General features: G+C 36.1%; 1 long non-coding RNA gene across 1 annotated transcript; it reads right to left on the reverse strand.

Moving 5' to 3' along the window:
• Window positions 1–28,207: 28,207 nt before the first annotated feature.
• Window positions 28,208–30,998, reverse strand: LOC128781791 (uncharacterized). Its single transcript, XR_008428515.1, has 3 exons — window positions 30,934–30,998; window positions 30,077–30,188; window positions 28,208–28,445 (listed from the first exon to the last, which is right to left on the reverse strand). It is a non-coding gene; the product is annotated as an uncharacterized LOC128781791 (long non-coding RNA).
• Between the last annotated feature and the right edge of the window lie 41,091 nt (window positions 30,999–72,089).

The following is a 72,089-nucleotide window of genomic DNA, read 5'->3' on the forward strand; positions in this document are numbered from 1 at the left end:
TTTACCCTGGCATAGTTTGTTCAGTTACAAAATGAGGAAGACTTCACTAGATATAAAAACATACTCTTCTACTCTTCAAAAATCCAAATCAGACTTTCATAATTGATGAAAATTGTATAGACTGACAAGAGCAGAACAATGAAATCCTTATACTATTAATTATCTATATACATTTCATTTTATTTTGAAATATCTGTGCATTTATATGCAATTTTCTCAAACCCTTGTTTGTATGTGGGTAGTAAAGTGCAACTTTATTGTAACTTGCAAGGATAAAAAGCAAAATCTTCTAAAGAATCAGGTTTTATTAGATATCTCAGGAAATAAAAAACTTTTTTTGTAACTAAAACACAGAAGAAGGTCTGAGGGTACTTCCTTTGCACTTTTGCTGATATAACAAGGCCTCTGAGGATGCAGCTCTCTGCAATCACTATTTTATTAAATGTCAGAAAGTGTAATGTTGAAGGCTCACATCGAAGGCTCATGTAATGTAGCTTACCTTACACATATAACCTTCACAAAAACATCTTCCAAATCCACTTGCTAAAAGATTTATGGCATCATGCAAGTTTTACACCAGTGAGTGCACTAACTGCTTTCTCTGATGCTTCCCACAGGATTCATGCTGTATGGAAAAAAGCCAAAGTATGGAGCAGCACATAGTCATTGTAACTGTAGGCTGGTTGGTAGAAAAAAGTTCTGTGGCACAGAAGATAAAATATTAAAATATATGGAATTCTTAAGTCTAAAATTTAAAAACCTTTTACATTTTGTGGTGTTTAACAAGCATTAAATTTTGCATCTCAGGGTTCTTATGAGTGATATATATCTTACTTGTCATTTAGTTCTGTACATTTCCACACCTATAAGTTATATATTCTTCTCAGCAAAGTAAATCATAAGTGTGAAAGAATGCAATTATATAAAGCATCTTAAAATGAAATTATTTTTGAAGCACCTACATGAATTAGGGTCTCATATCTTCGCTGATGATCATTAGCAGTAGGATGTCTTCTTCCAGAGGCCTATGAGACTTGAAGATGAAATTATGAGGCTCATTGTTAGGAGAACTAAAAAATAACTGTTTCAATTTAATTTAATTGATAAAATAAAAGTAATTTCATAATAAAGGCACAAATTAAAACACAATAATGACAAGAATTGCTGGCGATGCAGGAGTTCTTATTATTAATAAAATTAAATGCTTCTGTGACACTGAAATCAGGAAATGACATAGCTATGGAATGTCAAACAAAGAATGAAAAAAATTCTACAAACATGATATTGCTATGAAGATAAATATTATTCAAAATACTATCAGTAAAAAAAAAAAACATGAAAAGTGCAATTATTCAGAAGTTCTTTGACTTAAAATTAAGAAAATTATTAGTTTAAACTCAATATTGCAAATTGGACACACGCCTTAATATCTTATTTTACTTTAAAACATGCTTGTATGATGGTGTCTCTGATAATTTCTTTTTAATAGTTAACTCTTAAAAGACTCCTCTGATTTTTTTTAATTTGAAAAAAAAAATAAAATCCCATACATATGCATAGTTTGTGTCACTAATTGTCATGACACAACACCAACTTTCGTGTCAGAAGAATTAAAATGAGATGTGAGTTATAAAGAGCACTGCTAGGGACCTAACTGTCCAGTTGGTTGAAAAATGCAAGTAACCTCTGCTCCTGGGAGTACAACAAAAATATAACCCTGGAATTTATTTGTATGTGCTTAAACTAACCTTAGACTTCTGCACATGCACATTTACCTAATTTGGTTACTGTCAGAAGGCTGCTGTCTGCCCACTCACTGTAGGAGAGTAGGACGACGAGAATATTCTGCTGCTTATCCAGTGCTCCAGGTGAGTGGCCAAATTAGTTGGGAGACCTTTTTCATCTGTTGTATCATGCTTATTATTAATATTTCCTGCATATTGAGCAGCTCTTAAGAATGCTCCAAAATAGCATGCTCAAAAACATATTTGAAAACAAAGCAAGATTGAGAAGTAAGGAACAGCATAATTCTACAAGACAGGTTCGTAATACAGACAGCTGCTTTGTGCTTCATCAGTGTTAGACCAAAGTTAATTTTCCTTAAATAAAAAAAAAAAAAAAAAAAAATAACATTTTGGTTAGTGTTTCATCAGTGTTAGACCAAAGTTAAATTTCCTTAAGTAAAACATAGTTTTACACTTTTAAAGAGACATGTCTTTCTTGGATTGACCTTAAGTTTGGAGTTCTTAAGGCACAAAAATACAAAGGCAAAAATATTAACTCTCTGGAAAAAATACTTTGAATTTTGAAGTAAGTGCAGTGTTTTTCAACCTGACAGTACATTAAATGGCTAGTTTCTATGCTGATAGACTGAAACTGTGACTTAGTTTTCTCTACAATGCTGTGTTATATTAATAAAGTTACTACGATAGCACAAATCAGTCTTGAACAACTCCACCAGCCCAGTTCAGGTTTAGTGGAAGGCTTCATGAGTTTTATACTTGAATATTAAAATACCATGTAAGAGTGTCTTCTAGTACTACATTTGGGTGAATCTGAAATAGGAGTGCCATTATTCTGAATCTGTTGCATACAATTTATGCGTAAGAATGCCAATCACTTGTTTCTACCAATTGCTCACAACATACCTCCCCTCTGCTCCTCATTTCACTTTTCTCTCCTGTGTCAAGGACCAAAATATTTCTTATGTGCTATTATATTTTTTCTCAGTTTTACATATTTCTCTGTTAGAAATAGAATTAAAAAAAAAATGCTAAGGCAGTGTCATAGTGGAAAGGTTTCCCAGCTGGCCAAAGTTAAAAACAAATATATGCTTTATCAGGTCTGTTGCCTTGAGATTTCAGCACTATTTCCAAGCTTAAGAGCTTACGGTAATAATCAGTTAAGGATACAAACTTATCTGAGATCAGAAAGAGCTTTGATGTTCACCCTGGAATAATCTCAAGGTGAGTACATTACAGTGCTCTGGCAATTAGGCACATGAGGCTCATCTGAGCAATGCTAGCTTAAAGTATTTTAGCTCTGTGCTACTTGGAAAATGAACTAGAATTCTTACCTTACTATACATAGCTGTGAATATTGAGGATAGTTTAAAAGCATATGTAATAAAAAATTTAATTATTTCCAATCTCTGAGCCAAACTCCATGCTGTCAATCTGATAATGTGATTCCAGAGAAAATGAAAAACCTCTTCTTCTGCCATAATGGAAGCACACTAAACATATCTCTTTAATGTTAAGGATTAAAATTTAAATGTTTTAAATTTTTTTGTAGGAATATTTTAAACCATGAATACAATTTAACTATGTTGTTGTTCTGTTTTTTTTTAATGAAATATTTTAAACATACAAAAAGATGCACATATATGTGTGTATATATCTACAACAAGTATACAAACTGTGATCAGGAATAGTAATCAAAAATGGATTGACAGTACATACAGTATCACAAAATCATTAAGATTGGAAAAGACCTCCAAGGTCATTGAGTCCAACCTTTGACCAATCACCACCTTGTTGACTAAACCATAGCACTAAGTGCCATGTTCCTTGAACATCTGCATGGATAGTGATTCCATGCAGATAGTGACTACCACGTACCTGGGTAGTCCATTCCAACACTTGACAACCCTTTCCACGATGAATTTCTTCTTGATGTCCAACCTGAACTTCTTTTGGAGGTTATGTCTTCTCATCCTGTCACTGGTTGCCTGGAAAAAGAAGCCAACATCCACCTGGCTACCACCTCCTTCCATGTAGTCTTCGAGAATGATAAGGTCTCTCTTGAGCCTCCTTTTCTCCAGGCTAAACAGCCCCAGCTCCCTCATCCACCTCTCATATGATTTACACTTCTAGATCCTTAGATCAAAGGTAAAAAATAAAGGACACAAAAATTCAAAAGTATATAAACTAAGAAATAGACATAAACTTGTTTTGCTACTTTTTGTTTTATTTTGCCACCAAATCTCATTTTAAAAATGCAGTATACAGGTATGATACTTTTTTAAATTCATAGACTTCCTGCAGTTTCTTCTGGATCTATATAGATTTCAATGCCCAGACCCATCACTCAATCAGACCATACCACATGTTATTCATACAGATCATATACAACGATTAAGCTTTTACAGCATTCTTTAAGACTATCTACCAAAATAAAATTAAACTCGGAATTTTATTGAGTTAGTTGAATAGGGCCTAACTTTTGCTGCAGCTTTCCTGTGTAGCAACTGAGGTTGGAAAAACTGAATTGAGGGGGAAGTGAGCTGGTAAAGGAATGGTCATATTGGAACACCTGGGCTATGATCTAGTTCTGTGGATACACCCGTGATTATCAGTTCCTCTTCCTCCCTGTTGCTGTGAATTTAAAGGTAGTGCTACGGACAGCATGAATGCTTTTGCGTTCCGGGTTCAGGTTCTCTGGGTGTTGGCAGTGGGAGGCTGCAGGGGTGACCTCTCTGTGAGGAGAGAATGAGGCTGCCCCATAACAAATGACTTCAGACAGTTCCATCAAACCCATACAGCACAGAGCTGAGCCCAGCAACCAAGCTGGTAGAGAATCTGGATAAAAGTTAATGGGAAAGGACAAAACATGGCATAGGAGGAGAAACAAAATGACTGAGAAGTGTAGACACCTGAGTTAGAAGAGGAGGGAGAGAAGGAGATCCTCCATGGCAGACGTTTTATTGGTGCTTGACAAAGCAGAAGGATATATTCTGAAGGAACTGCACCCCATGGAGACATCCTATTGGAGCCAGAGAAAAGTGTGAGAAGGAAGGAAAGGCAGAGAAAGAACTGCCATGTATTAACCATAACCCCTCAACTCCAACCCTCCTGTGTACTTGAGGAGGACTGGAAGTGTGAAGAAGAATCAGGAATAAAAAAAAGGAAGTTGAACCTGGGAAAGAGGTTCAAGACATTGTTTTAATATTTTTGTCCTGGGCTACATCCTAAGCAGTGTGACCAGCAGGTTGAGGGAGGTGGTTCTGGCTCTCTACTCCACACTTGTGAAATTCTATCTGGAGTGCTGCATCCAGCTCCAGGGCTCCCAATACATGAAGGATATGGACCTGTTAGAGCAACTCCAGACAAAGGCTATAAAGATGATCAGAGGGCTGGAGCACCTCTCCACAAAGGCAGGCTGAGAAAGTTGGGATTATTCAGCCTGGAGAAGAGAAGTCTCCGGAAAGACTTCATTGCAGCCTTCCAGTATCTAAAGGGAGCCTACAAGAATGATGGAGAGAGTTTTTACGTGAGTGGATAATGATAAGAGGAAATGGCTTAACGTTAATAGAGTATAGATTTTAATTAGCTATTGGGAAGAAATTCTTTACTGTGAGGGTGGTGAGGCACTAGAATGGGTTGCTGAGACAAGTTGTGGAAGCCCCATCCCTGGAAGTTCAAGGCCAGGCTGGATGAGGATTTGAGCAAGCTGGTCTAGAGGAAGGTGTCCTCGCCCATGGCAGGGGGAGTTAGGTCTTTAGAGTTCACTTCCAACCCGAATATTTCTATGATTCTATGATAGTTGTCTCATTTCTTGCTATCCATATCTATTGGATTTCCAGAGTTACATTGATTTTCCCCAAAGTCAAGTGTGTTTTGCTTGCAACAGTGATTGATTAGTGACTTCTCTGTCTGTATCTTGACCCAGAAGCTTTTTAACCCTATTTACTCCATTTGTCTTGCTGATGAGTGATCACCAAAGGGGGTGTTTAAGTATTAGCCAAGGCTAACTTGAAACACTGAAAAAACAGCGAATTTCTGTTAAATGGTCAGAAAAAGAAAGGTGGAAGAGCATTGACTGAGCAGACCAGTTAGTCTGGAAAATTGACTGGAATGCAACAAAAGTAGAAAACTGGCTAATGAGGCATACTATGTTTATCAAGTATCTTCCTGAGTTTGAATGAACTGGGCTATTATGCTTATCTGATCTTCTTTAGCTGTTAAGCTACATCAGCAGACAAGATTTTATAGGCAATAGGACTGCCTAAGAGCAAGTCAAAAAAGAAATTAATTTAATGACTGATATATTTATGCAGGCTCACCATTTATTTCCAATAATAGGTGTGAGAGAAAATTTGTCTTAGGCATGATCAGGTGCAATGTAAGGAACTGGAGAAGGATCTGTTCATGCCAGCATAAGGGTGTATACCTCACCTACTTGCAGTCTACCCATTAAATGAAAGAAATTAGTAGCACAGTTTTTTGAGAACAAATCTGTCAGGGAAGATTCAGACTGAATATTAGGAAGTATTTCTTTACCAGCAGGGTGGTCAAACACTGGAACAGACTTCCTAGAGAGGTGGGCAATGCCCCAAGCCTGTGAGTGTTTACAAGGCATTTGGATAATGTCTTTAACATGCTTTAGTTGTTAGTCAGCCCTGAAGTGGATAGACAGTTAAACTAGATGATTGCTGTAGGTCCCTTCCAAAAGAAAAGGTTCTATTCTATTCTAATATATTCTATTCTAGAGTCATCTTAGTTCTCTGCTGCTTAGCTCCAGTGAAAACAGATCATAATATCATGTCCCAGATTATTATATGAATGGAATATTAAAAATTATCAGGGTGTATATATCTATATATCTGTACATTTATATATCAATGTGCAACTAGATAGATAGACAGATAAATAGATGACCAGCATTTAACTCATGTATTCAATAAGTATGGGATGTCCTTTAGTTTAAAATTAAATGGTACAAAAATAGAAGTTCTCATGTTTGTCCTAGTGATGACGATCTGCTTCACATTATTGAACACGGCTGTGGTTATTTACCTTATCATCCTCCACAAATGCCATATGAAAGGCAATTACTGTTCTAAGGTAATTGCATAATGGTCACTGGAAAGAAGACTTCAGCTGAATCAATCCTTTATATTTGTGCTACTATTATAGCATAAGTTGATAGCCTCCTTGGCCACTTTCTGATAATCAATTTTCTCTGTCCCTTATCCTTGCTCTCTATTTTTCTGTCTCTTTGGTATGAATTTAACTTCTCTCATTAAAATAAAATTAAAAAGAGAATGTTTTCTTTTTGCTTGCTCTTAATCTTCAGAATCAGCAAAACACTACCAGGCTTTCTTAAGTCTTTAAAATAAGAAATCAAAGTACATGAACTTGATTTTCTTAGTTTAGGTAGTTCTAATCTTTTCTGAAGAATTCAGAACACATATTTATGACATTTTTGGTCCTCATGCTATTATGAATATGCTTAGTTTGGATTGTAGCTTTTTTTCCACAAAGGCAGTTGAAGAGAGTTTGGATTTTAGCTTCTGATGTCTGTTGGAAGGTAATTTGCAAGTTTTTTGAAAATGTCATGAAACTCCTGATGCTACCCATCTGGTACTGTGATGATACCATGTCAGCATTGTAATTTTCCACATCACATTTTCTGAAACACAGGTGTATTTTTCTTTTTATTTTGTTTAAAAGAGAGGAACAAAGTTCATTTTATCATGACATTGCCCTTTTCTGCTCTTATATCCAAGTTCAATGTGCTCATTTCAATTATATATGGAAAAATGCCTAGTGGTGTTTGCAGAGGTTCTGGAAGACCCTCATAAGGAGACAAACACAAATACACATATATATATATATGTGTGTGTGTGTTGCCTATAAGTAGCCCATGACTGCCTAAGAAAGAAGATGAAGCCTGAAAGATTTTCCTTAAGAAACACCCAGTGCCACTCAGCTTCTCTGTGCACACAAAGAATTTGGATACACTATCTATTTGGGGTAGTATTAACCTCTCACAATTTGGCTGTACATATAGTGAATGCATAAATCACTGTGGGATGCCTCTAGGCAATAGTATCCTACACTACTGGTTTTAGCTAGTTCATTAATATGAATAATAGTTCAATAATATTTCTCATTATTGTGCCTAAAGAAATATATATTAATGTTTTGCAGATGTGATGTCTGACTGTTTATTCCCATTCTGAAAAACAATTCATAGGAACTGAACAGTCCTTGACTGGATTTATTAAGGGGAAGATAAGGGTAAGATTCCTAAATATTTCTCCTCTTATCTGAACACTTTGGTAGTCTGAAGTCCATTTTTAGGAAATTATATAGCGGAAGAATTTGTTCAAACTCATACTGTTTTTCTATTTATTCATGTTATGTTTAGATTTAAGTTTTCCTGTCCCTCTACTGACACACCCATGATATTATATTCACAATAGGTGCAGATTTCAGCATGAAAACTCACATGATGGGGATACACAGAAAATTATACATTATTCTTAAAAAATACCAAATTGATAGTAGTTAGATTTGGGGAAGTTCTGATTACATCTAAAATATCTAATTTACACTGAGAGACTTCAAATTATTAGTTTCAAGCATTATTAGTGTTGAAAATTAACTTTCAAAAATTAAAATTTATGTATTACAGGAATACCTAGTGAACATGTGTATTCAAAGCAATGGTAGATTAATCAAACTCTAAAAGGCAGTTTCTCTCTTCATATGTACTTTGAGGGACAGCAATATTCTCTAAATTCTGCTAAAACTACTGACATCAATGAAGCAATAGAAGACCTCTGGAAAAGTGATGAAAATTAAGCCCCAGGAGTCAGTATAACCATATGGAAAGGAAGTGTTATTGATATGCAGCATGATACAGTTTTTTGCTTGGACCATGTCCAGACTTCTACTGGTACAGCTGACAGAACTTTAGGGCTGAAGTACAAAGTCATATTGGGGATGGTTGCTCAATTGTTCACAGTTTGGCAAGTTGCAATTAAGCATATATTTTTCCTGATTTTTCTTGTTGTTCCTATTTTTTGATTCACAAAAAAAAAAAACCAAAAACAACATTTATTTGAATAAGGTATAAATACCACAGAAGGAATCCAGATGTTTATCTTTCAATAACATCATTCAATATGGATGAGAATGTAAGAAGATAAAACTTTCACCAAAAGTAAAATTTAAAAAAATGACTGCTGAGAAGATCTGTAGCCTCTTGGGGAGGCAAACTGCCTGTTCAATCTGAATTGGCATCATTAAAACACAAAAGGCTGATACATATTCCATTGTGTGGAATCATTATAAGTATCTCAGAAGTTTCATAACTAGTTTTAAAAAGTGAAACATTTTTAAGTGAGATTATAGAAATTAAAAAAAAAATAGAAAAACCCAAGTCTTGGAAATGCTATTGGATTTATGGATTTGACAGATCTAGTATTAAAACAATAGTATATACCAAAGAAAAAGAGTTCTGGTTATACTGTACTTGAGACATAAATTCAGTTTTTACCTTTGGGCTTCAATACCATCAAAATGAAGCCCGTGTCTCTCACTCACAAATCTTCAAACTCACGGTCCTTTGATTAATATAGCAATAGAACTATGAGTGCTGAAAACACAGCACTGCAGCTGTCAGGAGATTCTGATATGAGCATTAAGCAATTCAGCTAGAGCAATTTTACTGACATTCAATAATTTGAGTCCATTGATTAAATCTGGTTAAAAATCTATTCATTTTTAGGGTTACTCAGGGGGCTACCTCTTCTAGGTCTTTCTAGTACTTAGATGTACACTTGGTGTGCTTCTGTATATGAACAGGACAGGGAACCAAAACTTAAGTGTTATAAAGGCACATTTAATATATATTGTGGTATGCACCCTTATAAAGGAAAATGCTAACTCAGGAGGAGCTTAGAAAATGTATTATTCCTGTTTCACCTACTTAGAAGCAGTGAGGGAGGTGTTTAATACTGAATTTGGTTGTTGCTTTTGTGTTGTTAAAAACAGGGAAGTCACATAAACTTTTTGTTGACTTCCCATTTCTTCATATTCAGATTAAAAAAAAAAAAAAAAAAAAAAACCCAAAACAAAACAAAAAAAACCCAAAACACAACAGTAATTTAGGTGCATATGTTTGTTATATAGCCATAGAAGACAGGTAATAGTGTTGAGACTTTCAAGGGGAGATCCTATCTGCCTAATTGAGTAAGAATCTCAGAATCACTTACTGATCCCCACTGACCATACAATGAATTCTACCCTAGGCACTTAATAAAAAGCCTAGGCACAAGTTCGTGAACAGGAGTTTCAGTAAGTACTTCCATCAGTGCAGGATACCAAAATATCAAATTCCTGTCTAAAGCAAGTCACTTGTGTTGTCAACAGCACACACTTTGTATCGAGTAGCCTACTGTTTAGAGGACTTGCACAGAAAGTGGGAGATCCAGATTTCAGGCCCTTTTCAGCATATGAGTGACAGAGAGATGCTCCCACACCCCAAGAAAATTAGTCTTTTGAGGTTTGACTACTTAATGTCTTTAATTGCTCTTCAGATCATGAGAACACAATGGCATATTAAACTAACAATTAAGTATAAACTTTGTGTCACAATTTATTGCATCTAATGTCCTTTCATTTCCTCACTCCCATACATGTTCAGCCAAGTGACTCTTCTGATTCACGTGCATAAGCTGCTCCCAACTCTTCTAACCCTCACAAAAATTATGTACCACTTACTTGCTAGAAACTGTGAAAGTGTAACAAGGAAAGGAGACTTTCATTCAATCCATTGCCGTTATGTTCTTTTCCTAAGTGAATGTTAATTGTCACGCTTGGACTTAAGAAGCAAAGATATGAGGAATTGGGTGGCTTGGTAACCAGTGTGGCTATTCCTATGTTTTCAAGTAAAGGATAGTTCTTCAAGTCCTGAGAGGCAAGAACATGTACTATATACAAGACTGCAAACCAAAAGAAACAAAGCAATTATATCGTAATTCCCTTCTAGTAATCTGTAAGTATGACAAAGACTCTGGCTATCCTTTTCTGGTTATTTCCACTGAGGTATTATTGCTGTTGCTTTCATCTTTTTCATGCACAAACAATTCATGTTCAATTTAAATCTGTAGTTGATGTGATCATACTCTGTATTCTACCCAAACCTGTTTTCTTAAACCCTCTATCAGATGTACAATTCTCTTGAGAATTTTCCTCTCCTTTTTCATAAAAGATCAGAAGAGAATCCATCTGTATATTACTGACTTCAGGGGATCATATATAAATTCACTATCACAAGAAATTTGTACTAAATCTACCTTTTAAAATTTATTTTCTCATGAACACATAGGCAGTGTTAATAATTTAAAAAGAAAGTGATCTGAAAAAAAAATATAACATGTTTTTCTTTCCAGGTTCGGTAAAGAATTTCTAGAAAATACTGTTACTCTAATGTAGGCATTTGAATGGAAACAAGGTAAATCTGCACATGCAAATTCTAATTACTATGATAAAATAATTCCATAGTATTTGCTTTATTATACTGTCTTATTTCAAAAACTATGGGAAGTAACTTTCTTCTCTGATAGGGATCCCCCTATGATTTGGTAGAGATGACTTTATTCTGACAATACTGATTTTTTTCTCCTATTATTTTTGCTTTACTAGGAGGAGGAGCTAAAGACAACATATTTAGTCCCTGAAATTTGTTCTAAAGAAATCTGAAAGTTAATTACTGCAAAACAGCCTCTCTATCTTATATTGTAGACATAATTGTGTGTTTATATTTTACCCCTGTATAAAGCATAGTACTGAAGAATTTTCAGCAGGAGGGAAAAATATTGTTAAGAAGGTACTTCAGATAACTGAAAACTGAAAATTTCACTTCCACTTTTACTAGAATGGGCAGCTTTGAAGTTACATGACCAAACTTAAAGAGGACAAAACAAATAAATACTCCAAGAAAAATCCCTGAAAGAAAACCTATCAACCATCAGACACCATGAGCCCCTGCCACCAGTATTCACATGTATATTATGAGGATACTTGTATGTAACTGGTTATTTTTGGCATCTAAATTTCACCAGCTATTTAGTTTTTTCAAAATATTTCTCAGCTGAATATGTAGAAGACTGAAAGGATGGCACTGTTGACAGAATTAATCTACATGCAATTTTCTATTTTTCTGCCCTCTAATGACATGCTCAACAAAATGAAAGTTTGATAACTAGAATGGATTCATACTAAAATAAAAGATTAGTGAAGTTCTATAAATTGAGCTTGTTTTGTCTCTCCAGCCCCTCTTTCTCTTCCCAGAAGAACTAAAATGTTTCAACAAGGTATTAGTTCACAAAACTTTTGTAAATGTCAAATGGCCTACTGATTATTAAATTTCAACTTTATGAAGCTTTAAAGTAAGGAAAAAGAGAATCTGGAAGTCCAGCAGATCTTGTGAGCCACTTCAAACTTCACTAAACTATCATTCCCAATAACATTAAACTGCATCTTTTCTTTATTTTCTGAGCCAGAATAGCGACCAGTGGAGTTTTAAACTGTTGAAAAAATAAAAAATTAAACCAAGAAGTTTATAATTTTTTCAAAACTTTATGATATATGATATTATAAGAAAAAAATTTATGCTTTGTGTATCCAATATATTTGCCTTCATTGCAGGGTAGACAGTGTTTCCTCCAGATATTAAAACTCATCCTGCTATTAAATATTTTAATGAAATATTTTATGTTCTTCTTTGTTGCTCTTATTCTAAGGAAGTATATATGATAGAGAGAAGCAGCTAATTCTAACACTTCTCAATCTTAGAGTAAAACCTCTTTTGCTCTCCAGGATTACTGATATGCAGATAGATTTGACTATTCTGAATTGCACATGTACAAGTTTACCCACAGCTCAGAGTAAGAACAATGTGAAAGGCAGGGAAAAGAAGGGCAGTAAAGAGAAGGGAGAGGCAAATGGAGTGGGATGGGGGCAGAGACAGGGGACTTATTTGAAATAACTACCATATTCAATCTTCATGAACCATATAATGGTAATAAATTATTATATCATAAGACAAACTTAGGTTGAATTGCAAATATGTTTATCTCAATGTAGAATATATGCAAAATATTTTTTAAATAATGAAGAATTTTATGTCATCTTTATTAGTAGTTGTACTACAATATTGTTTTGTGGTAATGGTTCTCTTTTTTTTTTTTTCCTATTTTGTCATCTAGTAGTGGAAACATTTGAGAAAGTGATGGAGTTAAAACCCTTAACTGAATACTGATGACTGAATCAAGGAATACTCTTTTTCTCAGCTTTTATTATTTCATAAAACCTGGCAGAAATAAAAAATTTATGCCGGGAAAATTATCTTTTCCTTTGCTTGTGAGAGGACTCTTAAAAAGGATAGAAATTCTAATAATTGTGTACAATGAATATAATATTTCACAATCAGTTAACTGAAAATCAGAAGGAAATAAATATTGTTCTTTTCCAATGCAAATACTCATATTAACTAAATATTAATTAATTAAAATATACTCCTTAAAATACAGTAAGTAGCCATATGTTCTGAGGGAAAGAAAATTTTTCTTACTTATAAAAGTCCTTCAGCATAATGACAGAAGTACACAAGTCAGATACCATCAATGTCTAAGGTCCATTGTATCAGTGAGTTTTGTCCTCTGGAGATGCACATTCAAATATAGCTTCAGGTCACATAGATAATGAATTTGGTGATTTCATTCTGACTCACAGTAAATACTGTACTTTAACTAAAGACAATCCACACAGTTTGCCAGAAGTAAAGAAAGATTATCAAATGAGATTGAGGTAGATTGTTTAAACTGTAAAATAAACTTTAGAGGATTACTTCCAGGCACCTCATACCAGAACTTGACTTTTTATCAGGAGTTACTACATCAGAAGTAAAACAAAAAGAAAGTTTTAAATGTGTGTATATAAATATTTATTAGAGTTTTGGAACTCCAAGGACCATTATTATTAACCACTGCAATAACTTTGAATACCAAGGCCTTCTGATTAACTACTGCTTAGTTCTTACAAAATTTTGTTAACTCTGTTTGTACAATCTAGTTATATCTCAAAAAATCCCTGAAGTAAATAATTTAAAATTGGAATTTCACAGGTAATAAATGAGAAACAATATGTAATTTTTTATATCTATTACTTTACAATTACTGATAGCTGAAATATACAAAAAAGTTAACAGTATGAATAAATTACTGATTACAATTGCATCAGTATATAATAATAGCTTATTTCATCACATGCCTACTATCTGTATTATTCAATTCAGAGATTGTAAAAGTTCTGCAAATGACAAGCTTTTCTAAATATTTTATTGCTAAATATTTTCTCTCTTCAGTTTTTCTTAACTGGTTCGCCTGATCTGTAAATCAAGATAGTTTTCTTAAATTTTATTTTTAGGAAGAAAAATGGCAACCGTTGATCAAAGAATGTTAAGATTCGTAAATTATGTTTTAGTTATTATTGCTTTAATCCAGTAATCAAGAAACAATTCTTGGGAGTTTGCTCACAGGGGTCCTTTTGGTCTGGAATATCCCTTCGGTCAGTTAGGAGCAGCTGTGCCAGCTGTGTCCCCTCCCAGCTCCTTGTGCATGCCAAGCCTCCTTTGTGGGGTGGGGTGAGAAGCAGAAAAAGCCTTGAGGCTGTGTAAGTGCTGCTCAGCAACAGCTGGAACACCCCTGTGCCACCAACACTTTTAAGAGCACAAATCCAAAACATATCCCCACACCAGGTTAACACTGCCCCAGCCCCAACCAGCACAAATTGCTCTGTGTGTCTTTTCTGTACAAAAGGTTAGTTGTTTTTTGTGAGTTGCTTTCTTTTCCTTTTTCATTACTTTCCTTGATGATGACAGTGCACCTAGCTAGTGTAATTTTTTGGACTTCCACGAGGAGTATTTCACTAGTGTGGAAAATATCAGTCATGGTAACTTAGAGGCTTTAACATCAGATGTTTCTATGTTCACTGCCATCATATAATATATTTCAACAGCTAAGACAGAAATGACTATAAGAATACAGGTAAGAAAGAATTCTCAAAGGAAGTCTGTCTCCGCAACAATCTCTACAATCTAGTATACCATCTTAAAAATCACCCCATCTGCTCAGCACAATCTATCTTAATTTGTCACTTGACTAATAGCATCACGGCACTGCTATGGTAAAATACCATGCAGTCTGAGAGGCAGACAACAACTGCAGGATTTTAATAATTATATTTTAAATTTAACATTTTCTTTACAGAGAGTAAAGGTGGAGATTGTATTTTATAAATTGTATTAATAAGAATGATTGACTGGATTATAAATATATTTTAAATTTTATTAATATAGGTATGCAAAATGACATACAGATGAATAATGCACTGTCAATGCTGAATTTTTTAAAACAGTTTATTTATGTACTGTCATGGTTTGACACTGACGCAATGCCAGCATCTCCATGAAAATACACCTTCCCTAAATAAATGCTGTGAGATGTTATTAGGGACAGAGCAGAGCAGGCCCAAGCTTAATAACAAAGGAAAAAAACTTTATTAAACTACTACTAATACAGAAAACACATAAACTAAATCCAGGATGAAGACCTTTTAAAACTACCCCTCTTCCTCCCAATTCTAAACACACCTAGCCATGAAACATCACCCGGGATTCTTGATCAAATTACCACCCTTCAGGTAATCTATGCTTAAACTATCAAGGGAGAGAGAAGTCTCTCTTGCACTACAGGCCCCCCAGGAAACACAGCTGCCCCCCTGTGTTTCCCTGTCACACATGGCAACCGCCCGGAAGAAAAATCTGCCAGTGTGACACTCTCCTTTCCATGTCACAGTGCTCTCACCACCGTGCATGGACAGACTGCTCATAGGGCTCCTTTAAGGATGCTTTGTCACGGACCCAAAGATATAACAGTTCAGTTTCTCATCCTGGGACTACAGTCCCCCCCATTTTCCCCTGGGGCCGAGGGGTCCAAAACCAGGACTCATCTTCTTCCCGAAGACAGAGGGTATCACCATTTCCTCTTCAGCTCTCTTCGTTTCTCGCTATTCTTGTGCTGTCGAAGCTGAAGCAGGTCTCTTTGGGTCACCACTGCATCCCCCTAAAATGCAGTCTCTATTGCAGGAGATTTTGGTTCAGTCCATGGCTAACAAGAAAAGTCCAGCTAAAAAGCTACTTCATCATCTCCTCCCACCTAAATATTTCTTCTTCTAACATTTCAGGTCCCGGACTATCTCTCTTCCACTACAAATCAAGGAGGAGTAATACCTTTAAAAAGCCCTCATTCTCTCAAAAGGGTTAAAAGTTCAGACTCCCTGGACGGCCGATATCTCAGTCCGGCATTCCGCCTCCCACGCTGGGCATTCCCCCCCCTTCTCCTTCTCCTCTGCTGGCAGATTTCCAGGTGCCGCCAGGCTCTCCGTCTCTTTTTCTCACATGGGGGGGGCAAAGGCATCTCCGCTTTTCTCCACCCTTCCGTCCACAGGAGCTGGCTGGGTTCCAGACCCTCAGCCCCCTCGGCCTACCTGGACAAGGCCGCGTGGCTTCCCCTCCCCCACCCAGCCTAAGGCTGGGCAGGGGGGGAGTCTGCACTCTCTGACGACTGGAACCAAAAGAGACAGTTCTCCTGGGAGTTCTTGCTTTTAACCCCCTGTGTTCTCAGAGGCGTGTCCATACTTTCAGTGGTCACTCCAGGTGCCAATATCCAAACCTGACCACTGATTGGTTTGACCCAACTTCCTGGAAAAAATTCACTTCCATGTCAAACCACGACAGTACCCACTTTGTTCCCTCTTAGACTAAAATGGCATTAAAAAGCTGCTTAACAAGGTCTGTGTGCAACCAACATACCACAATAGATATTTCTTGTAGTGGAATAAAATTAAAACACACTGTCAAATTTGGTTTTACTGAAATCTGCTCATTCTTTAAATCCAGACAAAGAATAACCTTTTTTTAAAATGCAATCATTGTCTGAAGGTAAATGTTTTGCACTTTCTTTGCTGGAGAAGAATAATTCTATTATATGTAGTTAATTGATTGACCTTTGAAGAACTTCTAAAAAATCAATTTCAATAAATCATTTCCATTAAAATTTATGCTTACTTTACCTTTGCTCAGTATATATGTTGCTGTTCTGGTTCACCTTTGCTATGTAAGAACAGAGTTGAAACTTGTTCGGGGTACATCCTGACATCTATCAAAGTTTTAATTTTTACTCTTTTACTAAGCTCTTTCCCCCCTCTTCTTGTGTTGTTTTTCTTTTCTTAGAAATAAAATGGTTTCTCAACTTCCTCTGCACAAAATATTCCTAGGATTTGAAGTTATTTGAATGAATAGAGATTTGGGAGCACAGAGGTGGGAAAATGACTCTAAAAGCCACCAATTAAGTTTGAAACTAAAAATGAAATATTTCTTAGTGCCACGATTAGGAAATAAGAAAAAGAAGTCATGAAAGGAAGTATAATACTGAGTTAATAAATATATACAAATATATGTGCATGTGCAAATATTTTGCACCTAATAAAAGCCACAAACAAACCCAAAAAGATTTCTAAGATTCCAAACTATGGGAGTCAAAAGTGAGCAGATGTCTGTGCAGGTGATTTTACAGTGCATGAGCTTCATGAACAACTAGTTCCTATGACTGCAGGAGCTAATTTTCCACTCCAGGATTTTTGCTTCCAAAACTAATCTAATGGGCATATAACCCAAGAAAACACAAGATAAAAAAAGACAATATTTGTCTTTATTTTTATGGATTCAAGATGTTATACTACACATGAAAATAAATACCTGATGTAAATAAGCAAATAATCCAATGAAGTCGGTCAAACAACATGACCAGTAACATGATTTTCCCTATTTAATACTTATCCAATGGGTTACTTACACTTGTACAAAAACATTCTGATATAGTAAGTATTTTGTTGTCAAAAAAACTTTGAAAACTGAAATGTGCAATGTCTGGGATTATCAACAAAGGAAGTATTGTATTATAACAAATCAAATCTAATTGTTCTATCCATTGAAATGAGTCACTTAGGGAAGGAGGATTATGTTTAGTTCTGTGTGGGTTTTCTTGGGATTGTTTGTTTGTTTGCTTTAAACATATTTAAAGCACTCATTTCTTCTTTCTAAACCAGTCTGTTAAAATTAGAAGTTCCCAAAACCTTGCTAGTTCTCAAATGCTTGATCATTCTAGAACATAATTCAGGAAAACCTAGGGATTAAAACAACAACAACCAACCAACCAACCAACCAACCAACCAACCAAAAAACCTAAAAAACCAAACAAACAAAAAAAAAAACAAAAAAAAACAACCAAAAAACAAAATCAATACAAACCAGAATTAAATAAGGTATTTTATTTCTCTCTCTTGGTCTTGCACTGCCATCTTAGCCATTGCAATACTTCTCATAGAAGCTCTCCTTCTGACTTGTACAGTTTGTTTTAGGTAATACATTGTAGCTACTTCTGATGGGTTTGAAAAAGCTATGGAGAATTTGGATATTTGTGAGTGATAAAAATAGAAACGGGAATTTCCCATTATTGAACAATCAAGTTGCAAATCTAAAAATGAGACAAGAGAGTGTTTCTTTACTATTTTTTCTTCCATAAATAGATGGCTATTTTATGATGATATGATTTAAATGACTTACCTACATACACTGATAAAGGATCAACTTTATCTACTACAGTAATACCTAGAAATATCTGGACATATAATTCTGTATCTATGTTTTCAAAATGTAACAATGAATTCTAACACTAATGAATTAATATTAAAATGAAAACACCATGAAAATAACAGATACAATTATTCCATTTCATCAAGAAATTATATCTGGGTATAAATTTTCTATCATAGTTTAGTTTATTTTCATGCACCTCTCCTATAAGTTTCAAAAAGTTTGTCTGTGCTTAATGTGAAGCACTAGCAGAGAATGTCAGAGGGAAAAAAAATCTGAAGATACCAAAAGGAACATCTGAGGAAACAAATCCTTCTATCTTCAAGTTATTTCATGTTTAAAAAAAGTAGATGAGAAATGCTGTTCAAAAGTGTTATTTACCACACTGAATCTGGGTGGAAAGATGTGTGAAAATCAGCATTACTCTTTGAAATGCAATACCTTTAACTGTTTGGAAATTTTGCCTGAAAATTATTGAGCCTTGCCCTAGCTCACCTACAGATTAGTTGTACCTCAAGGATGTTATACAAGGCAAATGAATTGGCTGCTTCTAACTCACTTTGCAGTCCCTGTCATCTCCTTTCTTCCTGAAAAAAAAAAAGTTCCTTCTTGAAATATTTTTATTTTTTTCTCAGCCTTTGTTGAAGTTTCTATTTTTTTTCCACAGAATATTTCTTCTTTTTTTGTTTTATCTTATTTTTAAGGTTATTCTATTCTATTTTTTATTGTATTCCTTTTTTTCTCATTATTGTAAAGTCATTGTAACTCTTCCTTTTCCTTTATATTTAATGCATTGAAATTATTTCTTTCATTCTCTTAATTATCACAGAATCACAGAATCATAGAATAATGAAGTTGGAAGAGACCTCTAAGATCATCAAGTCCAACCTATGCCCTAACACCTCAACTAGACTATAGCACCAAGTGACATGTCCAGTCTTTTTTTAAACACATCCAGAGATGGTGATTCTACCACCACCCTGGGAAGACAATTCCAGTACTTTATTATTCTTTCAGGGAAATTTCTTTTCCTAATATCCAACCTATATCTTTCCTGACGTAGCTTGAGACTCTGTCCTCTTGTTCTGTCAGTTACTGCCTGGTGAAAGAGACCGACCCCCACCTGTCTACAATCTCCCTTCAGGAAGTTGTAAAGAGCAATAAGGTCACCTCTAAGCCTCCTCTTCTCCAGGCTAAACAACCCCAGTTCCTTCAAATGTTGCTCATAGGGCTTGTATTCCAAGCCCCTCACCAGCCTTGTTGCCCTCCTCTGGATGCACTCAAGCATCTCAATGTCCTTCCTAAACTGAGGGGCCCAGAACTGGACACAGTACTCAAGATGTGGTCTCATCAGCACCAAGTACAGGGGAAGAATGACCTCCCTGCTCCTGCAACTCCTAATGCAGGCCAGGATGCCATTGGCCTTCTTGGCCATCAAGGCACATTGCTGGCTCATATTCAATCAGCTGTCGACCAGCACCCCCAGGCCCCTTTCCGCCTGAACGCCATCCAGCCACATTGTCCCCAGCTTGTAACGCTGTAGGGGATTTTTGTGGCCAAAATGTAGAACTCGGCACTTAGACTTATTAAACTTCATGCTGTTGGACTCTGCCCATCCATCCAACCGATCTGTCTCTCTCCGGAGCCCTCCTTCCGTCCGACAGATCAACACAAGCTCCCAGCTTACTGTCGTCTGCAAATTTACTAATGAAGGACTCAATGCCCTCATCCATGTCATCTATAAAAATATTAAATAAAACTGGTCCCAGTACAGACCCCTGAGGGACACCACTGGTGACTGGCCGCCAGCTGGATGCTGCACCGTTCACCACCACTCTCTGGGCCCGGCCATCCAGTCAGTTCCTAACTCAGCGAAGAGTGCTCCTGTCCAAGCCATGGGCTGCCAGCTTCTCCAGGAGTATGCTGTGGGAGACAGTATCAAAGGCCTTGCTGAAGTCTAAATAGACAACATCCACAGCCTTTCCTGCATCCACCAGATGGGTCACCTGGTCATAGAAGGAGACCAGGTTAGTCAGACATGACCTACCCTTTGTAAACCCATGCTGACTGGGTCTGATACCCTGGCCATCCTGTAAGTGCTGTGTGATAGCACTCAGTATGAACTGTTCTATTATCTTACCTCGTACTGAGGTCAGGCTAACTGGCCTGTAATTACCAGGATCCTCCTTCCTACCTTTTTTTGTAAATGGGTGTCACATTGGCCAGTTTCCAATCATCTGGAACCTCGCCAGTGAGCCACGACTCTTGATAAATGATGGAGAGTGGCTTCACAAGCTCGTCTGCCAGCTCCCTCATCACCCTAGGGTGGATCCCATCTGGTCCCATGTTGTAGGTTGGGTTGGTTTAGTCAGGGATTTTATTAGTGTTTGTTATTTCTCCCTCACAGTTGTTTGCTCCAAGTTGTTTATGACAGGAGCTCTTGTCACGCAGACATGTCAATCTTCTCACCTTACACAGCTTTGTCCTTACAAGGTTCTGTCAGTCAGGGGTTGTCACTCCTTGTTGGCGTGTCAGTCTTGTAACCACTCCCTTCTTCTTCATGAAAGTTCTGCATCAATCACCCCACCTTGGCAATTCTATTTGTCCCAGAACACTGTACCCACCTCTGTTATGTTACCATAGGTTATTATAATCCATGTCACTCCCCTGTTGTTTGTCCCTATAGGGCGAAGCAGGTTTCCACCCCTGTCCGCCCACCCTCTACTTAATCTAATGCATTCTTTTGTCCTGTCACCATTTTGCCTTGCATTGTGCTGAGGGCGGTTCACTCCGACCATGCATGGGGGAATAAAAGTTCTCAGGCTCGCAAGCAAAGTGTCCGTCTCTTGTCCCTTCACTTCCTCTCAGCATGAAGCTACCAAAGTTGCATTACCCACGCCAGGGCACTCCGCAACCCTGAAGTGCCCACTCACATGGCAGCTACGGCCTCTCAAGGCAGCGCTAGCCGGGATTTTTTGACTGCTTGAGGTTGTAGCAGGTAACCGCCACAGTCCCATTGATTTATAAATATCCAGGTCCCCCAGCAGTTCTCTGACTGCCTCTTCTCGGATAACAAGAGGACCATTCTGCTCCCTGGCACCATCTACCAACCCCTGAGGACAGCTGTCTTGAGGACAAGCTGTCTTACCACTAAAGACTGAGGCGAAGAAGGCATTAAGCATTTCTGCCTTTTCCTCATCTTTAGTTACTAGGTTGCCTGCCTCATCCAATAAGGAACATAGGTTGGTTATACCCTTCCTTTTACTATTAATATATTTGTAAAAACTTTTTTTATTATTATTTTTAACAGAAGTTGCCAAGTTCAAACTGAGCTTCCCTATTTTTTTTTCTACGTGCCCTAGCAGCTCCCTTAAATACTTCCTGAGAAATCAGTCCCTGCTTAAAAAGATGATACATCTTTTTTTTTATTTCTAAGTTCTTTCAAAATCCCATCGCTCATCCAGACTGGCCGTTTGCCTCGTCGACTCATCTTTCGGCACACAGGGGCAGTCTGTTCTTGCACCCTCAAGATCTCTGCTTTGAAGCTTGCCCATCTCTCCTGGACTCCTTTGTTTTCAAGGGCTGTTTCCCAAGGAACTCTCTGAATAAGTCTCTTAAATAGGCCAAAGTCTGCCCTCTAGAAGTCCAATGTAGAGATCTTATTGATATTCCTGTTTATTTCACCAATTATTGAGAATTTTATAATTTCATGATCACTGTGCCCCAAGCAGCCTCCAACCTCCACATCACACACCAGTCCATCTCTATTTGTGAACAACAGGTCCAACATAGTCCCTCCCCTGGTGGGCTTGCCCACCAGTTGTGACAAAAAGTTATCCTCCACACACTCTAAAAACTTTCTAGACTGCTGTTTTTCTGCTGTATTAAGTTCCCAGCAGATGTCTAGTAGGTTGAAGTCGCCTACAAGAACCAGGGCTGATGATCCTGAAACATTGTTCAGTTGCTTATAGAATAAGCTGTTCTCCTCTTCTTCCTGGTTGGGTGGACGATAGCAGACTCCCAGTAGGATGTCAGCCTTGTTGGCCTCCCCCTTAATTCTTACCCATAGGGACTCAACTTTGTTGTCATTAGTTTCAATACCTATGACATCCAAAGCTTCCCTAATATAAAGGGCCACCTCTCCACCTCTTCTCCCTTTTCTGTCTTTTCTAAAGAGCTTGTAGCCATCTAGTGCAGTGCTCCAACTATGTGAGTCATCCCACCATGTTTCTGTGATGGCAACTATATCATAGTTCTGCTGTTGCACCATGGCGTCCAGCTCTTCCTGTTTGTTGCCCATGCTACGTGCATTGGTGTACATGCACCTCAGCTGGACCACTGATTTCTCCCCTAACACTGTCTTGCCATCCTTGAGCCTGCTTCCAGACAGCCCAGATGCCTCCCCTTCCCCCTTCAGACCTAGTTTAAAGCCCTCTCAACAAGGTCTGCCAGGTCATGAGCTAAAAACCTTCTGCCCTTAACAGAGAAATGTATCCTGTCTGATTCCAGTAGAGCAGGTGCTGTAAAGGTTGCCTCAAAGAATCCAAAATTTTGCTGATGACACCAACCCTTGAGCCACTTGTTAATGATGTGCATTCTCCTATTTCTTTCATTGTTTTTTTTCTGCCACCAAAGGGACTGAGCAGACCACTACCTGTGCTCCTGCCCTATCAACCACTTGACCCAGTGTCCTAAACTCCCTTTTAAGTGCCTTGACACTCCTCCTTTCAATTTCATCACTGCCATCCTGAAGTATTAGCAGTGGGTAATAATCAGAGGACTGAATCAGCTTGGGAAGTCTCTCAGTGATATTTCATACCCGAGCCCCAGGGAGGCAGCAGACTTCCCTGTGGAATGGGTCCAGTCGACATAGGGGACCCTCTGTTCCCCTCAGAAGGGAATCACCCACTATGATTACCCTTCTTTTCTTCTTGATGTTAGAGGTGGTAATCCGTTTTTTAGATAAGTCATAATTGGGAGGCTCACTGGACAGATAATTTTTTTCTAAATCATCTGTCTGGCTCTTTAGGTCCAGGGCCTCATACCTATTCTGAAGTGGCACCTGGCTAGGGGATGGGGGGCAGGAGGGATTTTTGTTATTACCACCCCGAGCAGGGACCCATTTCTACTCCCCTTCATCTACCAGGTGCCCCTCTATTGCCTGAGAGTGAGAGGCATATGAGTCCTGTCATGGTTGGACACTGGCGCAATGCCAGCGTCCCTATGAAAATGCACTTTCTCTAAATAAATGCTGTGAGATGTTATTGGGAACAGAGCAGAGCAGGCTTAAGCTTAATAACAAAGGAAAAAAAAACTTTATTAAACTACTACTAATACAGAAAACACATAAACTAAATCTAGGATGAAGACCTTTTAAAACACCCCTCCTCCTCTCAATTTCTAAAAACACTTAGCTATGAAACATCACCCAGGATTCTTGATCAAATTACTACTCTTTAGGTAATCTATACTCAAACTATCAAGGGAGAGAGAAGTCTCTCTTGCACCACAGACCCCCCAGGAAACACAGCTGCCACCCTGTGTTTCCCTGTCACACATGGCAACCGCCCGGAAAAAAAAAAATTGCCAGTGTGACACTCTTCATTCTATGTCACAATGCTCTCACTACTGTGCATAGACAGACTGCTCATAGGGCTCTTTTAAAGATACTTTGCCACAGACCCAAAGATACAACAGTTCAGCTTCTCATCCTGGGACTACAGTCCCCCCCATTTTCCCCTGGAGCCGAGGAGTCCAAAAACAAGACTCATCTTCTTCCCGAATACAGATGGTATCACCATTCCCTCTTCAGTTTTCTTCGTTTCTCGCCATTCTTGTGCTGTTCGAAACTGAAACCAGTCTCCCTAAGTCACCACTGCATCCCCCTAAAATGCAGTCTCTATTGCAAGAAATTTTAGTTCAGTCCATGGCTAACAAAAAAAGTCCAGCCAAAAGCTACTTCATCATCTCCTCCTACCTAAATATTTCTTCTTCTAACATCTCAGATCCCAGACTATCTCTTTTCCACTACAAATCAAAGAAGAGTAATACTTTGAAAAAAGCCTTCATTTCCTAGAAAAAGTTAAACGTTCAGACTCCCTGGACAGCTAATATCTCAGTCCGGTGTTCCGTCTCCCACGCTAAACATTCCCCCCTTCTCCTTCTCCTCTACCAGCAAATTTCCAGGTACCGCCAAGCTCTCTGTCTCTTTCCCTCTTGAAGGGAAGGAGGCAAAAGCATCTCCACTTCTCTCCACCCTTCCATCCACAAAAGCTGGCTCGGTTCCAGACCCTCAGCCCCTCAGCCTACCTAGACAAGGCCGCGTGGCTTCCCCTCCCCCACGCAGCCTAAGGCTGGGCAGGGGAGAGTCTGCACTCTCTGACGACCGAAACTAAAAAAGACAGTTCTCCTAAGAGTTCTTGCTTTTAACGCCCTGTGTTCGCAGAAGCGTGTCCATACTTTTAGTAGTCACTCCAAGTGCCAATATCCAAACCTGACCACTGATTAGTTTGACCCAACTTCCTAGGAAAAATTCACTTCCATGTCAAACCACGACAGTCCTCTGACTCTTGGTGGGCCTCCCTTAAAGATGTGAGGGCAGAACTCCACCAGTCTATTTCCCTTTCACTATCCCTGATACTCCTTAATCTTTCAACTTCCTCCTCCTTCCACCTCCACTAGTGAAAGGAGGTTGTTCATGTGTTCACACTGTAGGCAGGCCTCCTCCACAACACCCCCTGAAGCCAAACACTCCACACAGGATTGGGTCTGTACAGATGCATCCTTTTTGAAGGGCTCCACTGGGTCACATTATTAGGAGAAAGCCTGAAATCAAGCAATCAATGAAAACACCTCACCTGACTAACAGGGACCTGCAACCTTGCCTGATTGCCCTGCCTGAGCGAACTGCTGCACAAACTGCTGTGACCCTATTTGCCTGCTCCTGGTCGCTGTGCTCCACGTCACCGCGTTCCCCAGAGGTCTCTTATAATGAGTCACTCGGGAACAAAGGAAGCTCCACCTCCTGCTCCTGAATGGCTCACAATGGCTTACTTCTGGCATTTTCTTCCTTATTCACACAACACATTGTTTGTTAGTTTTCTCATTTATTTCTTGCTCAAAATATATTTATAGAAAGAGGACACATATAACTGTCAGCATAATATTAATTTTGTTTTTAACACCTCATATTTCCCCTATGTCCTCTCTCTCTCTCTCTTTCATTTGGTTCAATCAATACTGTTCTCTGCTTGTTTTTTCTCCAAACTGTTTTCTGATATCTTGCTAATCTTTTCTGATAGAATTTTCATAATCAGACTGTAAAATATACCTGGGGAGGGATGTGAATGAATACAGAAAACTGTGCATGTTTAACAAAATAAATGGTTAATGTATAGGTATTAAAATAATCGCCAGTCTGTGCATACGAGTACCTAAGAAGTTTGAAAGCTACACTTTATAGCTCATTGTTATTTTTTCTGTTTCTTCTACACATATTTTTTTGTGTCCTGGAAATCTGCAACACTGTACAGCTGTTTTCTGTCTTTCTGTCTGTGAAAAAACCTTAGGTACTTAGGTTACATGTTAGATCTACAACAAACCAGATGAATTCTTTCTTAAGGTTTTAATAAAAATTCTTCAGGGACCAAAAGATATAAGGTAGTATTTGCTGTAGGAAATAACAAGGGACCTGACATTACATAATTTCTAGAGAGGAAACCTCTCTGTATTGTATTTGAATATTCAAATATGTTGGCATATTATTTATTAATGGCAAATAAACCATAAATAATGGTTTAAGTTACAATTCAGGAGAAGTTTGCAGACATTAAAAAAAATAGCAAAACCACACAGAAATGGCACAGCTTTTAGTAATAAAGAGCTTTGGAAAGTTGAAATAGATTGCCTGGACAACCTGTGCAATTTCTGTCACTCAAAGTCTTCGAGAACCAGTTTGGCTCATATCTGTCAGGCATTACATTAGTGTAAATAGTCCTGCCGTAGGGGAGAGGGATGGACTAGATGACCTCCTGAGTTCCCCTATGTTCTCCTCAATATGTAATTAAATTCCCAGAGGTCTGCTCACACTATCCTAACGTGCTCAGATTTTACTGAGTCCAGTTAAAATCATCAGTGTAGGAGGAATTTGCTGCATTGTCACAGACTATTACTAAGAATGCTAATTACATAAAATTGATGGGGCACAGGTTCTAAGTTAATCTATATTACATGTCTTGCTGAAGGCTAGGTATCTTATAATCAAATGTTTATATCCATTTGATCAGAAGGAAAACAAATATAAACATTTTTTTCATGTAATGAATATTACATTCCCTTGTGAGAGAAAAATACTGAATCTGTGTTCCCTGATTCCTTTCTGAGCCCCCTGTCTTATTCCTTAGTGACAAATGGTAATACAGAGGGGTTACATCCACCAGAGTGAACCAGTCTGTATAAAGGAGCATTCCAAATATCTGCTTGTTTATACAGTCAAATTGTAGAGAGTGGCCCTAGGGCAGTATATGCATAAGCAAGATAGAACTCTCCCAAACAACTTCTGAGTAAGGTCATAGCTTGGGACCAGTCCCAAAACTGAACTTGAACATTATCCAGGCTGTAAAATCCAAATTTTAAACCACTCTCAGCTTCAGCTCTGAAAGCTTCCTTCCTCCATCAATTATATAGTGTTAATGAAATGAAATAAAAGTGAGATTAAAGCTCAGGACTCGGACAAAAGTAAGAAAAAAATTGCAGCACAAAAGAACTCACACAGTGAATATATCCTTCAGATGTGCCTAATGGTAGAAGATGCCTCCATTATCCAAATATAAATTGCTTCATATCTACGCTTATGGTTTGCTTTTGTTGAAACTGATATATATGAATGATGTGGGGGCCAAGTCTTATTAACCCACAATGGGATCCAGAAACTGAAAATAAATCTATATGCACATGAGGGAGCTGGTGTAAACATGTTCTGGAGTTGAACTCCAAGCCTTTTTATAGGCAAAAGGGAACTTATTAGAAACATGAAAACAAGACCCCCATCCCTCCTTGGTCATGCAGCTAATATTTGAACAGCGTAATAGTCAATATTATCTGATTAATGTGGGAAAGCTCCACTAACAGTATGGTTACAGCTGCTATATGAGACATCCTAGTGTGTCTCCCTTCCCAATGGTCCCATTCTCACCCAATGAAAGTTCATCTGAATCCCAAAGACTTATTTTCCCTTAAGCATAATTGGGGGTGCCAGGTTGCAACTAATTAGCACCATCCTGTGGGGTTTTTTTTGCTAGAAGTATATAATGCTCATAGAGGAGGATTATTTTGGTTATGTCAGATTTTATCACACATTGTTAAATTAATTATGTTTTCTTTTACCAATCTGCTCCCTCCTTTTTGGTTACCTGCTAAAGTCTTACAGCTGCATAACAGCCTCCCCAGCCTTAGTTGACAGAAAGGGCTACTGTTTGTTACGAAGTGACTGCCTGGGGGCATCAGATATTTCCCATGTCTCATTTTCCCAAGGCTTCATATACAATAGTCAAGCATTAGACAATTGCTCACTAGGGACTTCCCACAAGCTTAAACCAGCTTTGTCCAGGGAAAGACCAAAAATGTAAAGTGAGCCTCAGCACTGTCAAATCAGTAAAACATATGGGATATCATTCTAGCTGAGCCTTTATTTGTCATTTCAGTCTTATATTAGAGTTTTAGCAACTATTATGTCAAAATTAATTATTAATAATTGTTGAGGTAGTCCTTTTTGTTAGAGAATTGAAAGATAATTGACATTTTGAACAGTGAAGGTAAGTCTTTTTCAAGGGGCTTCTGTGGTTAAAAAGTGTATGTCTGAGGTATCCTCATCCCTCATGTTAAATCTGCTGCAGTGTACTGGACAAAAAAGTATGCAAGATTCATGGGGCCTTGACCTGAAAAAAAAGGAAAACCAAAAAACAGTCTTAGAATTTACCAAAGTCAGATAGGAATGAGGGAGTTCTGGCTTCTCTCCTTCATTCCCAGCATTACATATTTTTATTCATGCAATGATTTTTTTATTGGAAAGTGCAGAATTCATCTGGAACACAGATTCTACTGTATTAAATATGAAGGCTCTACCAAAACTGAGCATTAGAAAATAGAGAAACTGCATTTTCTAAATCACTTCATCCTGATCTTCTGTGTCAGGTATACTCTGTATGTTTATCACAGATAAGGGAAGTTAAGACTATGTTGCTATGTGAAAGAAAGTCAGACACTAGTTCTTGTCCCTGAGACCAGGGTATGTAAATAGTCTTCTGTGTACACCTCTTGTGACAAAGTTGAGGTTATGACCTGCCCTACCTCACCTAGACATTAGTTGTACCTAAGGAATTGTATACAAACCAGATTTGTTTTAGACAAAGCCATCATAATCCACACGAACCCCAGCTGTGGGATTCAGTAATATCTAAACTGTGAGGATGGTCAAGACAGAAGTGCTTGAATTATTTTCTTGTAATTTTTGCTTTTGTAGAACATTTATATTTTGCAATGAATCAGCCTAGTTTACGAGAGTGGGAATTCAACACCTTATACTATGTCAAAATCAAATTTGTAGACTCACAGAAAATATTTAGAAGCTATTTGGATCTTTTTTTACATCTAAACAGTTCTACTTCTTTAAAAAAAATAGTAGCTACTTCTAAAAAACCCATCATATAGTATTAAAGAGTATTAAAGTATACTATTTAGTAGTAGAAACTCTCCACTGTGTCTGCTGTATTTTTTTCCTTTTATGTACATATGTGGTGAAACTGGCCTAATTATCATAAAGATGTTATTTATTCTCTCTCCTAACAATCTTTGACCCAAGAGAAAAGTTTAGGGTTCAACAGAAAGTCTACTCTCTAAAACTTTCATGTGCATATTTATAATGTAAGAAACAAATAAAATAAATAAAACTAAATAAATAGTTTAATAGGAATCAAAATCAAACCTTTAATTCATCAGATAAAGAAATATCTTTGCAGCTTAAGGTTTCTTGGTGTGATATTTTTGTGTGTGTGGTCACATTGAGATTGACATAAATAAAAACTAAAGTTCAGCAGTTCAGTGCAAGATTTTTAAAAAAGACCCTTTGACAAATGCAGTTATGAGTAATAAATGTATTTAAACATAATTGAGACTTTAGCTAATCAACACAATTAAAAATTATACTGAATTATTTGCAGCTTTTAAGATCAGAAATTGCTAGCTCATATAAGGAAGATTCACAGCTGTATTGTCACAGTGCAAATGGGATGTTTTTTAAAAATTTCCTGAGTGTTAACATTGCTTGATGTAAGTGATGATGTCTTCAAAAAAAATTTGCATTTTTTCATTTCACATAAAAAATGGAATACTGCTTCACTTCTCTTGTCAATTATTATTTTGGATTGAAATTTATCAAAGGGGGAAGAAAATATTTCAACTGAATATCAGTCCTTGCTAAAATAATTTCATAATTTCTTTTTACAGAATTTAGTTTTCTAATTAGAAGTATATAATGCCAGGTGTCTTAGGTTATCTTCACAGGGCTTACCAACAAGACATCAGATCTACAGAAAATCTGCATATTCCTGTAACAGAATTGGAATCCAGATGTGATCTGCTCACTCATTCTTTCATCAGCTGGATCAAGGAGAAAATGATTGCTGTAGAGAAAGAACAAAAAAAGTATAGGGAAACATTTAACATCAATTTTATCACCTCAAGCTAAATCTACTGCTAAGATAAATACGTGACCTCTCATTTTGAAAAACAAAGGCAAGAAAAACTATGTGTGGATGCTGGTTTTGGAAATGAAGAAACTAAAGAGAATACCTTAGTCTAATGTCTGGACATCTGTCTTGGTTTAACTCCAACCAGCAACCAAGAGCCACACAGCCACACATGGGGGTTTGAGGGGAGAACCAGGAGAGTAAAAGCCAGAAAACACATGGGTTGAGGTAATGTCAGCTCAATCGGGAAATCAAAAATAGTGTGCACAAGCAAAGCAACACAAGGAATTAATTCACTACTTCCCATGGCCAGGCAGGGGTTCATCCATCTCCAAGAGAGCAAGGTCCATTGTTTGTAGCAATGACTTAGGAAGACAAGCATGATCATTCCAAATATACCCTTTTACCTCCTTCTTCTTCTCTATATAATGAGCATCACACCATATGAAATAGGTCTGAAATAGGTCAGTTTGGATCACCTGTCCTGGCTGTGTCCCTTCCCAAGCTCCCTCACACCCAGGTTCCTTGCCAGCGTGGCAGTTCAAAAAACAGAAAAGGCCTTGGCTCTGTACAAGCCCTGTTAGCAGTAACAAAAACATCTCTATATTATCAACCCCATGTTCAGCACAAATCTAAAACACAGCCCCATACCAGCCACTGTGAAGAAAGTTAACTTTACCCTAATGAAAGTGGCACACTTTTTGTTCAGTAACTCAGAGCTGTTCTACAACTGCCTCAGATCAGCACATGACAAAGTATCAGAGGGAGTAGTTATTGTAAGAGTGGCCTTTGTTTTTTTTCCTTAGGAAATTTTCTTTAGGTTTAAAATACACTCCTTGTAATGCAACACGGAACACTGCAGTATATTCAGGATCTGGAAGAGTGTTGTAGGTTGGGTTGATTTAGTCAGAGATTTTATTAATGTTAGTTAGCTTGTTCCTTGGGTACCCCTATTTTCCCTCACAGTGGTTTGCTCCAAGTTGTTTACCTGAAAGTTCCTGCCACTCCAACCTGTCAATCTTCTCACTTCTCATAGTTTTCACCTTACATGGTTCTGTCAGTCAGGGGGTGGTCATTCCTTGTCGGGGTGTCAGTCTTGTAACCACTCCCTGCTTCTTCATGAAAGTTCTGCATCAATCACCCCACCTTGGCAATTCTATTTGTCCCAGAACACTGTACCCACCTCTTTTATGTTCCCACAGGTTGTCATAATCCATGTCACTCCCCTGTTGTTTGTCCCTATAGGATGAGGCAGGTTTCCACCCCTGTCCGCCCACCCCCTACTTAATCTGTTGCAAGTTCTTTGTCCGGCGACATTTGCACTGCAAAAAATAAGTTTATTTGGATAATAATAAATAAAAAGTTCTTTGGACCAGCAAACAAGTGTCCTTCTCTCGTCCCTTCACTTCCTCTCAGTGTGAAGATACTCAAGCTGCATTACCCACACTGCAATGCTCAGCACCATCAGGGAAGCAGACAACATAACCCTAAAGTGCCCGCTGACATGGTGGCCATTCGGCCTTACAAAGGTAGCGCTAGCCAGCGCTTGACTGCTTGAGGTCGTAGCAGGAAGCCGCCACAGATGAGCTGAGTTTAGCCTTTGTTTCTATTTAAACAGAGCGGTTATTAACAAAAAAAAAAAATCTAGGAAATATCTGCTGCTACCAAATGCCCATGAAACAAAATGTATGGTTACAAATATCTTCAATTAATGAAAGCAGCTGACTACAAGAATTTAATCTCCTGGTGAGTGTAAGTTTCTTTTCAAGAGGTAATTTTAAAAATCTAATAAGGTTACCTCAACCTAGACACTTTTCTCTCCCCTGCTTTGTATTTCTGACATTTCCCTTTCTTCCCCTCTTTCCCTGATAAACCCTACCCAAAAACCAAATGTAAGAAAAAATAATTTCAAATATTTATCAGAATTAGATATTTAATTTCACAATTATTCTTCTTCAATTTGAATATTTAAATTAAATACATTTCTTCCAGACCCAATATCTTGTATGTCCATACCATATAATATTACAGCTGACTCTGCATTTGCTCCTACATAGTGAAAAATATTTTCCAACAGAGCAATAAAAATGTTATTTCAAGATCTAGAGAGAAATTATGAATAAATATTGATACATTCACACTTGGCTCATAGCTAAAAATACTCTATTTAAGCCATCAACTCAGGAAACAAATCACTACTGAACTTCTCTATCACTACATGATATTGCAGTGCTTCCTTCAATTTCCTTCCTGAATCTGCTCCGTGGGGGTTTTTACTTTTTTTAACTTTAGATTATATAATTTATAGGCACAACATTTGTATTGTTTTCCTACAGTTCATTACAAAAGACAGACTTACAATGTGTCATTTTTCAGTGACAAAAAGAGCATTTTTCAGTGACAAAGATCTGTAAAAATAATGCTCTCAAATGAAAAGCTATAGCAAGTAAGGGCAGGAAAATGGTGTCATCCTTTTCCTTTTATAATTTATTATTTAATTTATAATATTAGCAGGACATTTATAAAATCTGATGGTTTCACAAAAAGAGTTCTTAAAAACTAGAAATTATTCACAAACAATTTGAGTTTTTTGAAGTCTGAAAATGTGCATCAGTTATCAAAACTAAGGAAATGGTAGCTATTCATTTAGAATCAAGATTACATATCTATAAAAGTGTTTCAGATGAAGTAGAAATAATGATTAATTTCAGAGATTTTATTTACTGGTTCACCCGTGTTATAAAAATAATGGAATAGCAGATTCTAACAGTTGCATCTGGCTGTAAACCTATTAATTAAGCAGCAGATACCTTTTAAATCTCCTTCAAATATTGGAACTATTAATCAACTAGCAGTTGCCTGCTGTATGAACACCATATGTATGCATGCAATATCATACAAGAAACAAGGATTCTCCACTTGCTTATGTAATACAGATCATTCATTCAGCACTGAATTCCAAAGGTCTTCCTGCCTCAATGCTCAGATTTGTTCCAGCTCTGGAGACTCAACTTTGACTGCAGGTTTAATAAATATTTTAGTCTGTTTCACCTGCAACCTGGCATCTTGTGAACTCAATCAACTGAGTAACTGTCTAGAGATGCCTCACTCTATACTGGTGGTAGAGAAAAGATATAGAAATTACAATTCTACTCAATACACAAGAAAAACAGGAAAACATTAGGAGACTAGATCTAAGAAATGCTATTGAAAAATATTTGCTAGAATAGTGGGATTTGGCAACTAGAAACAGTAAAAAATGTGTATTTTATTGTATCTTGTAATAAAGTAATATTAGCCATGCCGTATAATTATCTAGTCAAGTAGAGACCACTTGCAAAAATCTGATAGCTATCACATTTTTATTTCACACCTCTCATTGAGTTATGCAAGGAGGGTTAAAAAAAATATTTTGCTTTTTGAGAGTCAAACTTTCTGACTTATTTGTTGTAAGTAATAAAATGAAGATTGAATAGACCTGTAGATTTAATTAAACAGTAATGATCTTTCCTAAGAGTTCTAATATTCCCGAAGAGATCCTGGATATATAAAATTGTTTTTAGATTCCTATCTTATTGAAGTTTAAGCAATATTATAAGCTTTCACTTTTAAAAGAAGGATTTTAATTTTTTTTTAATGTTTATGATTTACTGTTTAAAGCTGCTTTTATAAAAGCTTTCAAAATACAAAGGTATTCTGCTACACTGCCTAGAAACATTAGGATTTGGACTTTACAAGAGACAGGTGATGTATAGGTTTAATAGATAATTCTTAAATGTCTCAATACAATTCTCTTTGATGGACTGACTTCTTGTATGAACAGAAAAAGGAATTCTGAATACACCTAATCTTTAGAGTTTAACTTTCACGGGTAATGTACGCTACAATTTCAACCAGGAAAACCTAGATCTTCTGGGAAAGAGAGATTCAATAAAAATGGATATTTTTGAATACACACCTACTACTGCTACTTAATGATTTCTGCATTGAAATAAATATTTTAACACTGGCTATTAATCTAGAATCAAGTTTCATCAAAATCTGGTATTATTATTTTAATCACTGTTCTTGGCACCCTTTCTTATCATGTTTTTACATTTTTAATTAAATAAATTAAATCAAGCACTACATAGTAAGGCAAAATTCAGAGAGAAAAGTGTTCTCAGACCTACAAGTTCCAACTTCTTATATCACCCAACTTTGAAAGAAATGAACACATGGCTAGGACTTTAGAAGTCCTAATTCTGAGATGTTGATACTTTTTTTGGCAGTTTCCCCCCTCTTCCTTTACATCTCTCAAAGCTAATTTCAGAAGAGTAAGTTAAGGTCTCTGAACTGTTTTGAATTCAGCCCATGGGAATCTATTATGTTTTTGAGCTGAATATACCTGCCAACACAGCTGTACTTAGCAGATTCCAGGACAAAAATATATTTTTCTGTTTCCATCTATTTTGCTCATTTAAAAATCTTCTCATTTTGGAGATGAAATTATTGAGATTTATCACAAATTACAACCTTTAATAAGTAAAAGATAAGACACACTTCTGAACTAACTTAACAACATCTTTCATTATATTTACCTACATACCTTGGGACAGTATCTAAGGATTGATATTTCTGACGTTGGCAAATGGAAGACTTTTGGGAATGAAATTTTAAACCTAATTAAGTCTGAAAATAGGATAATTTGAACTTCTATTACTGAATCTAGTTAATTAAAATACAAGAACACATAAAATCACTGCTGTTTTAGAACACTGAAGTGCATGATTAAATTGTAGATGATGTAATATAAATGACAAATCTAATGCATTTCTTTGTGTGCAAAAAATAGACCCACACTCAAAGTAGTAGCACAAAATAACACCCACTAGACAAAATAATAATGAACTCTCTAAAACAATTTAGAACAGTCAATTACATATTCATGGGTATACTATCAAAGTGAAATAGTTGATAATAATGGAGGTATTTTATCAGTGATCATTGTAATTTGTTTTCCCATCATTTGTTCAGTTTATCATGCAAAATTACTTGTTTTGATTAGGTCTAATTAAAAATTCAAGAGACGAAGCAGATTGTTTAACTTTTGTTATTTATATAGTATGTTCTGGTATGCAGTTTCACTTAATGAAAAAGTACAAAAGCTGTTGGGTAATGAAATAAAAGTTTTATACTATTCTGGTAAGTGTAATAAAGATCTGAGACTGTAGACAACAGTGGACAGCAGTAAGCTTGAACAGTTTCCATAGTCCACTGAATTGACAGCCCCATGAAAGGCACATTAAAGTTTTATTGAAATTATATTTAACTTGTTGCAAACAGAGGATGATAGAGTCATTTTATTTCCCATATCTCACCAATTTGATGAAAAGACTATGGGAGAGTGTGTCAAATACCATGTTAAGGCCTAGGCATACAACAAACGGCATTCCTCTAATCCACCATGGTTAGGAGATGGATGAATGGAATAGGATGAATGGGTTAAAAATAGGAAATTGCTATAGCTGAATGATAGAATTTCAGCTATCATTTTGGTGTGGACTATTTAGGAGGAGGGGTAGGGTGGGAAGACAAAAGATTATTTGTTCCTCAGGGACTGATTTTTTTGTTTCTTTCAGAATTGTAGAAGATAAGTGAAGAGCTGAAGAAAAAAAAAAAATAAAAACCAATGTCATTAACGGTTATCTTTCAACCATGAAGCAAGACTAATATTTTTACAAAGAAAGCAAAATAAGGTCCAGTTTTTTCACTGTTTCCTTTACATTACAAAAAATTCCCTACATTCTTTACAATGGCTGTTACATAAAATGTTTATAAGCAATGTCTAAGCATTTGCAAGGAGAGATTAATAAGAAATTAATTTAGTTTGAACTGTCTTGTGCTAGGTCAAAACTAAGTGTCAGCATATGTTACAGTGTATATGATTAATCAGAAAGTTATCTGATCTTAAAAGTAGCATAACACCAGGATATGTGAGCAGAAAAAAAGTAGTCATGTTTTTCATAGCTCAGATCTCCTTACAGTTTGTCTATAGTTTATCCATAGTTTGTCTATTTAGTCAAAGTTAAGAAAGGATGCTTTTACAAATAGTTTAAGAACTTCAATAGTCTTACAAAATTGAATATTCTTTAAAAAACTACATTTCAAAAAAGGAAAAAATCACCTTAGTTCTGAAAAACAAAAGTGGGGTACAGCTCTCCTAGATTCACAGCATAAACCACTTTATAGAACATTATGACACCACAAATTCAGTGATTAAATACAATGAAATGAAACAATCTTAGAGTACCTACAGAAGGAATGATTTGAGATTAATATATTTATCAGCAAAACTTTTAAAGGCACATAGCTATGGCATATTATCAGCCGCAGGTTTAAGAACTTTAATATATGCTGATTCTGATGGGGAAAAGGAAAGACCTTTACTATAATCTTTAGAAAAGAACTTTGAAATTTCATCAGAAAACACTTAGCAACAGCTTCCAGCATATCTGTAGTAGAAATATTAAGCAGCCATAAAAGCTTTCTCTCAGTCTTGCTTTACAGATGGGGATTTAAATAACTTCCTTGGCCAGCCCAAAATCTCTGTTGATCCTTTTGCTGACACTTCAGCAGCTCAGCTTTGAGTCAGTTTTCTGTTTCAGGTGAATAATGCTCCTTACCTCTTAGGAGGCTTCCATTTTTCATTTCTACTCCTAGCTCTGTGTTTGGTGTTTTTCTCATTTCCTTCCTGTTCCCAGTTGTTACATCACTCTTTTTTTCCCAGATGGCCATATTCAGCTGTGTTTGCAAAAGGAGCCAGTCTTCCCTCCTCCAGAAAGTCCTAGCAGACTGCAGCAGCTGGGAAAAGGCAGGCATTCCCTGTTCTACTCTGCTGCCTTATCACAGTCCTTTCCAAGGAAACTGGTAGTGAACAGATCAAGTCATTGTACAGTACACTGAAATTAGTCTGTCTCATATCTGCAGTTTAATTCTCTTTACATAGTGAATAAAAGTAGCAGAAGGTCTCCTATATTCTAGCTGAGTGCTCTGATCACTGAGTCTAAATGCTAAGTGGAGGAGACTATGGTTTTATTAAAAATGACTGCTTTCAGTCCCTCCTGTTGTAAAGTTCAGAACTTCAAAGGTAGGAATTCCCTGCAATAAAAATGCCTCATTTTCCTAGTGAATATGGTTTCAAACTTCTGTCATCTCCCTTTTGACTAGCTGATGCAGTAAGTTTAAGAAAAAAGAAAATGTTTGAAACAGGGAGTTTGTCACACCCAACTAATTTGAACTCCCTCATAGTATCTACTAAGTAATTTAGTCTCAATCAGTAGATTACAATAAGCCACATACACTTGACTGAAATAAATGCCATATACATATTACTATACAGATGTAGAATAGTTCAGAAGATGAACCATACAGTGGAAAATCAGGCACGTTAAGGCTTTGCATAGACAAGATGGACTAAGCTGATATAACAAATATATTATCTAGGATTTTTAGCTTTTAGGATGCCATACTAGAACTAAGAGCTGATGTCTTTTGTAGTCTATTTCCCTTCAGGGGCCTAGTGTGATGTGCTGTGAACAACAGTGCCTACTGCATTAGTACATCATCAGCCACAGCCAGCATGGGGTGAAAGTCCTGCTTATCAAACCCAATTTGCTTTTATGAGAAGGTAACCCACCCACTTGATTCAATCTGTTTGCATTTCAGTAAAGCTTTCAATACTGTCTCTCACAGTATCCTTCCAGACAAAATTAGCTGGATAATTCCTTCCGGCATTAGCTGGATAAACACATCATGAGACGGATGAGCAGCTGGCTCATGGGCAGGGCACAAAGGATTGTACTGAATGGGGTGACATTAAATTGGTGACTTGTCACTTGTGGGGTCTGCAGGGCTCCAGTTTAGGGATACTAAGCAAGTTCACAGACAATACAAAACTGAGAAGAGCTCTTGATTCCCTTGAGGGCAGTAAAGCCCTGCAGAGAGACTTCAGCAAATTACAGGGCTGGGCAATTGCCAGGCATATGAAGTCCAACAAGGGAAAGTGCCAGATCCTGAACCTGGGATGGAGCAATCCTGGTTGTATGGACAAACTGGGGAATGAGTTTGCATGGAAAGCAGCACTGCGGAAAGGAGCCTGGGGGTCAGAATTTGTTTCCTAAAATAATATTTTCTAAACTAAATGCTCTATCAGCTCTCATCTGATATTACGCTAAACATATTAGCGTTCATTCCAAATCACCTACAAGAATAAGATTTAATATCCGTTCTAATAACTTAATACAAGAAAAGCTATATACATTCCCACTGACTCTCTGATATTGATAAATAAACGCAGAGGGCACACACATGGGAATGTACTCTCTTACTGTAATATTAATTTATTGGTGATGGAGGTTCAGGGATGAGCAATTGGCTTCTCCCCATCTCTTGAGAGTAGATTATCTGAACTCTCCAAATGTAAAAATATCTCTTCACTTGTATTGAAAATGAAAAATGTTTCTCATCAAAAATGAATACTGTTTTTCATTCCTTTAGCATTGAGTTATTGTTTTCTCAACAAAGAGGTATCACACATGCAAATTCCTGAGACACCTACATTTTACTGTTTTCCTGGTAGACCCTAAAGCAATGGAAACTTGATTTAAAGTTGATAAGCATTCCTTCATGTTAACTGACTTTTAATATCACTTGGAGGTCACAACATGGTCCGTCATCACGTTAGTCACATACTGAATGCATCATAAGAAAAAGAATATCTAGAGAAAGGAAAAAAAAAATCCTAAATCAACAAAGGCCAAGGCAGCAGTGAAGTGTGCAAGTTAATTTATTCTTTAGAGTTTTGTGCAGATTGGTTTAAAGAAGACTTGCATAGAGCTCTACTTGGAAACAGTAGAGAAAAAAAAATGGAGAGGAGAATAGTACAATGGAATTTTAAATTATTCCTGGAAACCTACAAATTATTTTATTTACCAAAGTTCTGAAAAGCATTCAATCTACTTTATGACCTAGAAGGTCCTTGCTCATTTTACAGTTTCGTTCTTTTTTTCCTGTCTTTTTTTTTTGTTTTCCTTACTTTAAAATAATTATATATCATAACATTATTCTATTCTTCAGGAAGAGATCAGCAAGAAAGGGACAACCCTGCTTCTTAAAAATTGACATTGACAAACTACTTTCAGCACTTATTCTCTTGGAAATGCCTTTTTCCCTTGGCTGTTTTCCCAAAGTGCTTGAAACAGCTGTTCCTGTTTGAAGATCTTGCTGTATGTATTTATTTGTGGGAGTTTGCTACTTCAGTTGATTCGCGTCTGTGCTATAAGAGTGGAGGCTGTTTACTGCTCCTGAGTTTATGGGTAAGGTTCAGCAGAGTTTACAGTGGGGAATAGGTATAATTCCCTACACCCAGGACAAGACAGTGGTCCTTGAACTTTGCAAAAGATATTTGGAGCCTGTGTTTCAAAACTTGAAAGGAAGGAGAAAAAGGATCTGTGATAGCCTGTAATTAAATATTTTAAAAGGATGTTTCATCTGTAATGAATTGGGTAATATTCTAGCTGCCTTGGTTACTCATTAGGTGATTTGCCATGCTCTGTTCTGTGATATCCTTCTGAGTAATCTTATTAAGACATTTATGCTGTACTGCTTTTAATCTTAGCAATCTGCTAGAAGTAGATTGGGTACTATTTAGTGGATGAGACTTTGAGTTTAAAAATACATTATTTTCTTAAATGAGGACTTATTTTCTTATGTAATCACATATCTTTTAAATGCACAGTTTCAACACTTACATTTTAACATCTCTGTTGATAATTCTAATTTTAAACAGATGAGTAATGCATCTAGTTTTATGAAACACTGATAATTACATATTAAGACTTATTGAAAAATTAAGCTCATTTTTTATAATTATAACTCTGAGGATTGGTTGTGGGTCCTCCCTCTTGTATACTTCACAATAGCTTAATTTCACGGTTTCCACTTGGAAATATATATATAAATGGCTTTTTTCTGCCCCTAAAGTCTTTAACTCAAAATTATATTTGCTTGAATTATGTAAAAAAAACACCCCATTTTTCATATAATAGGATGGTAATATAAATAACTTTTTATCCATGTTACCTACTTACTAAATCTATATTTTTGTGTTTTGTTTTTTTTGTTTGTTTGTTTGGTTTTTTTTGGGGGGTGGGATGGGGCTGTTAGAGCATTTTCTCTAATTGCTTCAATATGTTATGTAGGTTTGCCTTAGCTCATCTGTTACCATTTCCCAGATGTAATGCTAATTAACCTTCTCCTAATAATCCCTTTAGAAAATTCCCATTGTGGGCACTCATGGGTGGCAAAGTCTGGTTTATCATTCAATTCAATATAACTTTTTAATTTCATCCTTAATTTCATCTACCACCAAGGGACACTTCAAATTAAAATTATTAAACTGTCAATTAACAGGAATGCTTGAATAATTTGTCTTGCACCCAAACTGATAGGTATATGCTCCGATTAAATGATTGTTTTTCATGCTGGACTGATGCACTATGTTGGGACAGCTCACTTGTAAGTCAACACACTTTGAAATCTTGTCCATGGTGGGTGCATGCCCCAATAAGCGCAGTGGCATCCATTTTCTATTTTAGTTTCAGGGACACTTATTTCCATGCTACTTGCATTGAACTATCATATCCATATTGGAAACTACAAAGTCCAAGGGTATAGAGTATAATTTTTGAGAATTTTTTTCTCTCATCTCATAAATGCAACTTGTCTCAGGTTTACCCTGTACTCATTTTGTCTTGAAAATATTTGGGTGACACTTTTATTGCTTATTGTTACTACAGTATATGAAATAGATTATCAAAGGATCTTTACTATTTTATACAAAACATAAACAAATGGCAATAGGCTTTGTAATGTTCTTAAAAAACAAAGAAAATAGAAGGTCAGTCACAGATGTTTCACACAGAACAACATTATTCCTTTTCTACTAAAAATGTGGAATGTTGACAGGTTTCAAAATCATGATCTGATTTTGGTGTCACTGTAGCTTCACTGTAGTTTAAGTGTTAAAAGTTTTAGTGTTTAAGTTACTGTGTAAGGAAAAGGATTTTAGGTGACTAAAACTGCAGCAATTGCAGTACATCCATTGCATAGCAGGAGTTTTTTAAAATTAATTTTCGTCTTGTGATTGATTCCAGTCTTAACTGGAAGTCAATGCTTGGCAGATAGCACATGGTTGCAATGCAATTAGAATCACTGTGCATAAACAGCTACTACAGCAAGACTTTAAGTCAAACTTTTTTCTTCATTTTTTTTTCCTGATGTCATATTCAAAACTATAGCTGTACTCTGTATTTTAGAAGTTGATTTGTTCAACATATCCACAGACTTTGATTGTAAAATCAAATCAGCATTGCAATTCCCCAGTGTCTGACAGTAGAAAACTATCCAAAAAGCAATCAAACTGCTATCTTTATATGTGCCAGTACTCAGATTCAAATATTAAAGAGGTAGAAGAGAATACTTAATCTGCATTGGTCTTGTCACCGAGGAATACAAAGTGAAATACAAACTTCCTGTGATTGATGTGAAAAAAGGCTGGGAATTTGTTGAAAGAAGTTGTTTAAAATATTTTTAGCAGCATAGTCAGCCTTACTAACAACATTTGAACAGAGAAATATTTCTTTGTTCATATGCTGAACTAATTTCCTCTGTGTTTTAAATATATTTCTCAGGCATGATGGGTTTAAGAAAGGGTAAGCAATTTCTATTCCTAAAGTTCCATTTTAGGTCATACTTTCACATTCTGAACATGATACTCTCACAGCAGTGGAGGTCTCTTCCAAGGTTCAGTCTAACTGTTCTCCCACCTGAGATACCAATTCCAGCCCACCCACTGTACCCTAATACTGGCACTCAGCATAGACCCACAGGCAACAGTTCCACCCCAGGCCTGATTTCTCCACAGTGCCAGGCCTCTGTTTATCACTGTTTTTCCAAGGGGGTTTTTGTTGCCTCCCTGGTTGCGTTCAGATTAGGGGTTTTATAATGTTAAGTTAGCCGGTTCTGTGTACCCCTTTGTTCACCCCTGTTCCCCCTGTGATTGTTCGCTCCAGGCTGCCTGCCGTTGGAGCTTCCCCACGTCACTCCAGTAACCACCCCCTGTTCTTTCCTGAAACTTCCCTGACAGTTACACCATCCCCACGTCCCCGTTCATCCCAGAGCCCTGTGTCCGCCCCTTTCGCGTCTCCATTGGTCGCCGTGGTCCACATCACTGCCACAGTGCCTGTCCCCATTGGGCGGGAGGGCTTCTGCCCTCCTCGACCTGCCCCTTAGAAAATCCTACGCGCCCCCAGTCCCAGCGCCATTTTGTCCACGTGGCGCTAGGGAACGAGCCACACTTCTCCGCCACAGCTCCATGCAATAATAAAAGCTCTCTAGCTAGCCACGCGGACAGACTGGACATTCCTTCGCCTCTTTGTCTCACCCCTCGTGCTGGCAACAGAGCGCGGCCAACCCTACCCCGGTGTGCGAAACTCAGCAGCACCCAGGACAAGCGGTGCCCCAGTCCCACCGAGAAGCAGCGCCTTTGCTGGGCTCTCCGGAGCTGCCTGGGACTGGGGAAAACACAAAGACGCAGGTTTCTCTTTTCACTATTTATTGTTTTATTTACATGGTTCTCCTAAACCGGCAACGCCCTTGTTGCTCACATTGCACAGGCTGGTCACTTTAACTTTCATGCACACAGCAGCAACTTGTCCCTTGAAATTCTCACACCCATAATCATTCCAGCAACTGCCCAAGACTCCCTGATCCCTCTGATAACCAGCTCTTTTTGTGACTTCACCTTCAGAGGCCCACTTTCCCCTCCCTATCTCCCAGCTCAGTTTATCTTCTTTCTGGCTAGCCTGGGCTACCCTGCAGGAGTGCTCACCTTCACTTGCACAACCCCTCCTGCTCCAGTCACTGACACCACTTATGCATGGCTCTGCCCCCAGGTCTGGTCTCCTGCTGCTGGCACTGAAACCCCCATACATGCTCATGCTCCCCAAACAGAATCCCCCCCCACAAAAAAAAAAAAATATTAGAAATGGATTTTAATAAGAGGATACAGCAGCTTGTGCTGATCAGATGCAGGCATATCCACTTTTACCCAGCACCCAACTGTTTATAGATAGCTGTGCCCCTTTATTACCTTTATCCCTCCATTTCCTCATGCTTGTTTCTCTCCGAATGCCCTAGGTATGACCCTTTGCCTTTGATTCCTCCCCTCCCAAAATAAACCTTGTGCAGAGGTAATTTAGATTGACAGCATAAACATTTAGTATGTGCTTAAATTGCATGTAGAGAGAGAGACAGAACTCCCAATACAATTTATTTAATTTATTCTGAGAGGACAACAGAAATGGATAACTATGTTTGTGGAGGGAGGCAGATCCCATCTACCAAAGTCATTAACATGAAAGCTTCCACAAATAAAGGCATTTACATGCAACCCTGTGCATGGATCTTTTAGTTTTGCTCCACCCATAGACTAATATTTCTGTGTGACTATGTAGGTTCTATTTGTCTATTCCATTTTGAAACAGAGATAGTGTGTTCCCTAAGGACTCTTCTCCCTCAGATACTCAAAGCCAAACCTGTCACTGATTCCTTATGTTCTTAACTTTTTTTTTTTTTTTTTTTTTTTTTTTTTTTTTTTTTTTGGTAAAGGAATTAATGAAGCAGGAAGCAATATTAATAGAGAATATTACAGAATCAAAGAATAACAGAATCAGCTAAATTGAAAAAGACTTTTGAGATAATTGAGTCCAACCTAGAACCACCTTGCCAACACCACCATGGCACTGAGTTCCACATCCAGTCTTTTCTTAAACTACTCCAGGGATGGTGACTCCTCCCATTGCAAAGCCCAGTCACCTTTTCTGTGAAGAGCTTCTTCCTAATGTCCAACCTAAAGTTCCACTGGCATAGCTTGAGACTGTCTCCTCTTACCTGTCACTGGTTGCCTGGGAGAAGAGACTGGCCCTCACCTGGCTACACCCTCCTTTCAGGCAGTTGTAGAAAGTGATCCAGAGCCTCCTTCTCTCCAGGCTAAACAACCCCAGCTCCCGCAGCAACTTCTCATAGGTTTTGTGTTCCAGACACTTCACCAGCCTTGTTGCCCTTCTTTGGACATGCTCCAGCATCTCAGAATCTTTCCTAAAGTGAGGGGGCCCAGAACTGGGCATAGTATTCAAGGTGTGTCTTCACTGGTGCCAAGTACTAGTGAATTACTTCCCCAGTCCTGCTGGCCACATTATTCTTGATACAGGCCCAGTTGCCAATGGTCTTCTTGAGCATGTGGGCATATGCTGGCTCGTGTTCAGCTTGCAGTTAGTACCCCCACGTTCTTTTCTTTCTTGCCACTCTCCAGCCACTCTGTTCCCAGCCCATAGTGCTCTGTGGGGTTGTCATGGCCAAAGTGCGGGACCCAGTGCTTGGTCTCTTTAAACCCCATATCATATACCCCTGCTTTTTAAGAAGACATTGAATGAAGATGTTGTACTGGTGTTGGGTTCTTCTGTATCTTACATTCTTCGTTGTCAGTAAGATCTGCCGTAGGCATCCTGTACAAGAAATGGAAGATACATGTCTGATTTGCTCTGCCAGTTCAGATATCAGGAATGATAAAACCCACCTAGATTTAAAGAAGCAGTTCACATGTTCACTTCCTCTCTTTAAACACCATCAGCTGCTGATGCTCTTTTGGAAAATATTCCTTGCCTTGCCTTGCCTTGCTTTGCCTTGCCTTGCCTTGCTTTTCTTTGAAGCTCACACCTTCTACAGCAAGAGCTAAGGGAAGGAATGAAGGATTATGACAAAAGGGCAGTTTCCCAAGGTTCTCACTAAGACTGATTCCGTTTTTACAGTAGGAGTTTTTTCTTCTCAGTCTTCAATCCTTTTAGAGGCCTTTTGCTATGTTTTATATCAGACTATTTTCTTCTTGTTGGCTCCCAGATAAATTTTGAAAATTGTAAAGTTTGAAATCCTCAGTTGGAAAAAAAAAAAAAAAGAGCTAGGGGCATGGTTTGAGGACAGCCAAATGGTGTTAAACCTTCACTCTGTACAATATTCTCAGGATTTCAACTACAACAGATTGTCAATAGGCACTTGATCTCTAGAGGACTGTTACAGGCTGAAAGCACTGAGGCCAAAGCAAAAACAAACAAGTGCAGTGACTGTACTCTAAAAGCTCATCTAACACTGCAATCCTTCACTATAATGTTAAAAATCAGATACACTTGGCTATACCTGTATTTTAACATTGAATCAGCAGACTGTTCTGTAACAACCCAAAAGGTGTTCCAGAAGATGCCCTGCATTGCTGTGTGTTTGAGTTTTTTTCTCCTCAGGGCTAAACTATGAGGTTTTCTGATACCAGAGTGCCCCCTCCAGCCATTAAGTATCAGTCTGGTGTCAGATATTTTGACACAAAGACTCAAAGCATCTTTTCATTATTAAACTGGCTAAATACTGGATTTGAGTACATAGGGAGATTTTACCGAGAAACCCTTGAAAAAAACGAGCTAAGTGTACTTTTGGCAAGACTGTCTCTGTTGTTCTGTACTGCTCATCTCCAAAACAATTTTCCCAGTTGGAGAAACAATGCATGTATACCTCATTCAGTAAGAAATCAAACCAGTATGTGGGCAATATGGAAAATTGATGGCCAAACTTGAATATGTACTTAAAACAGAATAAAAAGCATAGTTTAGCCCTGGTCTGGTAGACTCTAAGACTTAATTTCTCTTTTATTTCATCAAATGACCTTAGTCACTGGGCTATCAGATCTTTCAGTGCATAAAAGTTTTTAAGGGCACAATTTGGTTTTTTTAATGGAGATTTGGAATATTTTATGGTTCTGGGTTTTCTTGCTAGTTTCCCATATAATGTGTGACCACTATATTAGGGACATAATGCATTTTTAAACCATTCTTACTGATTGTCCCTATTCAGGTACTTTAGACTGGCTTTCAGCAGCAGGGTGAACTTCAAACAATATGTCCAACATGCAACACATTAATTATATAAACTGAAAAAGGCCAAATTTTTCAGACCAAAAATATATTCAGAAAGAGTTATAGCTGTGAGTAAACATATCAATAAATTAAAGGCTGTAAATATTCTAGAACTGCAGCAGTAGTTTGAAAAGCAGGATTTCTAAAATACCCTAAGAAATTTAGAATAAATGCAACAGAGAAAGCAACAGCAATCAGGAAGACGAACACAAATGGAAAATTAATACTGTGTAGCACAAAATACTTTTCAGCAGTAACAGCTGGTGACCAAATTAAGATGGCTGGGACTGGGAATTACCTAACACTGCCAAAAATAATTATTCCTGATTTTCCCTTTCCTTCTACCCAGTACAGGCAGAAAATCACATCTCCCAGAAGAAATCAGTCAACCAGCTAAACAAGCCTCATCTCTTTCTCAATACAAATCCCCCAAATGAGCAGCCAGCCTTTAACCTTCTGCTCTCCAGTTACTGCCCTCTTCCCCAGTTTCCCTTTTCACCCCTTTTAACAATATCCCAAGCCTCATATATAGCTCAATTCTTGCTGTTGCTTTTGAAAACTGCTAGAAAAGTTCTTTGTCTTTTTTCCTTTGGGGCTTCTGGAGTTACTCCTGCAGTGCAAATAGAACACTGTTAAAGTGCATTCAGCAAGCCAAGAGGTAAATCTGCTTTTAGCTGCAAAGAACACCAGAAAGGCTGCTTGTTAACCTGCTGAGAATATTTCTCTCTCTCTTTTTTTTTTTTTTTTTTTTTTTTTTTTTTAAGCAAAAGAGACAGAGGTTATAGTTTACAATCCTTTCTGTTCTTTTTTTGACTGAATTCTGATAATGAAGGAATGGGTATTTTTATTTTTTTTTTAGGTGTTTTTTATTTAAGAGTTTTCTAACAACAAAATTATGCCAATGGCATAGATCTGTTGATAACCTTACTTACTTACTGACTTTTATAGATTTTAATGGCAGAGGAATCCAAATAGCCTCACAAAGCTCTGCATCTGCAGTGGAGAGGTTAATTGTAATGCAGATAAAACACACTACAGCTTAACCTTATTTAGCTGTTCTAGAGTCTGTGAAAGTTGCTGTCATATGGCAGAAGTACAGCCATATTCTTCCTCTTGATGCTTTCATGGAGGTGACTAGATTAGGCCCATATACATTGCTATTTTCTTTCTGTTTGAGATTGAGATTTTCTTTCTTTCTGAAATTGGCATTAGGAAAAGCCAGCAACTCTGCATCTCTACCCATTGCCCTGCAGTACAAAAATGCAGAGAAGATTCCAAAGGAACTCAGGAAATGAGCTTTCTGCAAGTATCTAGTTTAGAGAAGAATACCTACATTAAATGAATCAGTAAGCGCATTTATTTTATATTTTTTTATTTTGTGTGTTTGAAAAAGGTGACAAATGTGAAATCAAAAGAAAAAGTCCTAATTCAAATAAATTACAAATATCTGAACTAATAAACGGCACTCAAACATGAGTGTGTAATTAACCTTAGTTAAGACAATAGGGTCCAGACCTCAAAAAAGTCAAAAGTTATTATTTAAAAGACAGAGGAAGACAAACACTGTGTTGCTCATAAGCTATGAAATTAAAGAAGATGCCTGGAAGTGTGATGTGAGCTGACAGACTGCTCCAGGTCTCCACTGTGCTGGGTGCCAGTGCTAAGACATTAGAGAAGACCTATGTTAGTAGAAACTTTTGGCTAACTAACAGCTAACAGCATTTCTTAGTATTGTCTTTTTTTCTCCTTTTATTTTTTTCATTTTCTAAATGATAATACAGTTGAAAAAGTAAAAGTAACATTCCCCTCTGACTAGTCACCATTATCAGGATTTCTATTTCTCTTGAAGTCTGTAACTGAATTTTTAATTTTGTTCAATATTTAAATCACATCCTGCCTAACAGACTGAGTAAACAGGCAATGTTTTCAGCTTTCAAAGTTTACTTGTATAATATGTTCATGTCAGTGGGAGCTTGCTCAAATTAAGTCAGTCCTCTGTAAATTAAATTCTGCACCTTACCTTAAAAGAAGATATCGTTAATGCAGTTGCCCTTTTCTCAGAGGTAGCTATATGTTAAATGAGTAGCCTTACAACCATGATCTTCCATTCAGGAACTCAAGAATCCAAATTTTATTCTAATTTCCTGTTGCATAAAGAGATATGCATTAGATATTTGCTTTTGCACTCTCATCTTCTTCTTGACTTTGATCTTCAAAACTGAAAAGTCATTATGGCTGGGTTTCTTGCACAGTTTATCTTTGTTCTAAGTATATGCACAAGATAAATATTAAGCAGAAACTCCAAAAGTCTTCTATGACATCTCTGCAAATGCCACAACCAATAATCAGCATAATGTGCAATATTTCTAGGCTGTAAATGTCATACAATTCTAAAGGTGATAATTTATTAATCACCATGTTACTCTGTGAAATAATGAAATAAATTATTAGACTTCAATTTTAAATATTGAGATGAAAGAGAGATGAAGGCAGATGAAATTAATGAACAAATGAATTGATTAATTAATGAAAAAATTAGTGCCAAACAGGCAGAATTAGAACTAATTTCAGTAGCCTGCCTTCTTTGCATTCATATAGGCTGTATTTCACTTTTAGACTCCCTTGTCCTGTATTTTTAGACATATTTACTGATAGTATTTACTAATTGTTTTGATTTTATCCTCATGAAAATTTTCATTTCTGTGTTTTTCAATCACTGTCTCCTGAGTATGACCAAAACATGCAATTGCCCATTATAAAATTAATCCATTTGTTTTACATTTTCTCATGTATGATTTTTCTCACAGGTTACATTTCTCCACAATTAAAATGCATGCTTCATTGCTTTTCTCAGTTTTAGTAATTATAAATTCTGCTGAGTATAAACTGTTGCTAAGATATGTTCACATAGCAAAAGTAGCCAAGTCTAAGCATTGAAAGGGGGAGGATATCATTCATATTCTCACACTAGCTCCTCTGAAGATAATGGCATTTTTCTCTCTGTTGCTTAACAACATTACTGTCAGCTGTGGCTTGGTAAATTTTGTAGTCACAGTGCCTACATTTCAGGGAATTTATTCAAAAGAGAAAGTCTAAATGAAGACATTGATGCATATAAAATATACATGTTGCTTCATTGTTTAAAAAATGTTCAGCTTAAATTATTATCACTTCAGTGGAAACTTATACCTAGCTTTAAACATCTAGCTCATTTTTGTCAGATGTTGCACATGTAATAGTTTAGCAGCTTCATGATTCATAGCTTTTGTATTTTTCTTTGGTTTTTGTATTAGAGTGACCATTCCACAAAGCAGATTGGTCCACCACACATCTATGAATCTATGGATCTAAATGTTAGAAAAACACCATAATTTTTCAATAGGCTTGAATATTTATGATTGTACTAAATGAAACAGAGAAGATGATGTCATTGTGTTTTAATTGTATATAATCCAGAGTGGAAATATGGTATACACATTATAAGGTTTTGAACTAATTTTTGGCTTTATTGGTGCTATTCATAGTCTTCCTCTGTTAGGGTGAATAACATGAGTGTGTTAGGGTGAATAACAGAGTGTTGCAGAACAGAGTTTGAAAATACCAATGAATTTAGGTAAAACATTTTTTTTTAATTTGCTTTTTGTTTTAACTGTTAGATAATGCAGTTATCAGATTTTATTTTCTGATGAAAACATAATGTCTACAATCACACAACAGTCTAACGTTCTGCCATATGACATACAATGGTTATATGAATAAATTACCATAATAATTGTATAAACTTAACTTTATGCTTCTAGAAATTTAAATAATATTTGTATAACAGAGAGTCTGTTCAAAGGGCTCATTGCCAGAATTACAAAGGAGTTTAAAAGACTAATCATGCACCGAAAACTGTGTAGCTACTCTTGAAATGTATAGCCGTTCATCTCAAGGCCACAGAAGGCTTCTTAAGGTTCAAGAGGAACCTGCTACTGTAGGTTCACTGATGAACACAAAATGAAAGGTTAGCTGAGATAATAAGGAAGGTGTTATGAATAGAAAGGAAGAAAGGCAAATGTGTTAATTATTTAGTATATCAGCTGACACCAAGACAAATGGGCATGATGTATTATAAATCTGCATGGCGCTGAAAAAAAAAAAAGTTGTGCTTTAAAGATAAAGCTAAGAAAACTCTTAGAAAACAAGTTTGTTTGTATAATCTGCTCATGGTGAAACACAAGGAAATGTTGCAATTTTCCTTATTAAACTAGATTTATTTTTTTTTAACCTTAGTCTAATCATGAAATAGTGAGGCTTTCTATAATCCTAATTCTTATTAGGTGATTTACAGCTTTGTTAAAAATAAAAAAAAATTAAATCAGGCTAACAATTTGAATAGAAATTATGGTTGGATGGAGTAAAACAGACTAAGAGGATAAAACTTGTTTCTACTGATTGTGTTTTAAAAGGAGATTTTTTCAAGGTTCAAATTTGTTCATTATCACATTTATATTGTATCATTACTATCAATGCTTGGGAATTTTTCTGTTTACACAATTGTAATCTGAGTAATTTAAATTGCTAATATGACAGAGCAATATCATGCTCATTTTACATGAGTAAAGTCAATAATATGCAAGGCTAAACTGTTATTTTCAATATTTATCTGTTTTAATGGCTAAAGCACACATATTATGCAAGGAAATGTGAGACTATAAGAACAAAGAGGGGATTAGGAGACCTAAAATAGCAATATGCATTTTGCTGAATACTGTGTTATTAGGCCTTAAACATTTCCCAGAGGAAACATATTGTTTTAAAAGAGTTTTTAAAGGCATTTATAAAATTCCAAGGGAAAGGAATTAAACCATGCATGCATGCACTCACTTGAGCAGAAAATTGCAGCAATTTCAAAATTATGTTACTTTTTCAATCTATTTACACATCAGTCATAGATAAACTATCTTATTTACATATATAAATAATATACAAATATATATACAAATATATACAAATATACATATAAATCAAATTTATTATGTATATTTGAATGATGTGCATAGCCTTTGTAGTTAATCTCATTCACCTTTCCAGCTATATGCAATAAATCACACATTCACTGGAAATATATGATGGAATGATGCTTGGCTTCTTTGCTAATGATGATTTCCTGTTTCCAAGTCCAAGCTAATATTGAATTGAGCATTGGTGAAAAAGAGCACTTTTGACTTAAAAACAGAGTTTGTAGAATTTGAAGTGACTTTGGGCAAAGCTGTTGTGTTTGGAAATAGTTTTACCTTTTCCAACCTTGTGGCCTTACTTGGCTGTTGCTATACCTCAGACTGTAGCTGTTGAATCACTACAGATATCATATTTGCAACTCATATGACACTAGAAGCCAGAACAAACATCATAACATTTTTGATCTTGATAACAGCTGAGCTCTCCTGAGACACTTGAATACGTTTGAAATGCTTCTGTCTAATATGAATCCCAGGGTTTTTTTTCCTGTCCTTAGAGTATTTTATGTATGCTTATATAATTTTTAACTCCTGGAAAAAATGTGTTCAAATGGAAAGAGCTCCTATATTTTTTTTTCCCTGTGTGTGTGCCCAAGACTTTCTGAAAGAAATTAAAGACATTCTGAAACAAATTAAATATCATGATATTACATATCATGAATATTACATTCATATTCATTACAATATGAAACATATTACATATACATAAGGATCTGATATCCTTAAAATATTATGATTGCAGCGCTGCCACTAACTTCTGTTTTGGCATTTAGTTTCCACTTTAGTGCTCAAATAATTCTGTAGATCTGGATTCCTGCTTCTACTTAGGTTTATAAGCCTTAGAAATAAAACCATGAGATGTTAATAGAAAGCGAAAAAAAGCAAATGAGTGAATGGGGAAAATACTGGATCAGACATGTGGAAAGTGATAATTATACCTTTGGGGGAAGAAAACCTTATTTGGATTGCAGTACAACAATTTGGAAAAGGAAATATCTCAAGAAAATGTTATGTGCAATCAATTTGTAGAATGTTAAAGAAAATTATTTTACTTTAACAATATCTCATACCAATGCCAAGTTCTTTGCAAACTGTGTAATTATTGCACTTGGGACCAGGATATAAATTATGCAGGAGCACAGCTCAAATTGATCTCACTATTGCCCTCAATTCCTTCCATAATTTCAGAAGAAAGTCACAGAAATATGGATTAGTTTTGGAAATATATTTTAGGAAAAAAATTAAACATGTTGAATATCTATAATTATAATCTCTGTTTACCTATGTACGGAAATATAATTTCTGCTGGACCAGAATTCATTCTCTGTAAGTATTAGCAGAGGGATGCATAAAGACTTGTAAAACATCTTTACTTGAAAAGACTTTGTAGATGAATGTTGAAAAAGATTACTACCTTTCCAATAGTTACCTCTGAGTTCACTTACTATAATGGGTTGTTGGAGTTGATTTCTTCCCTCAGGGAGGTGAGTAGGGAAGGGGAGTGTGTGTTGACTTTTACCTACATCACAGTCTTCTTTAAGTCAAGGAAGGCTGCTAAATCTTTATCACTTGCACGGTGAGTTTCCATTCTGTCTCTCACATTTGCAGTTGTTCAGGTATATGCTCTGCTGCCTTTTTAATATTCAGTTTGACTTTTCTTGGCAAGGAGAAAGTTACAATTCTGTTGCAGGAAACCCTTCGGGGAAAACAAACCCGACAAATCTGATGTAATCTTTTAAGTGTTCTGCAGTGCAACAAACTACAAAGTAACCAAAATTTCTCATTCATATTTTCACCGCCTGTTATTTTACAAAATAAAAATACATAATTTACTACCTAAAGCCATTTTTACTGCCAGGGAGGGCAAAAAAGGGAGGCAATGATTTCAATGTATTCCATTACTAAAGCTCACATTTCCCGGTTGGTAGTGAACGGTAAGAGCTTAATTGAAGATGTTCAAATAGATATAAATTACTCTGAATCTGGTGACTGTTGTCTCAAGAAAAAAAAAAAAATCACCTATATGATGTAGGAATTTAGTAACCGAAACAATTTATGTGATTCCAGAAATATTATCCTGTCCTTCCTTGAAGACAAAAGCAAACCAAGAGATTTAAGTCTCTGCAAAGAAAAGTCTGAAAACTTCTGAGCTGACCTTATCTTTTGTGAGATGGACAAATTCTGATGGTGTTTTTTTGGAAGAAAATGTCATAAATTATCTTCAGAGGTTGATTTATAATTACTGATTATGTTTATTATGATTAAAGTTTGCCCACTCTATTACAAAGTGACCTATATCTAGGATTTTAATCCCTTTTCTATAAAAACAAACAAAAAAAACTCTAAACAATTGAAAATATTTGAAAAGGTTTGCAATGAAATCTTACCTCTACCTTAGTCATCCACTTGGTTTTAATTTATTTATTTCTGTGACCTAAACACAAGATTATCAATATTTCTGAAAACTTCAAAGTCGCTGGAATTTCCTAGTTACCTAGGAAAGACTGTGACTATTCCAGGAAGCTAAGAAATGCTGACTTGAAAGAAATATATGAATATATGAGTGACTGAATAAAGAAAAATCCTGTAATAAACTTTCAGGAGACTGAATCAAAGCTTGTTCAAGTCAATATAAAGAAGTCAGATGTGCAGAAAGGTAGGCCAAAATTTGCTGGCTCTTCTGCTCTTCCAGTGACATGAAATCTAATTATTATACAAAACCCACCATATTTGGTACAAGCAAGGACAAGTAAATTACCATATTACTACTTTTTATACTACAGATAAAGGTCATAGGTCTGTGATAATATTAGTAAAAGGTTGAAAAATTTGAAAAATATAATCAAATTTGAAAATATGTGTCTTATAAGAAAAGAATCTTTTATTTAGATTTTTGTTGTTTTTTTTCGGAGGGTGAATGGATGTACATTAAAATATGCTACTGGGATCATGTGCATTACTTTAGGTTAATAGGATCAGCATATGTTTTAGTTTTGGTGGCAGATGAGTCCTCGCACATAATCACAGTTTTCAAATGTAGTTATCAATTATGGCTTTGTCCATTCTTTAAGCCTAAACTGTTCCATGAATATGTAGCTGTTTCAGGAGTGTTTGTAATTCCTTCTCACACTTGTACTCTTATCACAGGCAAGAACCAAATTACTATACAAACACTTGTGTTAATTGTGATTATGATTAAAACCATTTATACTTAGAAAGAACAGCAAAGGACAATAATGAAGTATTATGACTGTTTATAAAACTGACTTTGCAACTTAGGTTAGATGTTGAATTAGTACAAGGAGAAGGAGGAAAAAAGATTATTCTATAAACTTAAGCTGATCATAAACCAAATGATCATTTTTTCTGCAAGAAAGAATTCTCTGAGAGCAGAAAATACACAGATCAATGTATTGAAATAAGATGGTCTCCTACTGAGCCAAACTGATCTTCACAGATGCTACATAGACAAGTGGTGATAATTTAAATTTTTTCTCCATGACATTTCTAAATTAATAATGATCATTTCTCTAATCTCACTAATTGCAGTAAAGATTTTTTTATTGTCTTGTTTGCATGTTTGAAACAAGTTAGCACAAGATAAACTGTGTGGTTTTGTATAAATAACTTTATATTTGGAGATCATCTCTCTGTGTGTATACATATATATATGTATACATGTATACACCACAGAATCACAGAATGGGTAAGGTTGGAAGGAATAGCAGTGGGTCATCTGGTCCAGCCTTCTGCTCAGGCAGAGTCATCCCAGAGCACATGGCACAGGACTGTTTCCAGATGGTTCTTGAATATCTACAGTGAGGGAGACTCCACACTCTCTCTGGACAATCTGTTCCATTGTGTGGTCATCTGCACAGTAAAGAAGTGCTTCCTCATGTTCAGGTGGAACTTCCTGTATGTACTTCAGTTTCTGTCCATTGCCTCTTGTTCACCACAGAGAAGAGCCTGGCTCCATCCTTTTGACATCCTCGCTTTATATATATGTGTAATGCATAATATCTACATAAATATAGTATTCATATGTTTGTGTGCAAACATTTTTTTTTCTGTATGTGCTCATCTATCTATCTATGTCTCTATGATTCTACCCATCAGGGGATCCTTACACAGTAACTATATCAATGAATTCCCTTCTGTAATGTAAACCTTTAACAAAGCGAAAAATTTTTTGAGGACTAAAGAAAGTGAAAAAAATTTGAGGACTAAATACTTCAGGAAATGTAAAACTGTTGTAAACAACCTTTCCCAAAACAAAATTAGTTGTTTTTTTCCACAAATCAGAAATTTTTCTCACTTCAATTACAAACATTGAGGTGGGGGGAAGGAAGCAGAAAAAACAAAAAAAAAATCACCCTTCCCAAATTTTGTATTATTACATTATACTTTTAAAGTATTTAGTATTTCTAAGCAGATTTGTTAAAATAGAAGACCAATGTTAATAACAGTGTTAATATTACAACTGTATCCAATTTTGTATTTTTTTTTAGCTTTTCAAGATACTGTTTCTTGGGTAAGTTCTACATAGAAATAAATATTAATAGAATTTAGAAAACATTACTTATTCTGATATTGCACTGCACATCCTTGTAATGAAACTAATGTTTTCAGAAAAAATACAAAAAATCTAGACATTTTATAAGTAAAGAAATATGTTTTTTGACAGAACATTTAACATGTTATTGAAAAAAAAGGGAAGAAATGAAGAAAATATAGCACCCTTATCTCTACATATGACTAGCTCTACTATGACTATTCTATATTACAATGATCAGATTTTATCACTGACTGCTAATGTTACAGTCTACTTTTGGTGTCAATCTGCAGCTGAATACTCCAGACAACAGCTTCAATATGTGAAAAAAAGATTTCAGCATTCCATCCATTATTAGCATTGTTTAAATATAATCTACATTTCCAAAAAAAACCCAAAACCTTAGCAACAATAATGATAATTAGTATTCCATTCATAAACTCCTCAAAGAAAACACTGGTTTTAGAAAGGAATAAAAAAGGGTTATTTATCCCCCATGTCTCCCTGCCCCAAAAAGAAAAGGTATTTAATGTTTGCTTTGTTTCAGTTTATTGATTTTGACCTAATGCAAAGATAGATATGCTGACAATTTAATTTTGGTACTCATCACATTTAGTAATCTAGATTGTGTTTATTCAAATTCTATCTATTTCAAGAAAGCTGTGGAAGAAGGGAGGAAGGGAGGAAGGGAGGGAGGGAGGGAGGAAGGGAGGAAGGGAGGGAGGGAGGGAGGAAGGGAGGGAGGAAGAGAGAAAGATGAAAGAGAAAGAGAGAAAGAGAAAGAGAAAGAGAAAGAGAAAGAGAAAGAGAAAAAGAGAAAAAAACATGACTACTGTGGTTCTCTTTTTGGCACTGTGGTAGACTCCTGCTCACCTACCTTTTGGATGGGAATGTGGTTAATGAAATACAGGTGTTCATTATAATTTGAGATTACTTGGGATGGAATCTGATGTATCTGTGAGTGATTAGCACATATGACCTAGTGCAGCGTTTGCTTTTGTTCTCCCCAGCTGCACGCAGCTCTTGGGAGCCCGGCTGTGGCGTAGTTTCCACGTGCTGCTGGGGTTTTCTGCTGCGGGTTCCCGGACACGGCTCCGTGTCTTGGGCACGTGGGCTGGCCAGCCGCTGTTACCGTGCACTAGGGATCCGGTAAAGAGATAAGGAATTTGTCCATTTACTCCGTGCTTGGCAGGAATGGTTTATTGGTCACGTGGCGCGGTTAGATGGAAAGACACAACCACTCCCGGCACTGACATGGGAGAAAATGGCGCCTGGGTGCCAGCAGGGTAGGATTTTATGGAGGGGCGGGGCAAGAGGATCCACGGCCTCCCGGCTAATAGGGGCAGCTGCCGTGGTGGTGACACCAGCATCAGTGACCAACCAAGACGGCGCTGGGGTGGTTCCTGGGTCCCAGGGCTAGTAGGGATACAGCATCAGGGAGATTGGCAGGGAACTCTCTGGCAAGGATGGGGAGTATCTGCAGGAGTGATTGGGGTAAGCTCCAATAGCACGCAGCTAGGGGCAAACAACCGCGGGGAGGGGAAACACGGGGTGTGCGTGGGATTACAGAACTTGGCTATCTACCATAAATTAACAACCCCTAATCTAAACCCGAACGCCAGGATGCAACAACCTAGGATCTATGGATGACTATATCTCTGGAGAGGCAGGTAGAGGTTGGCTAAAATTCTCTAGAACATCTGAGGTAACTCTAGATGTACATGTCTAAGCATTTCAATGCCAAAACAGATGCCTGTAAGGGAGCTGGTTACACCAGAAACCATCCATTCTTCTTCTGTAAGCAATAAAAAATGGAACACTGGGATGTTCTCATCTCAGATATCTAAACCTATTTCAAAATGTAGTCCAAAAGAGGCATCTAAAACTTAATAGCTGACTTTGTCAACTAGAAGTCTTCTGTCAATGCAGTCAGGGAACTTTCTTAATGAGAGGCCAAAGCCTAGTTAAATTGTCCGCAAGCAGTTATTTAGAATTTACCAGGATGACCCTGAAGTTGATATATATATTGCTGAGGATCTGAACTGTCTTGAGATATGCAAGCTAGTCCTCTCCAGCCAGCTTTATGCTCAGAGGAGGAAATACCCAGTTTTATGTCAAAGCTCATGGGATCTATTTTAGACGTCATTTTACAGTAAGGTAAGTCCCACCCCTGGATAAGAGCTGTTTAGTTGCCACCAAAGTCTTGATGATCCTTTGAAGGGCTAAGTATTAGACCAAGAAAACATGTATACAAGTATCTAATTTTTAAGCTCATAATGATTTAAATTAAGTTAAACAATTGCTCGAGGACATTTACTGGATCATGAATAGACTGAATGGCTTATAAGATTAAGGCTACAAGAGACACTAAAACCAGGATTTCATCAAAGACAGTGGAGAAAAAAAAATAGACACTGGGAAAGGACAGAAGGACACGGTTTAATTTTTTTTTTGGTCAAATTAAGGAAAAAAAGAAAGAAAAAAAAATGTGATGCATTTAATGGACTGACATTTGGTTTAATCTGACTTGAAATTCAGCCCAACATTTTTAAGACACTCGTGCTTACAGAATCTGATCTAAACATTGAGCAGCAAGGTGACTCTACAGCTGTTAGCCAGGAGAATTTTGGGATACATAAACTTTTCTTTTCATGCTGAAAAATTTTGAAAGGTAGAAGGTCAAGAGAATACAAAATGTTCTCATTTTATGTGTCAGAAAATTTTATACTCATACAAGATTCATTTTTTTATTCAACTAGAAACTTATAGAACTTAATTAATGAAAACTGTGTTTAGATAGAACAACGTAAAAATAACATGAGCAATATTTTCCTCTTCAGTTACACTGCTGAATTTACTGTGAGGTATTTTCAGTAGGTTAATTGGTAAAACTAAGAGACATGTTCCCTAATACATAGCACAGAAGCTATTAAAGAGTAATTTATACAGTAATTATATCTCCAGCTGTGACATAATCCTGCTCTCTTCTATTTATGATATTTACTGGTATGATTGGCTAACCAAAGTACTGTCATATACATTCCTATTAAAGCTTCCTAATTTAGAGCTTCCATGTTGGCAACAGAAGCAAACCTCAACCATCCAAATTCCTTCTCACATCTGGTCAGGCAGTATTTTGAAACCTTCAAAATTAGAATGATTAAATAGAATTATAAATCTCTGTATGTTGAGATATATAAATATAGTCTTCCACTCAACGCACTTTGAGTGGAAATAAACTCTGTATGTGTATGTTTAAGTGAAATCAAGTCCTGTCATTCTTTATCATCACATATGAGAAAAATAATGTTGCCATGCACTAAAACTTTATAAGCTTCTTTAGGCATTCTATCAAAAAAGGAGGTCACTAATCTTTACATGTAATTGCCTTTCACTGAAATAATTCAAAATACTTATATTTATTTATTAATTTATCCCTCGTAAATTATCCTGAATCACCTCCTCTGGAATTTAGATAATTTTCTGTAACAATTTAAATTAAAAGTTGCTTAGTAATGGAAGTAGATTTTCCATAATATATTTTCCAGAATTCATCTTCTCACGCTGTGCTGTCAGAGAATATAGGTGGAATGATTTCCTACATTTTATAGTATTGAAAACACAAACAAAACCAGAAATTGTTAAAAAAAGTTTGAAATAATCAGACCTGTTCTCAAATTGGGTTCCCATAAATCTGTATCATTTCAAAGAGGAAAAAGGGATTATTTCATTAAAAAGTGTTTATGTCTATTCTTAGATTACACACATTTCTTCAATAAGATATAACATTAAAAAAAAATTCTTCTCCTACTACTTTCTCCTATTCTCTCATCTTCTTTCAACAACCTAAATGGATCCTTAATGGTCTAAACAAAGAAAAATCAGTGCATTAAATTTAAAGAACATGACATGGAGATTTCTTTAGAAAAATCATGAAAAAATAATCAGAAAATCATAAGACTTGAGATATAAAAAGTACTGGGCTTGTAGGTGCTTCAGGGATATTGTTTGGTGTGCCTCCAGGATTTAACTCTAGGAATATGTACAAGTTAAAAAGCTCAGAAAGTTAAAACACCAACACTAAATATTTGTTATTGTAATCAGCAATATTTTTTGATCAAATCCATCTACCTTTTTACTTGTTTTGTTGAGTTTTTTTCCTCTTACAGATAAGATTTGGTTTTGATTAGAAAAACCCATGCAAAGAAAATAACATGCATTTGTTTTCATTTTTAAAGCTGTTTCTCTGTTTTTCTTCAAGTAAGTTTCAGAATGGAGGACAAACTCAGCAGCACATTTCAAATGGGCAGTGGACTTAATTCTGTCTGATATATTTCTTTCAGTGAAAAACACTTGCTTTTCAAATCTGCTTGTTGGGTTTTAGCACTGAGATTTAGAGTCTTTTCCTCAATGTCTTTAGCAGATCTGCTTATTTAGATAGCATAGGATATAGAAAATCAAATCTGCTCTCTCTAGTTACACTTGACCTTCCTATGTATATGTGAGGAGACAGCAATTACCTTTAAAGCATCCTATTTGGACTTTATCATTAGATTTCCTAGTCCAATCCCTCTTTGAAGAAATTATCAGTCTGATTACAGCCTTGTCTTTATTAGGCACTTCTTTACAGTGCCTTCTTTAGAACCATTTTGTAAAAAGTAATGAAAAGCCCTTTTTTTATGCCTTTGTTTTTAATATAGTGGAAATGAGTTTGGATTAATAGCTTCCTTTTGTTCTGTAACTGATGTTATTTGTGATTATGTTGCTTACCATGTTTTAATATTCCACTGGCATAGTTGTGAGAGCTTATGTAAAGGATTTCAGGCTACTCCTTTGATTCATGAGTCCCTTTAAGGCTTGTGAAGAAAGGTGAACTTGGAAACTGGAAATAAGTTTCTCAATTTTGATGGACTTACCAGTCTGAATTGGGAGAAGTTTACTGCATGGTTTTCTCAAAATGAAGTCTGAGTATTCTTCATAGGTGATCTATTTTTGTGCTTTTGTATAAAAACAAAACAAAACAAAACAAAACCAAACCAAACAAAACAAAAACAACAAAAAAAAAAAACAAAAACAAAACAAAACAAAAAAAAAAGCTGGAACAAACTGGAAAATTTCTTCCAGGGTTTTACAAGAGGGTGAATTGTATGTGTTTTGTGCAGTCGAAGGAGGCTGTTTGAATTCCAGAGATACTTCAAAGGGACTGAGGAGGAGCCAGCACGGTCTCACGCTGACCCCTGCCGGCTGTGTACCTCGCACCCTGTGTGTCATCCACGTACAGCTATCGGGAAATGTCTGCTACCAGCTTCTTGAGTTTACACAGAAAGAAACAACAGATATTAGATCCCATATCGACACATTGCTAACAATTGAAAGAAGCCAATGTGACAAAGTATTTTGATCACAAAGGCAAAGCATATGATTGCTTTAAAAATATTATGAATTAGCCTGTTAGAAAATTTATGAATTAGACTTTGTTCAGTGAATATCAAAAAGGCTTTGGGACAGCAATTTGCAGTGGTCTAAGCTGACTGGTGCATAATTGTATGCTGACATCTAAACACAGAAACAAGGTAATTTTGTTCTTCTTATGCCATTCTCCTTCTGACTCCTGTTTTCCAGACCATCAAACCTGTTAAAAAAAAAAAATTACTTCAATTCTAACAAAAATATTTTAAATAAAAAATTGCAATATTTTCCTTATTTATTAACAGCTGTAAACATTCCTCTGAATCTGTCTCTGCTACTAGTCCAGTTTTAATGATTGGTGAAACTAAAGGAGGTAGGTGGATTCAAACTAACTGATCATAGAGATTTTATTTAAGACTATGAGGAATCTCAAGTCACTTTTTTCAGTTAGAGGAAAATCTGAGCAAAGCCCAATACTGACCTTGAAAAAAAGAATGAAGGACAAAATTATATCCCCATTAGCTTTTGCTAACTTTCTAGAAACTTTTAAAATTCACCCCATTTGAAGAGTTGCATACCTTTCAGAAATAAATGTCATACAGAAGAAAAGTGAAATGGATCACTGAATCTTAAACTATTACTGAAAGGGCAATAAGATGTCTGGAATGGGAAAAAAAAGGTATAATTAAGGAAATTGGGAAACATTAGAATAATTCTTAAAAGGCCAGTTTTCTCAGGGAAATTTTACTTTAGTTTTGTGTTGGTTTGGGTGGGGTTTTTTTGGGGTTTTTTTTGTGGTTTTTTTTGGTTTAGTTTTTTTTTTTTTTTTCCTTTTTTTTTTTTTTTTAAATCTTGTAATCTTTCTTATTCTTAGAAGCACTTTTCCTTACCTGGCCTTCCCTTCCTATTTTAAACCTAATGGACTTTCTGTGCGCTGAAATCTACAACCATTAACTGTCAAATTTAAAATAGAAAGTTAAATGGAAGTGGATATTTACTCAGTTTTCCTCTAGTTCAAGTCAGGAAATAAACTCTGTATGTGTGTGTTTAAGTGAAATCAAGTCCTGCATGAGAAACTTGCCGTGGCCTTATTTCTAAAGAATACCTAGAATTTATCTGCCAGTACAATGTTTATCATTTGTTGGTAAACAGAACATAGCTGACTATGGAGAGATAAGGCAGCACCTGAATAAAGATACATTACTGGATTCAGTCATATCAACTGAACACAACTTGAGGCCTTTTGAAAAAAGATAGGAAACAATGCTTCAGGATAAACTTCTGAAAGCAGGAAAAGGTTGATGAGTGACTTGCAAGAAAGATGAGATTCAAGATTTTGTCCCCTCCTTTTGAGACCTGATTTTCAGAAAACACCAAGAGTGACTATCAAGTGTTTAATGTATTTTAATACACATGGCAATCATTTCAAAGCTAAGAACATTTAGTACATGGTTGTGATTTTGTTGACATTCTACTAAGAGATCTAGGTATTTAAATTATTTACCTTATTTTATTTCTTAATAACAGAAAATAAAATTATTTGGACAGAATTTGAATTCTTCTCTATATAAGAAAGAGCTTTAAGAGCACTTGTTCATGTTTGAGATCCAGGCTCTCTGTCTTCATGTAACAATATAAAATTATGTCTTCTAATAATTTCTATGAAGAAAATAAGCCCAGCTCTACAGATGAGGCAACTTCAATCTCTATATAAAACACCACCTGAATAGGTAGCATTGATGGGAAAAAACACCCTAACTATGATTTCTTGGTTAGAATCTGCTACCTGTGTTTCTCCCCAAAGTTACAAGGAGATACTTCCTAAATGGCACAATCAAGAGCCATTAGCTGGAGAAAAGACTTTTATCACAAGAACTTTCACAATACTTTTAAAAACCTAATTCCATTTCTTTAATATACATGAATCTGTGCCAAAGAATATTTTCCCTTTTCCTCAGAAAAAAGAATACAAATCCAATTCTTAGAGTCTTTAGACAATAGTTATTAATAATTGTAATTTTCAAAAATTAAGATAATTTTGATTTATTTTCAGTCCCTTCCAGCAGAGAATTATGTTAGAATTCCATGCTTTCAAAGCAATAAACATATGTAGACTCGCAACTTAAGCAGTATGTCACACTTGACCTGCAATTAAAGGAAAGCTTTGTTTCTCATTGCTTTGTGAAGTTCCAAGCATGGTTTTTGCTTGTTAGCTATATTTCACAAAATCAGCTAAGGGCCAATTCTAAAACTTGCTCTTTACATGAGTACACACAGTTAGATTTTTCTCAGAGGAGTGATAGGGAACCTATGCAAAGGATGCATTTATTGTATTTGGTGTATTACAGCTCTGCTGAGAGGTTTTTTGGCACAAGAGATAGTCAGGATGAGAGAAGGACAATCTCTGACTGTCAGAAGCAAAGTCAATGGCCCCAAAACAAGTTTATTATCATCATGCAGAGTATAAAAGTTTCAGAGCAGGATCCCACCAGGCCTTCCTTGACTCTTCAGTGAGCAGACCACATAATCAGTCTGTGTCTGGGGGCTAACTTATGTTCCTCCATGAACTTATACAGACAAAGGAGTGGTAAGGCAAGAACATCTCTTTTGGGTGTCTGAAATATGCATCTGATTTTTTGACACAATCCTTTAGAGAGCAGCAGAGGAGAAAGAAGACTAAAAGTTATTGGCTCTTAGCTGAGCTTTGCAAGCAGCTGCTTTGTTCTATTCAACTGTAGCTGACTGTTTGTCAATACATGTGAAGGCATTTGTCAGCAAGAATTAAGCACAATGGTTTTCACATTCACCTTGCAATAAGGTAAACACAGAAGGGTTTTTGAGAGTTTATTGACATTGCATACAATAGACTCTGACCTCAGGCTTGCAACCACAAAACTGGTACTGACCACCTATTCTCAAATTCCAGATAAGATGGTCTGATCATAACAAGTAAAATATTTTAATTGGCCTACAGTGTTTCAAGGGTAATAACAGCATTATCCTGTTATGATGCTTTGCTTTGCACTGGCATATCATGCACAAAAATCCTACTGAGAAAAATAGTTTGAGAAGAGGAAAAAAAATTAGTTGAAAAAAAAGCTGAAAGCACATGAAAAAGAATTCATACATTAATGACATATGAATCAATGTGGAAGAAGTGGATCTATGCAGTTCTATTAAATCACACAAAGAATGGGGAAGAATGTTTTTTCAGGAGTAGGGAAGATGGGAGTAGGACTACTTACTATTAAGTAAGATTGCTTAATTTACTTAATTTTCTTTCTGTTCCGTTGTTGCAAGATTTGGTGGATAATAACTTCTTGCTAAAATTTAGAAAAGATGGAGAAGCTGTCTGATATCCAGATATTTTTCCAACTGTAAAGTTTTCAGTTAGAATTTACTCACTTATTTGCCACTCTTCCGAGTCTTTATTTGCCTATAGAACTTTGATGTCCACAGTAGAGAGCCTCAGCTCCTCTGTCTAGCACAATGAAAAAGATCTGTATCCCCTTCAGCTTGGGTGGGACAGTCATGAAAATTTACAATGGCACAAGCTCTGACAGTAATACTGTACTGACACATTACTCAAACCCATTATCTGGAAAGCCATAATGAAAGTCACAAAGAATGGAAATTATACTTGTCTTTAAATTTTTAGGCAACTACATTAGTATCAGAAACAGTAATTTACATAGGCATAATTTATCTAACCTTAGAACAACAGAAACTGCACTAGCATAGCCATATGAATACCAGTAAATAATTAAGTGAAATTAAGATAATTGTGGTGAAACAGGTAATGATGAGGACCTGATATGGACAGCGTATGTTTTTCAGGGGAGTTTATTCTTACTAGCTCCAGAATGGTTTCCTGAGGTGACTGCTTCTTAGTATCTGGCACTACTTTTTACTCTAGGAAAAAATCCAGTTAAGTCACCAAGACCACCCCACAAGGTGTACAAACACATGGATAGTGGGAATGACTGCAAGATGTGCCTCAGAAGTGCACTTCTGAGTCAAACCAAAGTACCAGAATAGTAGTACAGAACCAAAGTACTCATGCTGTATTTCCCACTGGAAAGGTGGGTGATTATGAATTGCTGGAACTAGGTGGAAACTCCTGGATGATCAGGTTTAACTCATGGCTTATATGATATCCTTTACTCAGTGTGACTACAGAAGATATCTAAACCAGGCACAAATGTGAATCACCTGGCCATTAAGATAAACATCTGCAGTCTTTATGTAAGCAAGAAAAATTAACATCCTCCAGAAGGTCTTTATGGAGTTATCCTGTCAATCTAACCAGGTTCTTGACAGTTAAGTATCTCTTCTCTCTAACTTGAGATGGTACTTTGTGACAATTGTAGTATGGTAAATAGCAGACATACAATTTACATAATTTAACCTCTTGATTTAGTCTGATAGTCTTGCATGATTTAATTGACAAAGTCCTAAATGTGAACTGTAAATATCCTGAATTTTGATTTGCTATATAAATACCATAAATATACAAGAGTGCACAGCAATATAAAGCATAGGCTATGGGAAACATAAATTTATGAACAAGAGGTTTTGAACTTCTAAATTCCAAAATTTGTATAATTTACTTTGATTCATTTTTACATAAAACATAATCAAGTTAAGACATAAAAGATAGGGAAGTTTTCACTGTTTAGTTTTTTAATGATGATTCCTTTGTATTGTTCCACTGAAACACACTTAAGGAAAAAAAAGCAAAAAAGTTGCAAATATCAAAACGAATTAAACACTGGGGCTTTAAAAATAAAATTCTTCTCACTTTTGTTAACCATTCAGCATAACAAACACTTCCATGTGAAGACTTTGTTATAACTTTTAAGGTTGCTGCACAACTTCATGTGGGTCAGGAAATTAGTTCAGGGTGTTTATAACAAACACAGTGCTAAGTTGACAAGAATTTAAAATTTTATTATTTCATTATGATAAAATCTAATAATACATAATTATTTTTACTCAATTAATTCACATTTATTTATTACTGGATTGACACAGGAACATTTTAAATAACGAGATTAGATACTAAGAAATTAATCCTCTCATAAACTTTTGCAATTTCCTTAGAGATATATTTGTTGAGCTTTCTTTTTTCTTGACTACAGAAAATTTAAGTACCTTTAAAATTAGAGAAATTTTCAAAAATTCTATTTTATAAATGTAGTCTGTATCTTTATGGATATATGGGTACTGCTCAAACACCTCACCTCTTGGAAAGAGAAAAATGCAATAGCATAGCTAAAGAAAGGAAAATATATTTTCAAATATTTTTGTTAGATCGCTCATCCTTAAAACCAGTAATTAATGTATAGTTTCCCTTCACTTTACCACAGAAATTCATGCAACCAATTTTGCTTCCCGAAACAGGTGATAGAGTGGTTTGGGGTTTTTTTTTTGGTTTTTTTTTTTGTTTGGTTTTTTGTGACTTTTATTTTTCCTCTGTATGTGGCTAAAACTTGCATGTGTATTTGGGAATGCAGAAAAATGCCTGCCTTGAACTGAGAATTTTTAATGGCTGGGCACAGACTGGGCCCAGAACAACAGCAGCAACACCAACAGATAATTGAATTCATTTAATTCAGAATAGAATTTTGAAGCAGATTTTCTGCTATTTCACCTGTTTTCTCCCTCTCTCTTTTAAATATTATTTTATTTTAAAAATTATTTATTTATTTATTATTTTTCATATTCTTTTATTTAAAAAAAAAAAATCATCTTGTACTTGGAGGAGGCATGTACTTCCAGTCCACTGTGTCTTATGCTTCGCCTTCCTGATCCTTACACATCTGACATTGATTTGAACATTTGGTGCTGAAATAAACCCATATGTTTCTTCTTTGCAACATCCAGTCCGATGACCTTATCTATAGTATCTGCAGGCTGTCATTGCCTTATGGATCTTTGAAGAATTTTTTTAAGGCCACATTGACACTGCTCAGCAGAAAAAAAATAAATAGTTTCCAAGTTACTGCAAAACTACACTCAAAATCTTGTTTATAGACAGAGGAAAAGCACACCCTATATAAAAAAGCTAATAGTATAGCGTTGGAATATTTGGAATCATAGAAGCTGGTTTCACCAAGCCCAAACTGTACTTGACTAATTTTGTGATCCTCTATAATGAACTGACTGCATCACTGGGCAAGGGAAAGGCTACAGATGTCATCTACCTGGACTTATATAAGGCTTTTGACACAGTCCTACACAGCTGGCATCTGAATTAGAGAGATTTGAGTTTGATAGGTGGACTTTTGAATGAATAAGGAATGTTAATGTCTAGAAAGTCGTAGTCATTCCTCAGTATCCAAGTCAAAACCATTAATGAGTGGTGTCCCTCAAGATTTCCTTCAAGGACCAGTATTATTTAATACCTTCATCAATGACAATGGAAGGGATTCAGTGAATCCTCAGCAAGTTTGCAGATGGCACTATGGTACAACAGAGGGAAGGGATGTCATCCAGAAGGCACTTGACAGGCTTCAGGAATGGTCCCAAGTGAAAGTCATAACGTTCAATAAGGCCAAGTCCAAGCACCTGGAATGAGGAAAACTCCAGTATCAGTACAGACTGAGGAACAAATGGATTCAGAGTATTCTTACAGAGAGGAACATGGGATGAAAAAAATACGGTCACAAGACAGCAATGTGTGTATGCAGCCTAGTAAGCTCATTACATCCTGAGCTTCATTTTAAAAAGTATGGACAGCAGATTGAGCTAAGTGATTCTCCCTCTCTACTCTGTACTTGTGAGACCTCACCTGGATGCTGGGTTCAGCTTTGGGGTCCCCAGTACAAAATATTGAATATAACCTCAAAGCAGGTCCAGAGAAGCATCTCAAAAATAAAACTATTCCATTCATTCCAATCCATTCCACCTATGAATTTTTAATGTTTCCAAGGTTCAATAATAACCAAGAGTTTTATTTCATGTTTATAGCTGTGGCCTAGCTAAAATTTACACACTCAATACCCATTTTAGTAACCAAGACCCTTCTTGCACTAAGATTTACTTAATTTGTACTAAAATTATCTATTTGCAAAATGGGGAAAATAGAACTCCCTCATCTTCTTAAAATATCATGAAGGAACATTGACCATATTGGTGTCTGGAAAGTTGTTTGTTTCATGATGAAAATATGAATAAAAATATATAGATGGATACTGCATAGTTTAAGACTGCTTCTATCCTATTAAGTCTTCTCCTCAAGTTCTTCTTCTTATATTATCTCTATTGCCTATAGATTTACTGTTCAGCTTTCATAGCAGCTAACAGAAATTATGTCATGCATTTTTTTCAGACCAGTTTTGTAAATACACTGAATAATTCTCAAAGACATTTACAGATGGAGTCCAGTGTATTTATAAAAGAAAAAAACAAAACAGAAACCCCACAAATAATTTTAATTATGTTTGCAGATATGTTCAGATAATTGAGACAAATTTAATGGAAAAAATATTTCTTGTCAAGCCAATAGATCAACCAATTATATCACAGAAACTCTTTTAAATACTTGATGTCTCAAGTTGTTATAGGAAGGGCTTTGATAGTAAGAAAAAGGCTTTCTATTTTCAAGTCTAAAATGTCTTTGAATCTAACCATTCTCACTAACTGGAGCTTAAATCAATATGGAGTTTTTTGATATTATAGAATGTGGGTAGAATGAACTGCCAAATAAGTGATGTTTGAAGAATACGCTTGTGTTTATCTACACTCTACTTTTCTGTCAATGAGAGCCTTGAAAGGAAAAGGGATCAGTCTATGACAGTTGGTAAAGATTTTCCATAATTTTTTAACACATAAGACCCCTTCTTTGAATTTCAGCCAACTCATTCAATTTATGCTGGCAGTCTCAGACACCCTTGTGCCTCTGAGAGAATATTTTTCTTGATGACTGACATTCGGTCTGTTCAAAAGAGCAAGATCTCAGCTAAAAGAGAATGGGTTTTGAGAGCTATTATGAGAACAATCTACACAATAACTGTTGAGAGTTCTATAAATCTCAGTATATTTAAAAGAGTATTTTTGAAATACCTCGTGAGAAGAATCACTAATTTATGGTATTAAAATGAATTAACTTTATTATTAGAATTAATGCATCTCCTGCAAGTATAATTTCTGGATATTAACAAGTTCAGAGTTTCCTTGTAATCTTTTTCTTGCTAGGTCATATGAAGAGAATGTTTTAGTTTCCATTCATATTAAATTACTTCAATTCTGTCAGCGTTCAACACACTTGGTAATTTATACCTTTGCTCTTCAAAGAAATATCATCCAATTATTATCAACAGGATGACTCAGCTGGGGAAAAGTAAGCACCAAGTTGTTAGATCTGAAACTAAAGCCCTTATTCTGCAATGGTAATTGCAAATGCCGGCTTTCATTCATTTTAATTAGAGTTCCCATAAGAAAAAAAAAAAAATAATCCAGAAAGAACTTATTAGAGTAATGCAGTGAAGTCTTCCAGCATACATTCCAGAATTCATTTTATTCTATGAAATGGCAACATGGAACATGAAATTTTTCATAACCTACAAAATCAGCTTAGGTTACACATATGTAGAAGCAGTTTAGACATATGTTCAATAAGTAGAAGAAATACTGACCAAATCAATAGTAGTTTATGTGATGGAGCATGCAAATATTTATACATGGCTGCAAAAATATCTTCTGGTTCAGATGTGACACTGAATCTATTAGAGAATCACATTTTTTTTGTAGGAACTGAATCCCAGGTGGGAAATCCTGTGAGCTGAAATAGCACTGCATAATAGTAATGAATATTTGCCAGCCCTGAGGCAACATTTCAGAAACTTTAAAAGTCTCCAAATTGTATTGGAGACCCTCGTATTAGTAACTGAACTGATTTTGATGTATCAAATTTATGGTTATAATTGATGGAGAAATAAGACTCAATTATACACACAAAATTTAGGACGATTAAAAGCAACTCAATCTTCCTCAATTTTCAAATTGGTATGTTTGTCACATTTAGAGACTAAATTCAGTACTCAGAGTGTAAAAAAGAAAAAAATGTTGTTTACAAATACTGTTGTTATTTTTTCTCCTCATTCTCTACAGCAGCTTACACAGTGTGCAGATGCTTCAAGAAAATGTGTTTGAAGACAGTACTTAAATAAACGTGCAGAGAATTTAGAAGTCTAACTTCAGGACAGAAATAGAAATAGAAATAATAGAAATAGAAATAGATATAGAAATAGAAATAGAAATATAGAAATATACATATAAATATCTATATATATGAATCTAAATTTAGATGCTTCCAGTGAAATTTTTTAAATGCCATAACTTAAGTGTATACATAATTTATGTGTCCATATCTATATAATTTATATTTAAAAGCAAATAGGAGGTTATAGAAATACATATGTTATACTTTAAAGTTTTTCACCTTTTCTTAAGCATCTTGCAAGAGATGCGATCCTTCACTTGCCATTTTTACTGTAGACACTAATAAAAAAAATCCAGGTAAAATATAAAGTTCTGTAATGGTGGATTTAGTATCTGGCATCTTCATGTGAGGCAAAATGTTTCTATGTGTTCCATAGGGAAAGATGGCACTTATTTCACAGCACAAAGTAAAATTACAGAATCACAGAATTGCTGAGGTTAAAAGGCCTCTGGAGCTCATCTGGTCCAACCCACTGGCTCAAGCAGAGTCACCATAGAGTATCTCCAAGGATGGAGAATCCACCACACCTTCTTTTACTCTCACAGTGATAGAAGTATTTCCTTATATTCAGGCAGAGCTTCCTGTGTTTCAGTCTGTGTCCATTCATTTCTGTCTTATCAATGGAGGCCACTGGAAAGAGGTTATTTTGATCTACTTTACACTCTCCTGTTGGGTATTGATGAGATCCTCATGAGCTTTCTCTTCTCCAGGCTAAAGAATCCCAGCTCTGTCAGTCTTTCCTCATAGGAAAGACTTTGCACTTACTTTCTTTTCCTAACTACATGAGGTTTCCATCAGCTCATTTTCTTTTTTTTTTTTTTTTTACAGATGTCTTTAAAGGGCTTTTGTATTGGTAATTATTTAAAGAGGAGCTTGCTGGTTTCCTCCTTTAAGTTATTCAGTAAGCAGGAGAAAATAATATTAGGAATTTTTAAGTTTTTGACATCTTTATGTTAACATAAAAACATTCATAGTTTCACCACATGACAGTATTGCAGTTATAGATGCATGTCAGTACAATCTTCATAACACAACAAAGCATTCTATATTTTTATTAAATCAACAGAGACATATATGATGAGCAAGTAAAAAATAATGTACTAAATGCAAGTGGAATTTAATCATTGCAAAGCAGAAGTCTAGGAACCAATAAGAAAATTTTAAGCACAATTAAAGTGTTGAGGAATCATTCAAAAGAGAGAAAAAGAATGCCTAGCTCACAAAAGACATTAAACGATCTCATCTATTATTGGTTGTGTACTTCCTATCTTGGATTGCTTCAGGGTCAGCTCAGCACAAGTGATAAGTTAGCTCGGGCAGCTGAGAGCCAGTAAATCATTGAGGTTAGGTAAATTGGGTCTCAGGAAAAACATTTGAATGGAAAACAACATTACAGGAAAAGTCATTAAGTTGTGACTTAAATCCATAAGAACTGAGTGAAAGAAAAATGGTGTTGAATGTGTAATAGAGAGATGTTTCAATTAAAATTAATATGTTATTTTTGTAAACAATTGGAAACATTTTGGGATCAAATCTGAATAATAGGAGCTGTACAGAGATACAAAGTTTTCAGCATTCAATCTTCAT

Source organism: Vidua chalybeata, chromosome 2, assembly GCF_026979565.1.
Source record: "Vidua chalybeata isolate OUT-0048 chromosome 2, bVidCha1 merged haplotype, whole genome shotgun sequence".
In the NCBI taxonomy this organism is placed as follows: Eukaryota; Metazoa; Chordata; class Aves; order Passeriformes; family Viduidae; genus Vidua; species Vidua chalybeata.